This window comes from Physeter macrocephalus, unplaced genomic scaffold, assembly GCF_002837175.3.
Source record: "Physeter macrocephalus isolate SW-GA unplaced genomic scaffold, ASM283717v5 random_89, whole genome shotgun sequence".
Taxonomy (NCBI): Eukaryota; Metazoa; Chordata; class Mammalia; order Artiodactyla; family Physeteridae; genus Physeter; species Physeter macrocephalus.
Genome location: NW_021145391.1, coordinates 62,891 through 125,000, shown reverse-complemented (window position 1 = coordinate 125,000; position 62,110 = coordinate 62,891). Strand labels below are relative to the sequence as shown.

Here is a 62,110-nt window from a genome sequence, read left to right as displayed (position 1 = left end):
TGTGAAGAGGCCGCAGGTCTGCCGCGGGAGGACCTGAGGATGGGGAGGGAGAGAGGAGCTATGGCTTCTCCAGGCACGGATGGTGATGAGCAGGGTCACCAGAAAGGTGACCTCAGAAAGGCAGCCTCTTGTGTGACCACACACACCCCAACCCTTGGGGGTCTTCTCCACCAAAGACCTGTAGCCTGTGACACTCCCCCATGTGAGCCCAGGGGCCCTTGCCATTTTACATATGTAAACACTTTTCATATTTCTCTGTACAAAATGAGAAGACTCCAAAGTAACAGGGACAGGCAAGTGAGAGTGTTTATGGAAACTTGGACTGTGTGCCCAGCGAGGGTCCCTGCCCCTCTCTAGAGCAGCTCTCCCAGGCACACTCTGTGACTTCTCTCCTGGTCTTAGAACCTGCCTTGTAGCACTTTGGTTGTACACTGGTTTAGCTGTTTAGTATGCGATCCAGGAGGGCAGAGAACTCACCCGTCTCGTCACCGCCTCATCCCCAGAGTCAGTAGGAACGCCTGGGAGGTCGGTGGATAGACTGATGCAGGCATGAATCTGGCCTTCCCATAGCTGCCCATCTGGACTGATGAGAACCGTCTAGCCACTCCAGTGGCTGAGGCCAAAAACCTGGAGTCATCCTTGCCTTACCTCTCTCTCCCACCCTCTATATCCAACTCATCAGCAATTCCTGTTGGCTCTAACTTCTAAATATGTCCAGAATATGATCACGTCCCAGCATTGCACCCTGGTCCAAGCCACTATGCCTCAACGGGAAGACTGCAGCGGCCTCCTAACTGGTCTCCCTGCTCCCCACTTGGCCCCCTAAAGGCTTTGCAACTCATAGCAGCCAGAATGATGGAAATCCTCTTAAAATATAAGTTAGATCATAAGAGCACTCCATTCAAAACCCTCCCATCACAGACTAAAAGCTAAAGTCCATCCAGTGGCCTTATGTTGCCCTGCATGATCTGGTCCATCAATCACCCCTCTGACCTCATCTCCTACCACCTCCTCCCAACTTGCTCCCTTCCAGCCATACTTGTCTCTTAGTTGGTGCTCAAAACCACGCAGCACAAGCCTGCCTCAGGGCCTTTGCACTTGTTTTCTCTGCCACGCATGCTCTTCCTCATGTAGCAGCATGGCTCATTCCCAGGAAGGCTCTCCCTAACCATCCTGTTTAAGCTTCTCCTCTCCTCAGCACTCCCTGTCTCCATTCCCTGCCTGATTTTTCTCCACAGCATTTATGCCATCTGACCATTGTATACTTTACACAGTTACACTGTCTCCTGCCACTAGAATGTCAGGTCTACAAAGGTGAGGACTTTTGTTGATTTTGTGCACTTCAGTATTCCCAGTGTGTAGAAAAGGGACAGACACACATTTTACATAAGCCAACAAATGGATGAGACAGAGGCCTATCCCAGGGCCTCACTAGAGGCCCATTAAAGAATGCTCATCCCCTGATCCCCTGTCACAAAAGCATAGGAGTAGCTCATGAAAGAGGCAGACTGGTAGTCCTCCTTCCCTGGAATAGAGAGCCTCAGGTGACAGAGGGGACAGTAGAAAGTGGCCTGAAACCCCTAACCAGCTCCCCAGACTCATGCTTCCCAGAATAGCACGTGCATACCCGCCTCCTGGGCTCTGGGCCACACTCACCATGATGCCGTTGTGGATGAAGCCGCGGCGGTAGCGGGCTGGCTTCAGGTGGGGGTACTCCTCCGTGCTGGTCACGCGGATGTTCCACACCTGCTTCCAGGCCTCGTATAGCTGCACGTGCACAGGGTACACACCCGAGTGGTGGGGCGCCACTGCGTACCCCATGTCTGTGGGAATGCCGTGCTCCTGGGGAGAGGAGGGCCAGGGCAGGGTGAGCACAGGATTTCTTCCCCTCTGGGCTTTATCTCCCCTTTGCAGAGAAAAATCAGAGGCTAGAACGGCAGAGCAGCGGGTCTGAGCCCTTGAGGTGCAGATGGGGAAGCTGAGGCTCAGGGCCCAGAGTCTCGGAAAGAGGCACAAGCCGAGCCGGGACTCCGATTCGGCCCAGCGTTCACTTCCTCCAGCACCAGGAGTGAGGAATAAGGACGGGTGCTGTTCCTGCCTCTCTTGGCCTCTGACTGGCTGGTGGCTCAGGCTGAGCCAGCAAGCGGCCCTCATCCCCTCCTTGCTCGGCATCTCCTCCAGCCTTCTGGGGTACCCCCTCTAGCCTGAAGATGAGAGTTTGGGCTCAGGAAAAAAACAGGCCTGGGTTGAAGTCCTGCACAGACCTCTTATTAGCTGGTATGGCCTCCCAGAGCTCCAGTTTCTTGTTTAAAATGAGGCTATTGAGATACCGGCCTCTTGGGATCCCTGTGAGGCTTCAATGAGACAGCAGCTATAAAGATGTTAGTAAAAAGCTGTCAGACGAACTGCAAAAGCAGCACAAGGCCAGTAGTTCTGACCCCCAGCCCAGCCCCGAGCCCTCCCGGCTCTGCCCTGTAGGGAATCTTACTCACGACAGCGAACTTCTTGTTCAGGGCCATCTGCTCAGCCAGTACGGACTGGTTGTGGAAAAGGTGGGGCTGCATGTGGCTCCACATGTGGGGGAACCACCAAAACTCCTTCACGTACGACAGCAGCAGGTCATCCCCCGCGTCCTCAGCATCGGTACCTACAGCCCGAGCACAGGCAGCTCAGCCTGGCCCACCTGCCACGAGGCCCGGGGATGGGTGTGCACGGCCACAGCCCACCTGAGAGCTGCTTAGAGCAGTTCCGTGAGCTACAGTGTGGGGCAAATAGAGCTCCAGTCCAGGGCCCTGGATTCGAGTATGGTCTGGACTTGGTGACTTTGGCCAAGTACTCCCCATCTCTGGCCCTTGGGGCCTGTCTATGCAATATGCAGTTCAGAGGCAATGATTCTAATGGTTTCTTCTAGCTCTGACTTGCCTGCTCTGATCCTATTCCTATTTTTCTACTGGGTCATTTGCCTTTTACTTATTGACTTGTAGATGCTCTTTGTATATGTACAAGATGTTTAACCCTGTCTTGTGTATATCATCACTACAACTACATCTGATATGCTAAGGGTTAATAATATAAAAATACACACAGACAACCAAGTGTTGCTCTTATTTGGCTTTGGAGCTATGCTGCAGACTTTCCTCCCAGAACTGCAGACTAATAAGGTTTGCCTAGAATTCAAGAGAGGTTGTCCTCACTGTGGCCCATGCAAAAGGCAGCTCGAGGGAATGCTCACTACAGATGACTACTCAGAGGCTGTTCCCTCCTGCCCAGTCCCAAGGGGCAGCTTGTGAGGACCTTGGGAAAGCCCCCAAGAGGAGGGCAAGTACGAACCAGGCAATGCTGAGCCTTCAACCTCAAACCTTAAGACTCAAAAATAAAAAATAAACTCATTCCAGATGAAGGAACAAGATAAAAACCCATAAGAACAATTAAATGAAATGGAGACAGGCAACCTACCTGAAGAAGAATTTAGAGTAATGATAGTAAAGATGATCCAAGATCTTGGAAAAAGAATAGAAGCACAGATTGTGAAGATACAAGAGATGTTTAACAAAGAGCTAGAGATTTAAAGAACAAACAGAGATGAAGAATACAATAACTGGAATGAAAAATACACTAGAAGGAATCAACAGCAGAATAACTGAGGCAGAAGAATGAATAAGTGAGCTAGAAGACAGAACGGTGGAAATCACTGCCACAGAACAGAATAAAGAAAAAAGAATGAAAAGAAATGAGGACAGTCTCAGAGACCTCTGGAACAACATTAAATGCACCAACATTTGCATTATAGGGGTCCCAGAAGAAGAAGAAAGAGAGAAAGGGCCTGAGAAAATATATGAAGATATTATAGCAGAAAACTTCCCTAACAGGAGAAGGAAACAGTCACTCAAGTCCAGGAAATGCAGAGAGTCCAATACAAGATAAACCCAAGGAGGAACATGCCAAGACACATGTTAATCAAACTGACAAAAATTAAAGACAAAGAAAAAATATTAAAAGCAACAAGGGAAAAGCAACAAACAACATACAAGGGAATCCCCAAAAGGTTATCAGCTGATTTTTCAGCAGAAACTCTGCAGGCCAGAAGGGAGTGGCACGATAAATTTAAAGTGACAAAAGGGAAAAACCTACAACCAAGAATACCCAGCAAGGCTCTCGCTCAGATTTGATGGAGAAATCAAAGCCCTACAGACAAGTAAAAGCGAAGCGAATTCAGCATCACCAAACCAGCCTTAGAACAAATCCTAAAGGAACTTCTCTAGGCAGAAAAGAAAAGGCCACAACTAGAATCAAGAGAATTACAAATAGGAAAGATCACCAGTAAAGGCAACATAAAGTAAAGGTAGGAAATCATCCACACACAAATATGATATCAAAACCAGCACTTGTGAGAAGAGGAGAGTACAAATGCAGCATACTGGAAATGCACTGGAAATTAAGAGACCAGCAACTTAAAACAATCTTGTACATATATAGACTACTATATCAAAACCTCATGGGAGCTGCAAACCAAAAGTCTACGACAGACACACACACACACACACACACACACACACACACACAAAGAAAAAGCAATCCAAACACAATACTAAAGATAGACATCAAATTACAAGAGAAGAGAACAAAAGAGGAAGGGAAGAAAAAAGACCTCCAAAAACAAGTCCAAAACAATTTTAAAAAGGGCAATAGGAACATACATTTCAATAATTACCTTAAATTAAATGGATTAAATGCTTCAACCAAAAGACATGGGCTCGCTGAATGGATACAAAAACAAGACCCATATATATGTCATCTACAAGAGACCCACTTCAGACACAGGGACACAGACAGACTGAAAATGAGGGGACAGAAAAAGATATTCCATGCAAATGCAAATCAAAAGAAAGCTGGAGTAGCAATACTCATATCAAGCAAAACAGACTGTAAATTAAAGACTCCTACAAGAGACAAGGAAAGACACTACATAATGATCAACGGATCAATCCAAGAAGAAGATATAACAATTGTAAATATATATGCACCCAACACAGAAGCACCTCAATACACAAGGCAAATGCTAACAGCCATAAAAGGGGAAATGAAGAGTAACACAGTAATAGTAGGGGACTTAACACCCCACTAACACCAATGGACAGATCAGCCAGACAGAAAATCTACAAGGAAACACAAGCCTTAGACCAGATGAACTTAACTGATATTTATAGGACATTCCATCTGAAAGCATCAGAATACACTTTCTTCTCAAGTGCACATGGAACATTCTCCAGGATAGATCACATCTTGGGCCACAAATCAAGCCTTGGTAAATTTAAGAAAATTGAAATCATATCAAGCATCTTTTCTGACCACAACGCTATGAGATTAGAAATTCATAACAGGAAGAGCCTGCGCGTCCAGAGCCTGTGCTCCGCAACGGGAGAGGCCGCAACAGAGGGAGGCCCGCATACCACAAAAAAACAAACAAACAAACAAACAAAAAAACAAAAAAAAAACAACCAACGGATCCCTGAAGAAGACAAAGAGGAAATCAAAAAATACCTATAGACAAGTGACCATGAAAATACAACAGTCCAAAACCTATGGGATGCAGCAAAAGCTGTTCTAAGCGGGACGTTTACAGCAATACAATCTTACCTCAGGAAACAAGAAAAATCTCTGAATAAAGGTTATTCAGAGATTAATAGGCTAATAAGCAACTTAACCTTACACCTGAAGCAACTAGAGAAAGAAGATCAAAGAAAACCCAAAGTTAGTAGAAGAAAAGAAACCATAAAGATCAGAGCAGAAATAAATGAAACAGAGACAAAGAAAACAATAGAAAAGATCGATGAAACTAAAAGCTGGTTCTTTAAAAAGAAAAACAAAATTGATAAACCTTTTGCCATACTCATCAGGAAAAAAAGGGAGAGAATTCAAATCAATAAAATTAGAAATGAAAAAGGAGAAGTTATAATGGACACCACAGAAATACAAAGGATCATAAGACAATGCTACAGGAAACTATGGGCCAATAAAATGGACAACCTAGAAGAAATGGACAAATTCTTAAAAAGCTACAACTTTCCAAGACTGAACCAGGAAGAAATAGAAAATATGAACATACCAATCACAAGTACTGAAATTGAAACAGTGATTAAAAAACTCCCAACCAAAGTCCATGACCAGAAGGCTTCACAGGTGAATTCTATCAAACATTTAGAGAAGCATTAACACCTATCCTTCTGAAACTCTTCCAAAAAATTACACAGGAAGGAATACTCCCAAGCTCATTCTATGAGGTCATCATCACCCTGATACCAACACCTGGCAAAGATACCACAAAAAAAGAAAATTAAAGGCCAATATCACTGATGAACACAGATGCAAAAATACTCAACAGAATACTAGCAAATCGAATCCAGCAACAGATTGAAAGGATCACACACCATGATCAAGAGGGATTTATCCCAGGGATGCAAGGATCCTTCAGTATCTGCAAATCAATCAATGTGACACACCACATTAATAAACTGAAAAATAAAAATCATACGATCATCTCAATATATGCACAAAAAGCTTTTGACAAAATTCAACACCTATTTGTGATAAAAACTCTCAAGAAAGTAGGCATAGAGGGAACTTACCCCAACATAATAAAGGCCATATATGACAAACCCACAGCTAACATCATTCTCAATGGTGAAAAGCTGAAAGCATTCCCTGTAAGATCAGGAACAAGGCAAGGATGTCCACCGTCACCACTTTTATTCAACGTGGTTTTCGAAGTCCTAGCTACGGCAATCAGAGAAGAAAAAGAAATAAAAGGAATCCAAATTGGAAAAGAAGAAGTAAACCTGTCACTGTTTGTAGATGACATTATACTATACATAGAAAATCCTAAAGATGCTACAAGAAAACTACTAGAGCTCATCAATGAATTTGGTAAAGTTGCAGGATACAAAATTAATACAGAGAAATCTCTTACATTACTACACACTAACAACAAAAGATGAGAAAGAGAAATTAATGGGACTTCCCTGGCAGCCCAGTCGTTAAGACTCCAAGCTTCCAATGCAAGGGGCACAGGTTCGATCCCTGGTTGGGGAACTAAGATCCCATATGCCGCGTGGAGCGGCCAAAAAGAAAAAAAAAAGAAAGAGATATCAAGGAAACAATCCCATTTACCATCGCATCAAAAAGAATAAAATACCTAGGAATAAAAGTACCTAAGGAGGCAAAAGACCTGTACTCTGAAAACTATAAGATGCTGATGAAAGAAATTGAAAATGACACAAACAGATGGAAAGATATACCATGTTCTTGGGTTGGAAGAATCAATATTGTTAAAATGGCCATACTACTCAAGGCAATCTACAGATTCAATGCAATCCCTATCTAACTACCAATGGCATTTTTCACAGAACTAGAACAAAATTTTTTTCAATTTGTATGGAAAAACAAAAGACCCTAAATAGCCAAAGCAATCCTCAGAAAGAAAAACAGAGCTGGAGGCATCAAGCTCCCTGACTTCAGGCTATACTACAAAGCTACAGTAATCAAAGCAGTATGCTACTGGTGCAAAAACAGAAATATAGATCAATGGAACAGGACAGAAATCCCAGAAGTAAACCCATGCACCTATGGTCAATTAATCTATAACAAAAGAGACAAGAATATACAATGGAGAAAAGACAGTCTCTTCAACAAGTGGTGCTGGGAAAACTGGACAGCTACATGTTAAAGAATGAAATTAGAACATTCTTTAACACCATACACAAAAATAAACTCAAAATGGATCAAATAATGTAAGGCCAGACACTATAGAACTCTTAGAGGAAAACATAGGCAGAACACTCTTTGACATAAATCACAGCAATATCTTTTCTGATCCACCTCCTAGAGTAATGAAAATAAAAACAAAAATAAACAAATGTGACCTAATTAAACTTAAAAGCTCTGCACAGCAAAAGAAACCATAAACAAAATGAAAAGACAACCCACAGAATGGGAGAAAATATTTGCAAAGGAAGTGACTGACAAGGGATTAATCTCCAAAATATACAAAATAGCTCAGGCAGCTCTATGTCAAAAAAACAAACCACTCAATCAAAAAATGGGCAGAAGATTTAAATAGACATTTTTCCAAAGAAGATATACAGAAGGCCAAAAAGCACTTGAAAAGATGCTCAACATCACTAATTAGTAGAGAAATGCAAATCAAAACTACAATGAGGTATCACACCTCACACTAGTCAGAATGGCTATCATCAAAAAGTCTACAAACAGGGACTTCCCTGGGGGTCCAGTGGTTAAGACTTCATGTGTCCAATGCAGGGGATGTGGATTCAATCTCTGATCAGGGAACTAAGATCCCACATGCCATGCAGTGCAACCAAAAAAAAGTCTACAAATAATAAATGCTGGAGAGGGTGCAGAGAAAAGGGAACCCTCGTATACTGTTGGTGGGAATGTAAATTGGTACAACCACTATGGAAAACAGTACAGAGGTTTCTTAAAAAACTAAAAATAGAACTACCATATGATCCAGCAATCCCAGTCCTGGGCATATATCCAGAGAAAACCATAATTTGAAAAGATACATGCACCCCAATGTTCACTGCAGTACTATTTACAATAGCCAAGACACGGAAGCCACCTAAATGTCCATCAACAGACAAATGGATAAAAAAGATGTGGTACATATATACAATGGACTATTACACAGCCATAAAAAAGAATGAAATAATGCCATTTGCAGCAACATGGATGGACCTAGAGATTATCATACTAACTAAGCCAGACAGAGAAAGGCAAATATCATATCACTCATATGTGAAAGCTAATTTTTAAAAAAATGATACAAATGAACTTATTTACAAAACAGAAACAGACTTACAGATATCAAAAATGGTTACATAACTTATGGTTACCTAAGGGGAAACATGGTGGGGAGGGATAAATCAGGAGCTTGGGATTAACATACACTACCATGTATAAAATAGATAACCAACAAGGACCTACTGAATAGCACAGGGAACTCTACTCAATAGTCTGTGATGGGGGAATTCCCTGGTGGTGCAGTGGTTAGGACTCCACACTTTCAACTGCTGAGGGCCTGGGTTCAACCCCTGGTCAGGGAACTAAGATCCCACAAGCCAGGTAGCACAGCCAAAAAAAAAAAAGAATTCTGTGATAACCTATGTGAGGAAAGAATCTAAAAAAGAATAAATATATGTATAACTGAATGACTCTGCGGTACACCTGAAACTAACACAACATTGTAAATTAACTATACTCCAATAAAATAAAAAAAAAAGAAAAACTCGTGACAGTGCTCATCTCTGGGGTGGGTACAGTTATAGGGCATTTTCATTTTCTTTGCTATATATTTCTTTAAAATTCAACCAATTCCTTTCTAAGGCTGAAGTAGGTCAAAGAATATTAAAAGGTGGTGGTGAGAGGGAGACAAGAGGGAGAAGATGCCCACCCCCTGAACAGCAGAGCCTGAGGCCCGGAGACAGATGAGTGGGGGCCATCATGTGTCACTGCTGTCTCCAAATGCCCTCTGCCTGGGGCTGCGACTGCTCTGTGGGTTATCTGGCTCTGGGAGAGGCCACAGAGGTCAAATGTGGCCCTAAGTGGGCCCATCCGCCCACCTTCTGACCCCATGGCATAGCACTCCGAGGGTCTGGATGTTGAGGGCCCCTGGAAGTTGCTGGTGGGGGCAGAGCCAGGCCCACTTACCTGTGTGGAAGAATTTCCCTGAGTAGCCCAGGTTGAAAGTGAAGTTTGGGATGTGTGTCCGTAGTTCGTTCTGCGTATCAAATAGGGCCTAGGATAGGCAGAGTGGGGAGAAAGGGGTGAGGGGAAGCCAGAAGTTCCCCGCTCCTCCCATAAGGGTCCAGAAGGGTCCTGCTCCTGCAGGACCAACTACAAAGTTGGCAGGGCCCATAGAAAAATGAAAATAGGGACCCTTGCTCAAAGATTGTTAAAAATGTCAAGAAGGAAATAGCAGAGCATTATCTTGAATGGGCCCCTTCCAAGCATGGGGCCCTGTGTGACTATACAGGTCCCATACCCATGAAGCCAGCCCTGTGCCGCCACCTCCACCAGGCCTCTGGCAAGACAAGACATAGACTCTAGCCTGGTTCTGCCATGCCCTTGAGAAAGCTTTGCAACTTCTCCAGGCCCCAGTTTCCCCAGGTGTGAAATAGGGACAATAATAGCTCCCTCATGGGGCTCTTGGGAGGATTAAATGAGATACTGCATGTAAAACAGCCTGGCATTTTGGTAAATGATGAAAAATAGTGCCATTATCATGTCTGTGGTCACTGCCACTGTGAGCCTCATGCCTTCATCTGTCAAATGTGGGGGATTTCACCTGGTTGGTGACTGCAAGGCTGATGTCAAAGGACCACTACTTTTCCAGAGACGTACTGTGTGCCCAGCAATGCAGTGTTTCCATGCACAGCGCACCCAGTGCTTTGCAAGTCAATGAAGGGATGCTGACACTTGTGAAACAAACATACAGTTGTCCTCTGGAGTCAGGACTCAAAAAAATCCCTAGCAGGTATGATGCACAAGGCTGCTAGGAAACCTGTAAGAAGAGCCCGCTATCAGAACACTTTGCAAACAAAAAATCCTGGCCCTCCTTGGGGCCACCACCGGCATCTTACCAAGGCCATGCACTACCTGGTGGACATCCATGCTCTAGCTGTGTGGCCTTGGGCCAGTTACTTCACCTCTCTGAGTCTTAATGTCCACATCTGTTAAATGGGATTTAAAACAATACCCACCTCACAGAGCTGCTGTGAGGATCAGATGATGCAATGCACAGAAAGGGTTGAGCACAGAGCTTGGCACTTGCCAAGCCTTGAATAAGCACTGCTGTTGGTATCATTTAAGTTGCACTGTACAGCCCATACTGTACAAGTTAATGAGGCAACATTCATGTCTCTGCAAGAAAAGCTCAGTTGTAGCTAGTCCTTGGGATTAAAGGAAAAAAAAAAAAAAACCTGTCCTTTCTGACTCGAAAGGATGTTTAAGGCAAATGGGACCTGGCTGGCGTAGAGCTCTACAGTCTGCACTGAGCTGAGTACACTGAAGAGGGCATCTCTTTTGGTATTCTTCTACAGAAAAGGCTCCAAACTGCTAGCATTCCTCTTATTCCAATAATGGGGAAAATAAGAACCAAGAAGGGCAAGCCCAGGGTTCACAGGAGACACAGTGAGCTGGCAGCCTGATTTCCTCATGGGGTTGACCCTGGACCAGTCTCAAGGACTCATCATAGACAGGAAGCAAAGACCTAGGTTACAGCAGGAGAGAGTAAGGATGGGCCACCCAAAGAACGTCCTAAGGAGAAAACAGAGTAACCTACTTTGCTAGAGGTGGGTCGTGGCATTGCATGAGGCCTCAGAGCTGGAAGGCTCAACAGGAGTCGTCTCAAAACTTTCTTTCAATAGGGGAGCCCCTAAGGAAGTGAAATCTCAGGAGCAAACACAATGGGTAAAGCAGATCAAAGCAACACTGCTCTGTCCCAGAGGTAGAGCCAGGAGGGCTCAGAGCCTGGCATCTGCACATGCCCCCTCACCCCAGCCATCCAGGTCCTTCCCATCCACCCCATCTTGTCATTTCACCACGGAGGCTCAGACAGGGGAAGGGACTTGCCCAAGTCACCCAGTCAGTTAGGGGCAGATTGGGACTGGAACCCAGGTCTTGACTCCCCAGACAGTGCCTGCTCCTCAACAGCATCTGCTCTGCTCTTCTCCTCTGGAGGTGTCAGGAGGGGCACAGAGTTCACTCTAGACCAAGGCAGGAGGACAATATACCCCGCCCCCTGCCCAGGGCCTTCCTTCCAGGACCCACAGCCAATCCGAACACAGCACCCACACAGAGGAAAGCATTCCTCTTAATTAAGTCTCTCTTTCAATCCTCCTCCTAACGTCAAAAAGAAGTTTTGGTTTGGTGCTAATACGTTTCTAACTCTCACTAATCTCGTATAAGAGAGGACAGGTCATCAGTAGGCAGCAGTACTTCGCTAGAATTTAATGCCGTTTCGTTTTCATTGGATCTATTGTTATGGTTGCCCTCTATTTATGGCAACTGATACTGATTTCCCCATTTACACTAGTGATGTTGTTCCTTTTGCATACAGCTCTGAGTGAAATAGTGGGTAGATGAAAATGGTCTTATTTGCAGGCTTCTCTTTTATAGTGATACATGTGTAAAATTTCATGGTTTGCAAAATGCTTTTACATACAGTTAGTTTGGTAAACATTTTTTGAATTAAACACATGCCTTTCACTATCTATATAGACTGCAGTTAAAGTATGCCTTGTATATGATTCACACTCTAATTCTTGTTTTATGAGTTTTGTAGGAGCTTTGGTACTGACATAAACATTTTTGAGAGTTAAAACTCATGTCTGGATTAAGAGGTAGGTACTCTCTGCACAGGTACCATCTCTCCATAGTTATATTCTTGAGCTCCATACAACCAGATGCAAAATTCCTGTATATTCAATACTTCAAATAATTTTAAATGGCACTTGTTTCTAATAAGACAATAAAACCAAGTGGCGGGCTTCCCTGGTGGCGCAGTGGTTGAGAGTCCGCCTGCCGATGCAGGGGACGCGGGTTCGTGCCCCGGTCCGGGAAGATCCCACATGCCGCGGAGCGGCTGGGCCCGTGAGCCATGGCCGCTGAGCCTGCGCGTCCGGAGCCTGTGCTCCACAACGGGGAGAGGCCACAACAGTGAGAGGCCTGCGTACCGCAAAACAACAAAACAAAACAAAACACCAAGTGGCCAAGGGAGGGGGACTGACAGCACAGCGGAGGTGCAGACAGCAAAGTCACGATGGAGACAGTAAGGTCTGAAGGTGGCGAGGCCCACCCTACATGGTCTGGCGCCCCCAGCCATACCTTCACGTCCTCCACCTTCATGCGCGTGCCCTCCTTCCCCACAAAGATGTCATCAATGTCCACCAGGATGTAGCGGTCCAGAGGCAGCGAGAGGCGCTTGCCTGTGAGGAAGGCCACGGCGTCGACGAAGACGAGCTTGTGCAGCCAGAAGTTGAGGTTGTTGCCGAACAGCACGCGCTGGATTCCGTCGTGGAGGCCCAGGTCCTGGACCACAGTGGCATGCAGCGCAGCGTGAAGGCCGGCATCCGCGCCCAGGTGCGGGATGGACTCGGACGACCGCGTCTTGGCCAGGAGCACAGGCTCGTAGGTGGAGTGGTTCGACTGGAATACGGTCCAGTCCTCGCCGGGCAGCACGCCCTTCTCCACCTCGCTGGGCCGCGTCACGTACAGCAGCGGGGACTTGGGGTTGATGCTGCAGTCCTTCAGGCCCAGGTTGGAGTGCAGGAACAGGGGGAAACCTTTGAGCTGCGCGCTCAGCAGGCTGTTCTCATTGGCCTGCATCCGGGTGGGGCGGGGTGGGGGGAAGAGAGCCGTCAGAACCACAGCCCCAAGGGACCACGGAGTATCAGCTGTGGACTCATAACAGTCATGTCAACAGTACTCACTAACATTCACAGAGGGCTCGTCACATTCCTGATCCTGTGCTGACCTAGCGGTGCAAACCCCACTCTGCCTGTCATCGTAATATACCAGCTAACACACGTGCTGTGCTCACCAAAGCCAGGAACCAAGCTTGTGCACTTTACATGAAGGGGTGCCGTACTCCTCACAGTGACCCCACGATGGAGGCATCACTGCCATTCCCGTTATACAGACAAGGAGACTAGGCCCAGAAAGGCTAAGTAACTTGTCCAAAATCACACACAGGAAAGTCTAGCAGTGGAGAGCATGGATTCTGCCACCAGACTGCGTGGCCTTGGGCAAGTTATGTAACCTCCCCAAGCCTCAGTTTCCTCTGCTGTAAAACATGGCCAAGAATGGTAAATCCCTCAAGGGGTGATGGAGGAGGTTGAGCGCTGACTCCCACAAAGTGCTTAGAACAGGGCCAGCGGCATCGCCCGTTGCTCGTTCAGTCCTCACATCAGCCTCAGGAGGAGGGTTCCTCTGTCATCCCCACTTCACAGACGAGGACACCCAGGCTCTGAGGGCGGTGCTGCCCTGAGTCGCACAGTGGTCAGGACGAGCCACACCTCACAGCCAGATGGCTGACCCCTGAACCCACACACCTGACCACCAGGCTCCCCTGCCTGGGGTTTCCAAGCTGGCTTTTGTCACAATCCTTTCTTCAGGAGAAATCCTGGGTGGATGCCAACAGAGAAGAGATCAAAGAGGAGGTATCTTCTGAGAGTGCAGGAGCAGACACTCTGTCCACAGTGCTCCCAACCCCCATATGCCCCCAGCATTCCCAAGGCCATGCTCCAGAGGAGCCCAGCTCCCTGGGAACCTGCAGGCAGTACCCACAGCACTCCCTTTTCCTCTTCCCTAGACTCACAGCCTCTGCTCCTTATCCCTCACCCTCCCAGCCACCTGCCTCTGGATACAGTACAATTTGTCCTTGTCCCTGTGCCAACTCCTTTTGGTCTTCTTGTCCTGACAAACTGCTCATCCTTCAAAACCCCATGCATCAGGACTTCCCTGGTGGCACAGTGGTTAAGAATCCACCTGCCAATGCAGGGGACACAGGTTTGAGCCCTGGTCCGGGAAGATCCCACATGCCGCGGAGCAACTAAGCCCGTGCGCCACAGCTACTGAGCCTGCGCTCTAGAGCCCGAGAGCCCCAACTACTGAAGCCTACGCGCCTAGAGCCTATGCTCTGCAACAAGAGAAGCCACTGCAACGAGAAGCCCGCGCATTGCAATGCAGATTAGCTCCCGCCTGCCGCAAGTAGAGAAAGCCCACATGCAGCAACGAAGACCCAATGCAGCCAGAAAGAAAGAAGGAAGGGAAGGGAAGGGAAGGGAAAGAGAAAGGGAAAGGGGAAGGGAAAGGGAAAGGGGAAGGGAAGGGAAGGGAAGGGAAGAAAGAAAAACATGCATCTACCCTCTTCTCTTCATAGGCCTCCCTGGGACATTAAAGCCTCAGCTGTAGCACTTCTCACCTTGGCTGCTGCACTATCTGTTCAGAGTCTCCCCCACCAGTCTGCACCCTCTCAAGGGCAAGTACTGTGTCACTTCCACCTTGGATCCCTGGTGCCAGCACAGGCTTGACACCCAGTGGGAGCAAACATATATCGGATGAGTAACTGCATTTTTAAAAAGAAAGAAGAACAGACAGATTCCAAATACCTGGCACATAACAACTTTTCATTACGGGTTTCATTTGTTTATCCCACAATTATTCACTATGCCAGGCACTGTGTTAAGTAACAGGGATACAGTGAGAAAAACAGACATGGCTCCTGCCCTTGTGAACTGTAAAGGCGAGCAGAGAAGAGAGAGAGTAATCAAAATAGAAATATACGTAAACTTCAATGTGACACATGCTACACAGAGGAGGTTCAGAGTCCTAGAAGAGTAGATAACTGGGCATAGTCAGCTGGCTCAAGAGAGGCTTCCTGGAGAAAGGGACTGAGGGGAGAGGTGGGGGCCAAGTTCAAAGAACAGCAAGTGCAAAGGCCCTGAGGTTGGAGAGAGCTCAGCACAGTCAAGGAATATCAAGAGGCCAGCAGAGTGATCAAGAGGGAGGAGAGGAGATGAGGCAGAAAGGTCAGCTGGGACCAGACCTGCAGGACCCTAGAGGCTTGAAGTGGCAGTAGGAAGCCATCAAAGACTCCATCAAAGGGTTGTGAACAGAGGGATGACAGGTTCCAATTTGCATGTTAAAAAGATCCATCTGGCCACTGTGTGAAGAATGAGTGGGGTGGGATGAATCAAGAGTGGACAAAGGGCAGCAAATGAGGTTGGAGAGACAGGCAGAGTGGTACCCAGGGCCGCCCTGGAGAGCTCAGCACGTGAGCACTGAACAAGGACACTCAGCTGAGGGCTGAGCCCTGGGCCTCAAGTAGAGCGACATCTGCCCAGGGTGCCTTTTAGTAATAACCTTCATGCAAAAGTGCTTTTTTCTAATTCCCACGAAGGCTCTGCAGGGCCCTTGCCTCGTAAACCGAGATAAGGGGCCTGCATTTGACTCTCCACACACCAGGAGTACCTGCCAACTCCCACCCTGTCCTGAGCCAGCCTCTGGTGTTGACAGCCCCAAACTGAGAGGCCCCTCCCCCAGCCCCCGGCTCCCCAAGACCACTAAGCCAGCACTGGGGACAAAGGCAGTGGGGGCCAGTGACATTTCAGGCCCTGTCCATCACCTGCTGTGGCCTGGGAGGCCACACTGGATCACAGGCACTGAGGGATCCCATTTCAAAGCCCCGATTCTGAGCTGACTGCCAGGCGCTGGCAGCTCAGCCAGCTGCCCAGCTGGGAGACATCAAGGAAGGGAGAAAGCCAAGCTGCCAACTGTCCACCCCAGTCTGCAGCGAAAGCAACCATCTGGGGAAGAGAATGGAGAGTAAGCCTAAGCATCGCAGAGACTGACCCCCACTGCGGGCCTCGCCCCATGGGAGGGGAATCCCTCCTGTTGCTCAGCACTGGGGACCCACGCAGGAGACACCAAATCTTCCAGTGGGGTCATCAGGCAGAGGAAGGAAGAGCCCTGATCAGGGAATGGGAGACCCAGTACAGACTTAGGTAGTAACTGGCTGCATGACCTTGGGAACCTTGGGGTCCCCAGGGTGCTACCTCTCAGGGCCTCAGGTCCCGCATCTGTCGGTCAGTTTGCTCCGACGCGCTCACCCGTGGTTGGCTTAGAAGGGCTGAGCGTGGTGGTCGAATCTTGGCTCTGACTTATTAGCTGTGTCGGTCTAGAGAGCCACGTAACTTTTTGAGCCTTGATTCCTCACCTGAAAATGAAGTGCCCACTTCACAGGGTAGCTGTGAGAATTACATATGATAAGGTCTGCAAAGCAATGAGCTCAGGGTGTGGCATGTAGTAAGTGTGCAATCAAGCATCAGTGGCCCTTCTCAGGCCTCTACCAGGATGTGCTCAACCCCGGGGCACCTGGAGCTGCAAAGCTGAGCCAGGAAATGGGGCTACTGATGAAGACCCGCTCCCACCCTCAGGGTCCTCAGGGGCACATGTTGGCCAAGCCACAAGACAGATAAAGAGCTACCACCAGCTGTGTGTGCTGAGGTGAGATGACAAGGCATGACAGCTGCCCTTTACTGGGTGGCTCTGGTACCAGGCACTGTGCTAGTGCTTCCCATCCACTGTCCTATCTTCAACATGGCACAGTGAGGTGGTGCTGTGATTGGCCCCCACTTCACAGATGGGCTGAATATCCTGCCCAAGGTCACTCTGCCTATAAATGACAGAACGAGTTGAACCAGAGTCTGGACTTTTCAGCCCCTGCTCTCCCACTGACCTGGGAATCCAGTGCCAGCGGACATTGGAAAGGGAGTGTCTCCAGATCCCTGGAGTCCCAAGCCCGATGCACAGCATTGAAGGAGACCTTGCAGAAGAGCAGAAGGTTGCAGCTTGACCACCAGATGGCTCCCTTTAGAGCAGAAAGTCACAGGCCCCTGATCAAAGCCAAGGAGGGGTCTTGTCTTACACAGCAGGGTAGGAAGAGCATGGAGACCTGCAATTGCCACTGACCCCACCCGGAGCCTCTGAGCACCTCCCTGCCCCTCCTTGGGCCTCGTGTTCACCTTCTGTAGAGCAAGGAACTGGGGTCTGATAGGATCCAAGCTATGTTATACCGACTGTGCCCAATGACCACAGCCCACTGCTTGGTCTCCACAGACTGTGGGAGCCCTGTGCACCAGTTGTGGCCTCTGATGCAAATTCTACTAAATAGAATAAATGGTATTTGAAGTTCCTGGACTCATCCCACAGTGTAGGAATAAAGCCTCTGGAGCCAGACCACCTGGGTTCAAATCCTAGATCTGTGCTTATTAGAGGTGTGAGTGTGGGCACATTGCTTCACCCCTCTTTGCCTCAGTTTCCTTCTCTCTTAAATCAGATGACATCCACCTGGCTTGGAGGATGGTTTATGAGGGTCAAACGTGTTAATTCACATAAAGCACGTAGGATGTGCGTGGCGCTGGGTGAGCACTCGGCAAGTGTCAGCCATCGTGATGTTTTTCAGGCCTGAGGCTCTGAATCAAACCTAATGAAGTTCATGGCAGGAAAGGGAACAGAGTCCAGGAGCAAAGGGAAACAGACAATGAAGCTGTCTGACGCTATGCCACTGCCCAGCCATAAACCGGGCCAGCGTTTCCCAGACAGTGAGCCATGAAATAAAGAGTTTTGTCATTAAGCCAGCTGGGGAACAAATCGCACCAGGTTGCTCTACTGCAGGACTTCTAAGGGCCTTCAATTTCTTGGCCCACAAAACCTGTTTTAGTGGCAGAGCAACCCGATCCATTAGTGCATGAAAGAACACAGCCGTGAGAAACCGTCAGCTAGACCAGGCTCCTCCCAGCACGGAGCACGGGTCCAGGGCGAGGCTGTGCCGCCAACGCCTGGGGACGAGCAAGCAGCTGTCGGTGGACACGGCCCACTTCTGACCCATCTCCTGCTCCTCTCCACACTCACGCCAAGCAAGAGCCGACCTTGGGACCCGTGTGTTTACTGTCCCCTCTGCCTGGAAGGCCCTTTGCACAGAGAGCCACGGGCTCCTTTCTCTCCCTTCTGGTCACTTTATCAAAGATAACATCACTGGTAATGCATTCTATCAAAACCAGCACCAACTGCCCATATCCATCACCCACGTGCCCTTCCCCGCTTTTTTTTTTTGTACTTATCACCACCTGTCACATGGTATGTTTATTTGTTCACTGTCTAGTCACCCACCCCACCCACTGCACTGAAATGTCCACAGCACCACAGCTGGGACTTTGCATACTTCGATAACCACTGTGTCCCCAGTGCCTAGTGAAGGACCTGGAACATGGTAAGCACTCAGTAAGTATTTGCTGAATGATGGAACAAACACCCCCAAGCACCCAACTACAGTCCCAACCACCCAGCTTGCGCGTCAGAGTTCTCTGACCAGAGCCTCTGGACCCCCCATCCAGCTGTTCACAACCTCCTCCCCAAGGACAGCTTCTCCACGACACTTTCAGCAAGGACTGCGGTCCCAGCATCTGCTCTGGGTACCTCCCGGTGCCCAGAGCAGCTCACCTGTCCACTGGGATCTCTTTCTCCTCTTTCTTCCAACGCAAAATGGCTCTGCTTCAAGAGGTACATAAACTCCACACCCCTCCACAGCCAAGAGGAAAGGGCGCAGGACCCAGAGCCCCCAGCTGTCTAAGTCTGGGTTCAGACCCTGGCTCTCCCACTTACTGGCTACATGGCCTCCTGTAACCTAACTTAATCCTCCTGAGCCTTGGTCTGCCCATCTGCAAAACAGGGACACATCTCATCCATTGGGAGGACTGCCATGAAAGGTTTCGAGGGACCCAGCAGAGCATATGCTCTCCTCCCTTGCACCCATCCCTGGGGCCTCCCTTAGGCACGAGCCTGCTGTGTGCCGGGCCCCATGCGTGGAAGGCAATGCCCCTGTCGTGTGCTCCCAATGAAAGCTAATACTTAATAAGTACCTACTAGACACCAGGCACTCCAAGTGCCTTACCTACACTCACCCACTTACCTTTCATGACAACCTAGGATGAGGCGCTACCGTTACACCCATTTTACAGGTCAGGAGAGTCAGACTCCCAGTTAGCAAGCACGGGGATGAGAATCAAACTCAGCTGGAGCTCTCCACAGCTCGGGGACCCGCTCCCCACGTACCTTGAAGAAGCCGACGATGCCCACGCCGTAGGCCACACAATACTTGTCCAGCAGCTCCCGGTTCCAGGCATCCAGGTTGACGTACTTGAGGATGTTCTCATAAATGATGAGGGCGAAGCGGCCGCGGCCCTTGTCGGTGAGTGTGGGCATGTCACCCTTGCCCGGCGCAATCTCTGTGCGGTACTTGAAGCGGCTGGACTCCAGGATGGCCACCACCTCCTGGCCCAGCTGGGAGTAGAGGCTCTCCACGAACACCAGCACCAACGGGTCCGTGCGGGAAGGGGCGGCCACCTGTATGGGCTTGAGAGGCAGCAGGCGGCTGGGGGCCACGGGCGGCGCGTCCCCACAGTCAGGCTCGGGGGCGTCCACCGAGGGCTCCAGGCCCCGCTTCCAGCCATATAGGTAGTAGGCTGAGACAAAAACGCTTAACAGGCAGAAGGCGAACAGCAGGAAAAGTACAGCCTGCGGGGACATGTGCCGACACAGCCTGCGGAGGCGCGCCAGGGCGGGCATCCTGGCCCCCGAGACCTCGGCCACCGGAGGCCCGGCCGCCCCGGCTGCCCCAAGGCCCCACGCGGGTGAAGACTCCCAAGCTGTCCACCGACCAGCAAGTTCACAGAGACTCAGCGAGCAAGGCCCGAAGTGGGCAGTGGCAGTGGGGGATCCGGGCCCCGGCCCTTCCTCCCAGCCAGGGGTGCAGTCCGCGGCTGGTTGCGCTCCTTCCTTCCTCCGCACCCCTTTATGTCACCATGGCAAACCCCCACGTGGTCCCGTGCACAGCAGAAGTGCCCCAGGGCGTTAGGGCCTCCTGGGGGGGCTGGGCAGTGGGCCGAAGGATGCTGGGCATGCCTGGGGGTGCCGCATGCCGCTCGCTCGCTGGGGCCCCTGGGGCTAAGGCTGTGGAGAGAGGAGGAGAGTCAGAAGGCGGAGAGTCAGAGTGTGGGCTCCAGGGGTCCGCTGACTGTGGACCCACAGGTCCTGACCTCGGTGGGCCCGGATTCAATGACCGCTACCCAACCTGAGTTCATGATTTGGGGCAAGCTTGTCAATCTCTCTGAGCCTCAGCCTCCCCAGTTGTTGACAACAGTACCTGCCTCACAAGAGGCTGGGAGATTACATCCACTGATGTGTATAAATCACACTGGGCAGTACCTAGCATATGATGTCTACAATGATAGTTGCTATTTATCATAATGATCAGTCCAAGACTAAACCAAGAAAACTCCAGAAGCAGGAAGGACAAAGAGAGACAATAAACATTTGCAAGGCCTGGGAGCTAGAGGTGGAATTCTAAATCACGACCCAACACCACGTTCTCACCATCTTCCCCTCACTTACCCACGTGCTTCCCCACCCATGTCTCTGAATGCACCCAGCCCCATCTGACAGACGAAAAGACTAAGGCTCAGGCTAGGATTCAAACTCAGGGCTGTGAGGCATCAGCAGCTTGGCTGTGCTAGGAGCCCCTCTCAAACACCAGCGGTCTCATCTGGAAAGCACCACCCCTGCAGCATCGGGTTGGGGCCAAGGGATAAGTGAGTAAACCTGTCAGAGGAGCCAGGCATAAGCAACACTCAAGAAATCGCAGCTGTCGCTATCTGCCCCTTAATGCAACAGGCATCTCTCATCCTCAGGGTACGTGCCCACAGTGGCACAGGACAGCAGGCGACTGAACCTCCCAACTTGAGGATCCCAAGTTGCCCAACTTCCTCACCCAAACAGCGCCCCCCACACACCACGGCCCTCCAGTCTCCCTTTAACATGAGTGGAGGCAGCTGCTGAGAGCTGGTAGAAGAGCGCCCCTGGAGATGGGAGATGGGGACAAGGAAAGAAGGTGTGAGAGACTGGGCTGCTGCCAGGGAGGGAATGTGAGCCTCAGACCCGGAGTCGGGGTTGTGGGGGAAAGATCTTCAAAATCCTTCCTGGCCCAAGACTATATGGTGTGCTTAGCGTGGATACAGTATACCAGAGACCCTACAACTGTACTTCCAGGAACTTATCCTAAAGGGAGTAATTGCAGAAGTGTGTCAAGAGTTCCCCACCAGAATACGAATCCCAGTGCTGTTTATAACAGCAAAGGATGTTGTTTATAATAGCAAATGCTCAACCATAGGGGATTGTCTTTAGCAATTATAATGCAAGCATGTGATGGAATCCCAGGCAGCCATTTACAATATGTTGAAGGAGGACATTTACTGACAGAGAAATATAATTACCAAGACTTCCCTGGTGGCGCAGTGGTTAAGGATCTGCCTGCCAACGCAGGGGACACGGGTTCGAGCCCTGGTCTGGGAAGATCCCACATGCCGCGTGGAGCAACTAAGCCCGTGCACCACAGCTACTGAGCCCATGCGCCACAACTACTGAAGCCTGCGCGCCTAGAGCCCACGCTCCGCAACAAGAGAAGCCACTGCAATGAGAAGCCCGCGCGCCGCAAAGAGGAGTAGCCCCCGCTCACCGCAACCAAAGAAAGCCTGCAAGGAGCAACGAAGACCCGATGCAGCCAAAAATAAATAAATAAATAAATTTTCAAAAAAAAAGAAAAATATAATTACCATATATATTGTTAAAGTGGAAAACATTTATAAGACTGTATGCATGGTCATATTTTTGTGGAAAATTTTAAGCCAGAAACTGGTACTAATCCAAAAAAACAAAACAAAAATGGTAACAATTATCTCTGATTTTTATTTGCCTTTGTTTCCTAAATTTTCCACAATAATCATTCATTATTTTTGTGAATATAAGAAAACAAATGTTTTTAAAAGATGTGCTCAGAAGCAAGAGGCAGGGGTGTGAAATGTCTTGGACATCAGGTCTGCTCCCAGTTCTGCCATAATGTGCTGTGTGACCCCAGGCACACCCTGCCCCTTTCTGGGCTTCTTGCCTGTTAGAGAGGGGCCTGAGCCAGATGGTGTCTGGGGGCTCTTCCACCTCTGATATTCTACAATTCAGTCTCTACTATGTGCCAGCATCACAGGGAAGCTGAGGCAGCCAAGAAAACAAGCACCTACAATGCAGGGAGTGTGACAGGGGAAGGGAGGGTATTTGAGAGAACTGAGGGGCACTTAATCCCCCTGCAGGAGGAAGGGGGAGGACCACGGAAGGCTTCTTGGAGGAAGTCGTAGCTGAACTGGCCAGAAGACCAAGTAAGTCTTGACCAGGGGTAGGAACAGTGAGGGACCCATACACAGCTTGGAGATAAGGGAGTAGGCAGAGCTTTCCAGGGAGTCCCTGCAGTTCCAGCTGAGAGCAGGGCCAGAAGGGGCAGGCTTCCTGGGTGGAGCCAGAAGAGCTGAGGTGACTGGCCCTGCAATTATTATACCCAAAGGGCACCCATGTCCCACTTCCCATTGATAAGGGCAGCCCTCTGCCCTGCAGCCACAGCGAGCCCCACCCCCTTGGTCGGGGCCAGGGCAGGAGCACAGTGGGTGGGGAGGCAGAGCTGCCTCTGAAGGTGCCCTGCCTGCTGCCTGGGGGCACCTGCCTACTCGGGCCACCTAACCCCACATCCCCTGCAGGCCTGGGCACTTCGGTCTCTGGCCTTCGGTCTATTGCATTAACAGTCTTTCAACATGTGTACTAATGACAACACAACCAGTGTCACAACCAGTGACAACATTTCTCCATAAAAAAAATGCACATATGCTAGAAAATGTTTTTAACAATTTCAGAATCCAAACCCCGTGTCCCCAACCCCATCCATGGACCTAAAGCCCTAGTTAGTAGAGCCTAAGGATTACATGGGCAGACTAGAGCCAGGCAGCTTCGTTCAAACCCAAGCCCTACCACCCAGTAATTGTGTAATCTTGGGCAAGTTATTTAACTTCTCAGTGCCCCCAGCTTCCTAATCTGTAAAATGGGAAAACTTGACATACTTCCCAAAGTTGTGAAAATTAAATGAGTGGATACATAGGAGGTGCCATGCCTGGCACACAGTGCTGAGCAAGGGTCAGCCGCTGTTTTCATGCACTCCTGTTGCCTATTTAACATACTCACAACATGGGTAACACCTGAGCGCACAAAGCACCATCAAGTTCCGTGCTCTCTCCCTCTCAAGTCTCTAACAGCCTTGGAATCCCAAATCGCCATTTTGAGAAGCCGTGTCTTGCCCGGGAGCTGGATGGATGAGCAGAGGCCAGATAGACGCCAGCAGGCTAGGGAGAAGGCCATGCAAAGCCCAGGCCCGAGAGAGGGTAAAGGGAGAAAGAGAGTGGGCCAACTAGTCCCGGTCCCCAGAGAAGGCTGAATACCCTGGCAAAGTGCTGACCACCAGTGAGCTGGCAACGGGGGCCTCCAGCACTGGCCCCACGGCAACCCCTCAAAGGCCTGGCACCAGCCATTCAAGGCCCTCCGTGCCCGCCTGAATTCCTGCACCCCTGTGGCTCAAGGGATGGCAAACTGGCGGTTTCTAACCCCTCTGGAGCCACCCAGGCCTCAAGGACAGCTGGGGGGCTGAGGCCTCAACACCTCCCTCCCGCCCTGGGCCTGGCCGACATCACCAGCCGTTTTCCTAAACTCCAGCCTCGCCCAACCAGTCACCAATCTTGGTCATGCATCTAAGCCTTTGCTAATGAAGTTCCCATTGCTTGGAATGCGTTCCCCTACCCCTTGGGACACTTACTCATCCTTCAAGACCCCAGTTCCAATGTAATCACCTCTCTGAAGTCATCTCCACCCACCACCCCGTTTCCCGCCCCCATGTCCCATTCCTTAGGCTCCCACCCCATCCCTAAGCTATAGCATGGAAGCTGAAAACCAGGACCCTCAAGCTAAAACAGGATGCAGCATTCTTGTTCCTTGACAACATTTTTCTTTGAGATTAGCTATCAACATCTTAAAATCAGGAGATTTCACATAGAAGTCAGAACTTCCGACTTCTTTAACAAGAGTACATTTTAGGGACTTCCCCGGCAGTCCAGTGGTTAAGACTCCGAGCTTCCACTGCAGGGGCACGGGTTCGATCCCTGGTCGGGGAACAAAGTTCCCACATGCTGCAGCACAGCACGGCCAAAAAAAAAAAAAAAAAAAAACCACATAAAATAAAAAAATGAAATACAAAAAGAGCACATTTTGGTGACACACACACCCACCGGACACCATCAGCTGAGGCTATAAAGTGCCGGCCTCAGATGGGTTAACACAGTCCCATAACCAACCTCTCTCTCTCATTTGGCTTCCTGCCCAGCCCCTGAGCACACCTGAGTGTGTGGTCCACGCAGAGCAGACTTGGGGCGTTTCTACACACGGCTCTGTGCCCTGGAACCTGCAGATCACGGGGCAGGACCAGGATATACTGACCTGTGCATGGGCAGGCCCTGCCTGGTACCTGGCACACAGAGGCCTTCCCCACATGCCTGGGTGCCCCAAAGGGCAGGGACAAGTCTGATTCATTGTGGAAGCTCCCATCACTTTTCCTAGCAATGGTCCTTACTGAATACTCAGGATATAAATGATGAGCAGCTGTTATTATTCCCAGTTTACAGATAAGGAGACTGAGGCCCAAGGTGAAGTGACTTGCAGTCCTCCATGAAGCCCAGGTGTTTCTATAATAAAAATAATAGCAATAATACCATTATAATTATCATCATTGCTATTTTTAACTGCATTTACCCTGAGCCAGGCACTGTGCTAAGCACTTTTACATACTTTATCTCAATTAATCCTTACAGCTAGTACTGTCATTATTCACATTTACAGTTGCAGAAAATAAGGCTCAGAGATGTTAAGTCACTTGCCCAAAACCATACAGCTAGTCAGTGACAGAGCTGAAATTTGAACCCAGACTCCATGAAATGGTGATGGATACAGAGCCCATAAGGGAATCTTGGCAGGGACAGGGGAGAGCATGAGGGGGCCTCAGCTACCAAGGCCTCCAGCCCTCAGCCAGCCTTCCACTGTGCTCTCCCAGCCCTAGGCCTAGCTTTCGCTGACAAGGTGCTGGGGATAATGAATGAGATGCTCTGGTTGTCATGGAGATGCCATGGCAACACTGCACTTTCGGGAAATACCACGGTAACTGTGGCCACTGCTCTGGAGTTGAAAGTCACTCACGACCCCACCCCTCACTCCAAAATGCTCTGGTGCCCGCACAATCCTCTCTAGGACCCAAAGGAAAAGGAGGCAGAGGTACAAGGGACTTCTCGGAGACCAAGCTGTCTAGAGAGCAGGACTGGGGAGGAGATCCAGCTCTGCCATGGATAGACAGGTGGGCTCCAGGAATGAGACCAAGAGCTCCCTGTGCCTTTTATGGTAAAATGCACTTAACAACCCAACTCCCATGTACTTGCTGCCTACCATGTGCAGCAGGCCTCCTGTGAAGGGCCGAATGCATCATGCTGTTTCACCCCAACTGTCTGAGGGGCAGTGATGCAGTGGCTGCGAGCAGCTCTGTTAAAGGCTCAGACTGGAGCCAACTTGCATGGTCTTGAATCTTGACTCCATTATTTACCAGCCTGTGACCTTTGCGCAAATCTCTCGACCTCTCTGAGTCTCCATTTCCCCAAGTATAAAATAAGGTTTACACTACTTATCTATCTTGCAGGGCTGTTGCCAAGACTAAGAGAGATGATATGTGTAAAACTGCTCAGTGCCTGGCACACAGTGATACAGGCTAACAAAATGATTATCCATTTAATGGAGTTGGAAACTGAGGCTCAGGAAAGAACTGACCCAAGGCCACATATCAAATTGATAGTGGATCCAGAAAGGAAGAGACGTCAGGCTTGGGAGCACACTGGAAGTCGGGAACAAGCAGAGGATCCATTCCCTGTTCCCTCATTCTGTACCTGAGCACCGCCAGGTACCAAGCCTGGCACTGGGCACTGAAGATGCAGGCCTTTGGGGCTCCAAGGTTTTATCTGGTGTGATGATGCTGCCGGGTGAATGGAGCAGGTCCCCAGAGCCCCACATGCTCACCCAGCCCATGCTCACCCTGCCTGGGTCACTCCTGACCATGCCCCCTACTCCCTCCCCTCTCACAGGCACACGAATGGACAAGCAAACTCACATGGTGCCGAGATGTTCAAATGGTGTCATCATGGGCATCTGGGTCACAGGCACAAGTATGGGGCGGGGAGCTGAGAGGAGTGCCGGGAGAGCCGCACAAGCAAGCTCAAAATTATGTGAATGGGCACCCGGCCTCGGGGAGGAGGAGTGGCTGCTGGCCAGGCACTGGTAGCCCCACATGCAATCCCAGGGCCACTCCCCAGAGCTGACTTGGCTCCTCCCATCCTGTCACACCCCCAGCACAGTCACGCCACCACCCATTACCCAGCCATACCCCACAGCCATGCTGCTCCACCAGCTACCCCGCCCTAGCCTGCCCCACCCACCACGTACAGCAACGAAAATCCTCCACATTTGCTTCCCAGCTGTGCAGGAGTTTCTCCAGCGCAATTACACCCTTGGGAGGCCAAGACCAGAAGCAAATCCCTTCCTCTGCTGTAATCTGCTGCACACCCCATCCCCCATAGCCCCGCAGTACCGCCTGGCTGGGGGCTAAGATGCCGCCCATCAGTCACCCCAGAGTGCATGGTTGCCACCAAGGGACTGTCAGAAGTCTGGCTCAAGGGTCTCAGGGTTACAGAGTATACAGTCCATCTTGCGGTGAGCACATGGGGACACTGAGGCCCAGAAAGAGAAAAGGACCCCCTCGGGTGGCGTTGCCAGGCCTGCCCCACCCCCACCCGCCTTGGCCCATTTTCTTACCCACTAAAACCCTGCACATCCTCCTCCAAGGCCAGCCTCAGCCGAGAGCTGGACTCTGCCAGCTGTGGATTTCAGAAGTCCTAGATGAGCTCTCCTGCTCCATAGCCCACCATGCAGTGCCGGATTTATGCTGCCAGATGTCGGCTGCAATTATAACTAGAACACTGGTCCCCAACTTCACCTAAAGCTTTCCAAGGCAGAAGCGGTCTCCCACCCACAGCAGGTACTTAAGAGCAAAGCGCCCTTGCCAATGACCTTTCCCTTTTTGAATGTGCTATGAGGAATCGCCAAGCTAAATGCATTAAAACATGAACTTCCATTTATTAGACATGATATGCCTGCACTACATGCTACTATTAATCCTTATAATAGCACCATGACCTACATTCCCTTCATTTTACAGATGAGGAAACCGAGGCCCAGAGGGGGCCTGTGACTTGCCCAGCCACAGAGCTAACAAGCGGATAACTGGGAATCTCAGCACAGAGGTGCCAGCTCATCATCCTTCAGCAACACACGCCCTCCGTGTTCACCTAGGACAACTGACATAAGCCAGCGCCCACACACCCCATGCTCCACTCCCTTTGAATACCACTTTCTGTTTTTATTTTCATTCATTTTATGTGTGTTTTAACGTCAAAAGCAGCCTCTAACGATCCTTCTTGGAAGCAGACCCACAAATCACGCATCAATTGACAAGCAAACAAAGCATAAAGCGCTGGTTCACTCCCCAGTTCTCAACCTGGGATTTGTTCTGGGTTCCCCGGAGGGGAATGCCCAACAAAAGCCTCAAGAACTTATACCCCCCACTTGTTGAGAATTTGTGTTTCTTCCAACAAGCCCTGAGTTGAGAGTTTACCTTTGCACCAGCTCTGCAAAAAAGAGTTTACTGAGCAAACAAACAAGACAGCTGGGGGCAAGGGGGTTTGCAGGGTGGGGAACAAGACAGGTCAGGCAGGACCAGCTGCCCTCTGGTCCCACTGAAGCTCTAGGGCAGACCAAGGCGGGCAGGACCCTCACAAGGCAAGCTCTTCGTTAGCCCACGGAACTCCCCAAAATAGGACTCTCTCCACCCAACCCCCAAATCCATCTACGCAGAGTCAAATCCATTCCTAGCTATTTTTCTTAGGCTCAGATCACAGGCACTTGAAAAAAAACAGAAAGATATTTCTTTGCAAATATCATAACCTCCCTCGCTGACAGCAGCCAGCACTGACTGAGCTCCTGGTAACTTGCCAGCCCCACACCAGTCTTCCCTGATTTATCACACCCAATCCTCACACGCTGAGAGCTGGTGTCACCGATACGTGCACTCACAGACAGGAAACCTAGGCTCAGAGAGGGTACGAAGCAACGGACTCAAGGTCACACAGCCGGGCAGGGGGAGAACTAGGACAACCCCAAGCCACCCACCTCGGAGCCCCTGCTTGTAACCTCCGGGCAGCTGCCCAGCATTCCACACCATTCCTGAACCAGGTCGGCGGCCCAGAACGTACCCAGAGACAGGCTTCCTGCAGGTAACCAGCCCCAGCTGCCTCAGCGCAGGCTGATCGGCTCCTCTGGCAATGGGAAAGCCTTCCTTCACGGGCAGACAGGGGCACCACAGATCCCCAGAGGCAGGACCTCAGCCAGAGGGTCTTCACCTTCCCCCACCCCAGGGGCCTGTGTCATCCCCAGATAGGCAGAGACCCCACTTGAGAAAGGGAGGCTGCCTCTATGCCCCAGGCAAAGGCCTCATGCTGAGGAATGGGAGAGAGAGGTGGTGAGGCTCAGAAGCAGGAGATCTCAGCTAAAAGGGCCAACTCAAAGGACAGCGGTGACTGGACAGCCTCACAGGTCTGCTGCACACCAGGTACCAGTACTTCCCAATCATGACCTCAGTAATTCGTCATCTTCTCTCAAAGAAGTACAAACAAGTTTACCATTATTCATTACCCCCTGTCTGCCACCCCTGCAGAGGAGCCAGGAAATGCTGATCAGCCCCAGCCCCTGCCCTCCCACTTGCCCACTCCAGGTTGCCGTATGATCCCTCACAGATTCTGAGAAACAGGTGTATGGAGGGGGGAGCCCTCCATCTCTAGGATGCGGAAACAAACTCCACGTGGGCCTGGAGTCCACATCAGCATTCCAGCGCTTCCACTGGCTCCCTCTGGGCAGTACCCTTCCCTTCTCTGAGCCTGTTTCCTCACCTGGACAGCAAGGGGTAGAGATTAGATCAGAAGTTTGTGACCTCCTGGGGTTACAGAACCCTTTGAGAGGACTTCCCTAACCAGCGCAGTGGTTAAGAATCCGCCTGCCAATGCACGGGACCCAGGTTCAAGCCCTGGTCTGGGAAGATCCCATATGCCGCAGAGCAACTAAGCCCGTGCGCCACAGCTACTGAGCCTGCGCTCTAGAGCCCGCGAGCCACAACTACTGAAGCCCACAGACCAAGAGTCCATGCTCCGCAACAAGAGAAGCCACCACAATGAGTAGCCCCCCACTTGCCACGACTAAAGCCCATGCGCAGCAACGAAGACCCAACGCAAAAAAACCAAAGAAATAAAAAATAAATAAAATTAAAAAAAAAAAAAGAACCCTTTGAGAGCATCATGAAGGCTGTTAGTGGACTCTCCCCAGACAGATGCCATACTCCATACAAATTCAGGGAGGTTGTGACCGCCCCCCTCTCCAAAAGCCAAGTTAAGAACATGGAAACTCTGTAGCAGCCCCTCTGACTTAGACAAGCCATAGCCTCACCGTCAAGATAGGACTGAAGCCATGAACGTAACATCTGAGCCCCTGGGACCTCGCCATTGCAGCTCCCCCCATGGCCTTGCAGTAAATCTTTAACTCCCAGACCTGCTGGCTTCAGGTGGATTTGTGAACTTGCTGAGCTGTCAGGAGAAGCTCAAAGAGAAGCTAAGCCCTTCCTTCCCACCCCTCAGCCATGGTCTCCTTTTCTGTCAGGAATCTGCCAGGTCAGCCCTGGCCCATCTCCCTGGGGCAGTACTGGGGGCTGGGACACTTGAGGAAACCCACTTCTGGTCCTGAATGCAGACGGGACCCAGCGCCAGGCTTAGGGGCCAGCTCGCCCTAACCCCTGCACCCCACAGCCCCCTCCTGCATTGGTATGAACACGCACACACTGTGGATACACACACATCAGACAGACCCGGGAGGACTGGACAGGAGGGAGGGGACACGGGGCTGTGGTCAGAGGGTACAGGGAGGCTGTGGAGAAAATGACAGGACCCACCCGAGCTCCAGGTAGTAGCCACTCAGCTCCACTCCACTTCGCGTCACCGCATCCTCTTAATGGCTCCACACTCCTCACGTAACACAGTCACAACTAATCCCAGAGCCAGGACAAATGGCATGACTGTCCACCCAATTCCCTCTCTGGGAGGGAGCGGGTGGCCCTAGGGCACCCTGAGCCACCAACCACATTCCCAGAAGCCTCCAGGCCTCCCCACCACCATGTCCCTTGCCAGAGGCCACCGACCCCTACCTCCTGAACCTCAGGAAGAGGATGTCTTGTCTGACTCTGCCCCATGCCCAGGGGACCCCTCAGCAGGAGGGATCCCGCTCGCTCACCCCTGTCCTGCCAGAGGTGCCTTCCATGGAAGAGGAGAAAGCATGTCCCTGACCCTGATGCCAATGGGCCCTAGGCTTCCTCTCCAGAAAGGTGGCAGCCAGGAGCAGCTGAGCCCTCACTGTCAGCAAGGATAACTGGGCTCTGGCCACAGCCCTGCCTGACTGCCTATGCAATCCAAGCGGGGCCCTTCCCCTACCCCAGACCACAGTTTCCCCGCCTGTTCTGAGAAGAAGAGGAAGAAGGACTGATATCTCCCATCAGGCCAGCAGGTGGTCAAAGCGCCTGTGATGTTGGCTTTTGGTCCCTGACCCAACCCCAGCTCAGTGGCCAGGCCCTTCCATTGCCCTCCCTGCCCCATCCCCTAACCCCCGCAAAGAAAGAAGGGTAACTGCCAGAGTGCGGAGGTGCTAGGGCTGAAGAGGGCCTTACAAAGCCCAGAGAGGAGAAGCAACTCGGCCGTGATCACACAGGCAGCTGGATGAGGGCCAGGCTAGCCTCGGTTTGCTCTTCAGCAGCAAACACGAGTGTCCACCTGCGAGGGTATTTGCATTTTTATTTATTTAAATTTTTATTTATTTATTTATTTTTGGCTGCATTGGGTCTTCGTTGCTGTGCGGGCTTTCTCTAGTTATGGCGAGCGGGGGCTACTCTTTGTTGCGGTGTGTGGGCTTCTCATTGCGGTGGCTTCTCTTGTTGCGGAGCACGGGCTCTAGGCTCACGTGCTTCAGTAGTTGTGGCTCATGGGCTCTAGAGTGCAGGCTCAGTAGTTGTGGCACACGGGCTCAGCAGCTGTGGCTCACGGGCTCTAGAGCGCAGACCCAGTATTTGGGGCACACGGGCCTAATTGCTCCACAGCACGTGGGATCTTCCCAAACCAGGGCTCAAACCCATGTCTCCTGCATTGGCAGGTGGACTCCCAACCACTGCGCCACCAGGGAAGTCCCCATCCTAATCAGCAGTTGTGGCTCACGGGCTCTAGAGCGCAGGTTCAGTAGTGGTGGCACACGGGCTTAGTTGCTCTGCGGCATGTGGGATCTTCCTGGACCAGGGCTTGAACCCATGTCCCTTGCATTGGCAGGTGGATTCTTAACCACTGTGCCACCAGGGAAGCCCTGGTATTTGCCTTTTTAGGGGACACCAAGGAGAGCGCAAAAAAACTTGCTAAGTAGCAGAACTTCAGTTCCCAAGAGCAGCAGTGGGGAAAATAATGGCATGTCTGTACATGTAGGACCTGGAGATGGAGACTGCCGACTGTCCAAGGCCCCTCACATCAAACCACGAGGGTGGCCTAGGCTCCTGCCGGCCTGGGGTGATCCCAGGAACCCCTGCAGGGATTAGCAGCTGTGGCCACCTCTTCACAAGTCACCTGAGGCCCAGCCTGCAGGCCCGGAGATGGTGATGGGGAGATTGGCCCAGATGGACACCCCAAGACCAGGCTTCCCAGAAGCCTTGGGGAAACTGAGAAGGCTCCAGGCCCTGTGGCCAGAGTGGAGGGAAGCCAGGTGCACTGGGGGCAACAAAGAGGAAGGGAAAGCCTTGAGGCACTTGGAGCCACAGAAGCCCCCTAATCTCCCGGAGGCCTGGTGGGCACAACCCAGGCCTGCTGAGACCAGGGAAGCTTCATCAGGGCCCACATGAAAGCAGCCTCGTCCCTCCAGACTCGCTGGGGCTTGTCGCCGTGACAGGAGCCTGCCACTAACATGCCTCCCCTCCAGGGTGAGGGGCTCAAATGCTTACACGGAGGCGCATCTGGCAGGGGAAGGGGCAGCAGGTGGGGAGAGGGGGCGGGAGGACCTCGCTTTCTCTGGATCACAGACCGCTAGAGAGCAGAGACAGAGTAAAAAGCACCGGGCAGGTGATCTACTTATCGAAGGTCCTTTTTAAAGGGGCCAGGGGACCTTGGTGAGACTCTACAAGGTAATTGGCAGGTGTCCCCAGACCCCCAAGATTCGGAGACCAGTTCCTGGGGTCAGGAGACTGGCGCTCTAGTCCTAGACTGGGCTAGGGTGAGGCATCCAGGCAGCAGGCACAAACATGAAGGAGGCGCCCACTCCCAGGCGCTGGCGTGCACCTGCATGATGCTGGTGAGAGTCACACCGCGGCCCGAGTGCCCCTCACGGTCTGCCTCTAAGTGCCTCCCTTGCCTCGCCCTAGGCCGAGCCTTGCACTAACCTGCCAGTGACCCCACCAAGCACCCGCTCCTGTCAGGCCTTGCTTTGTTCACCAGTAAAATGGAATGGTGCCAGATGACTCCAGGGGCCCTTCTAACTCGAAGCTGGGCAATTCTGCAGGGAGTGTAACTGACCTCCACTGCTCACCCCCAGCAATGGGCACAATGGCCCCCACTCCCGCCTCCCATAAGCCCACCAGGCACCATGCTCCACCATGATACAACCTCTCCATATAACCGTGTGCTATGCCCTTTGCTAAACGCTCGGCCTCTGCTTCATCAAGGCCTCATTCTACAAATGTGGAAACAGGCTCACGGAAGTTAAGCAACTGGCTCGAGCTTCCAGTTGGGAAGTGCTGAGCTGAGATTTGAACCAGTGCCTGGCTGTAATCCTACATTCCACGGGATCTGCCACAGATAACCCAAAACTCACTATGGCTCAGAGGATGCCATCGGGTCTTTGCACCTCCTACATCTTCTAGTGTGCAATGCTGAGGCTAATGCTAAAGGCGGGCTGCTGGAGGCGGGAGCAGGCAGGCAGGAATGGGAAGCTTGTGTGGGTGCTGAGCATTTGCAGACTGACCAGCCTCCACCCCAGCCAGTTGTCCACTGCTGTGGCTACAACGTCCTCATCACCATTAGCACACCACAGCCACCACTGTGCCATTTTTAAATCATTACACAGATGCAAAGCTTTTTCACAGATGCTGCTCTGGCATCACATGACAAGCTTCTAAGATCATGGCAGGGATTTCTTCCCTCTTTCTCAAATGAGGAAAGTGGGGTTCCTGGAGGAAGAGTGATTTCCCAAAAGTACACGGTGAGGCAATGTTTGGCAATGAACTTGGAGCCCACATCTTCTTCCTCCAGGTCCACAGCTTTGTCTACTCTTCCATGCCCTCCTTGACTTTTCAGTTCAACCAGCATTGATGGGTCTTTGTAACAATGACCTTTTTTTTTTTTTTTGGCTGCGTGATCTCAGTTCCCCGACCAGGGATTGAACCCAGGCCAAGGCAGTGAAAGTGTCAAATCCTAACCACTAGACCACCAGGGAACTCCCAACAATGACCATTTCTGAGAGCTCATTCTGTGCAGGTATTATACCCAGTACTTCACGTATTATCTCATTTAGCCATCAAGACAACCTCATAAACTAAGTACTGCTACTGTTTTCACTTCGTAGACAGAGACACTGAGGCTCAAAAGTGTGGAGTATCTTGCCCCAGTTCACCGTGTTAGGAAGAGGCAGAGCTGGGATTCAAACTGAGGTCAGTCTGGCTCTGGGGCCTGCGCTCAGAACCTCCGTGCTTTGTCTGGGACCAGAGGGGAAAGGAGAGCAGACACACTCGAACAGCATGTGTGCCTGGCAGGTTATGGCAAGATTAGGATAATAGGAAGACAAACAAAGCTCTTGGAGAGCCCAGAAGATGGAGGTTGTTTCAAACGTCCGGGCAGGAGGCCAGGAGTCTGAGCCAGGGACACGGGAACAGAGGGAGGTGACAGATAGGAGAGAGGCAGCCTTGTGAGACCTTGGTCAAGTGCCTTGCTCTCTCTGGATCTCAATTTACCCAGCTGTTAAGAAAAGTTCCTGGAATATCTCCAGAGCCCTCTCCATCCCGAAAAGCCCTTGGACCCTGGGAAAACAAGCAATGCCTGGTGACAGCCTGGCTGCCAGCCCTGGGGGAATCTGAAATGTCCTTGGCCGTCCTGGCACGATTCAACTGCTGGGTAACAGGCTTGCAAAAGCGCAGGGCTCGGCCAGCATGCCTGGGCACCACTGAAGTGTGGGTCCTAAGGGGGCCACATTCCACCCATTGTCAACCTCTCCATGGCCCCACTGGAGCAAGTACCACCCAGCCGGGACCCAGACCAGCAACCGAGGTCACATCCAAGTGCCCAGTGGAATGTCACTCCAGGCCTGCCCTGCCCCTGCTGATCCTGTCCAGACAACTCGAGTACATTCAACATCACCCACCCCTCAGAGCCCCACACTCACATTCCCTAAGGTCAGCCACTGGGACGTAGAGACAAAGGGTTCTGTAGGAGATCTTCGCGAAAATGACCACCCCCATCCCCAAGGGACCTGTTCAAGACAGAGGTTGCCCATGCCCAATCAGTGAAGACCCGCAGTTAAAGGAAGGGCAGGAGAGTCCATCAGGGCTGGCCCTCAGTTCTCACTCCGGCAGGTAGAAGGGGCTCAGCCCAAGTCTCCGAACTCACAGCAGCCTCCTCAGACCACATGAGTACCAGGTTCCTACTCGGTAGCCTTCCATGGCCCCCACCACCTACCAGGCAAAACCCCTTAACCTGACCGACTGCACAGTCACTAACAGCCCCTGTTAACTGGGTGTGGTATATGCCAGGGCCTTGACTAAGTGCTTCGTGTGCATTTTCTCATTTAACCCTCACAGCGACTCTGTGATGCAGGTACTATGGTTGGCCCATTTTCACAGATGAGAAAATTGAGGCTCGGAGAGGTTATGTCACTGGCCCAGAGTCTCACAGCCAGGCGGCCGAGCAAGGATTCGCACCCACACTGGACTTCAAGCCAGGTTCTTCACCTCTGTGCATCCAGCCTCCTCAAGGGCTCCCTGCCACCCTCAGAACCCTGGGGCCAGCTTAACACTTCTGTGTGCAGCAGAGGAAACCAAGGCACAGAGAGAAACCTCTCTCTGTTGGCAGCCGAGCCAGGGAAAGGCCTGAGGCCTCTGGCCTCCCCTTCCAGGGCTCCCCGTAGCCCCCCACCCAAGAAGCACGGCAGGCAGAAAGGCCAGGGCCACCACCAAGACAGTGAGTCCTCAGAATCTGCCTTTTTCCTCCGTCCAGGAGGAAGGGAAAAGCAGGAGGAGGTTTACAAAGAAAGAAAAAGAACACGAAAGGCCCAGGAAATACTTATTCTTACAGACAGATTCTCAGAGTTCGGGAGGTCCTACAGGGCACCCCTCACACGCGTTCAACGACAGGAACGTGCAGGCCCAGGACCAACCTCTACCCATGTGTCTCCCCCTCCCACGAGGTATGCTCCAACCCAAAACATCTGACCTGAAATCTCCATTTCTCTCCCCAAACCTGCTGTCCTGCAGCCTTCCAGTCCCTCAGGCCAGAAACCTTGCCGTTGACACCTTCTTCCTCTCACGGCCCACACCTAATCCATAGGCACATCCAGTGAAACCAATTCAGAATCTGACCCCGGGCCGCCTCCCCACGTCCCCACGCTGAGCCGTCGTCCTCCCTCACCTGTGGCACCCACTGGCTGGCGGACATCCCGCTTCCAGCCTCCAGGCTTCTCTCCACGCAGCAGCCCATAGGATCCCTCTCAAACATGTGTCAAAACAAGGCAGCCCTCAGCCCCAGCCGCTCAGCAGCTTTACCTAACTTTACCCTTTACTCAGACCAAACAGCGAAGTCCTCTCGAAGGGCAGGAGGCCCTAGGCAATACCCTGCGCCCCTGGGCAGACTCCCTCTGGCCACACCTCCTCCCAGGACCACTCTTATTCTTCCGTCCCTGCCACACCAGCCTACTTGCTGCTGCTCCTCGAGCACACCCTGCACCCTCTTGCCTCAAAGCCTTGTGGTGCTGTTCCCTCTGCCTGAAATGCTCTTCCCCACATGCCCCGTGGCTCCCTAGCTCCCCTCCTGGAGTCTCCTGTCCCCTTACCAGAGACTTTCCACGACCCCCAACACAGCAGAGCCACTCCCTTAAGTCACACTGTCCACCCCCAACCCAGCTTTATTTTTGTGGCAGGCACTTCTTGCCAGCTGACAAATAGCTAGTATTCATTGGTTTGTTGACTCTCTCCCACCACCAGAATGTCACCCCCAAGGCCAAAACAGGGACTAGGCTGTTTTGTCCACTGCTGTGTCCCAGGGCCCAGAAAAGCACCTGGAACAAAGTAGATGCTCAATAAAAATGTGTTGGATGAGGGACTATGGCTGCCCTCATCTGAGCACCTTTTAGTTTCTGCAGTCCCCTAGGAGACCAGGGTTGCCTGGAGGCAGAAATGAAACTCCACCCGTGCCAGCTGGAATCTTGATGGCTGTCACATGAACAGTCCTGGGACAAGTAACTGCTTGGACCAGAACAGGACTTATGCCGGTCCCTGTCCGATACCTTTGCCCACCATTTTGGCCACTTTTGGGTCTGACAGCTAGGCCCACAGGGTGGCTCCAGCCCCAGCGGGAACATGGACTGGGCTGCAGCTGGGCTCCCTCCCAGCCCACCAGTGGGGTCCAGCATCTGACAAAGGCTGCCCCATGCTCCCAGCTAGAGGAGGCGGAGGAGGGAGGCCCAGTGCCATGCCTGCCCTTTTCCTGTTGTCGGCAGGAGGACTGTCAGAAGGAAGCTTTGTTCTCAGAAAAAAGAGCATGAAGCCCAGTGCCAGGCGGAAACGGGCACAGAGGCAGCCGGCCCATCAGAGACAGTTTAAGGAAAAAAAAAAAAAAAGGGGATGGAGGATGTTTGAGAGGTAATTTGCACACCCAACCGGTTTCATGCCTCCAGGGTGGCTGTGACGATGGTGGCTTTACTTTTCCAGGCCCAAGCCTCAAGGCTGTCACACACAAGCAGACTGTCCCAGCTGGGTGATCTGGCACCGACCCTGCAGAGTGAGGTGAGGACAGAGGAGTGGGTTGTTGCCCGGGAGTCAGAAGATCTGGGGTCCAAGCCCGGCTTTCCACACACTCATGTGTAACATGGGGGGGAGTCCCTCCCTCCATATATCTCAGTTTACCCTTCTGTAAATGGCTTGTATAGGCTTGTGCTTGAAGCCTCAGCCTACCTGCCACAGGATCACACAGCAAGGTGCCCCTCAGCCTGTGGCCAGGTCACTGGGCAGCCCAGGACAGTTCTCCAACCTCCTTGGGCACAGCCCCTGCCCACTCAGACCGGGGCTTCCAGCCTGCCTCCTGCCCTGACATCAGGGTACTCCTCTTCTGAGCTGTTAGCTGAACAATGTGAAATCTCTGTGGGCCCCGCCCAGACACTGGCACCTGCCCGGATCCCCCGCCATCCTCTCCAAGGATGGCTCACCAGATGCTTTCAGCCACAACCACCAGAAGGAGCCCAGCGTATTAGTGCACCCAGGGTAAAAGAGAAGCCCAGAGAGGGAAAGGGGTACGAGATGTCACACAACTGCCACTCAGGGGCCCTCCCTACCAGCCCTGGCCTCCCTGAGCTAAGGCAGGGTCCTCAAAGCGTGTCCACAGACCCTCGCGTCTGAATCTTCTAGGGAGGGAGACACTGTACCCTGGACTGAAGGAATCAAAGATGGGGGCCAGAAACCTGCATGCTTTTTTTTTTTTTTTTTTTTCTACAAGCTTCCCAGGTTTTTCTTGTCCCCAGCACAATTGTGACCTCTCAGCTAAGACCTCTTCAAGGAGGAGATAGCTTAGCTGGCCTCTAGGGAAGGTTCGGATTTCAATTAAGAGTGAAATACGCCTTGGACAGACAGATAGTTGGACAAAGAAGCTGGTGGCTAAAGCGCACACTCTAGGAGAAGAATAAAGCAGAGAATGGCCTGAAGGAGGGGAAGCCTAGTCCACAAAACACCTGAACTGATCCTTCCCCCACCCCGCTGTCTCCCCAGGATGCCGAGGTCTGCACTCGATGCCGTCTGAAGGCTGCTGATCCCAGCCTCCCTCTCCCCGCAAGCTCCTCCAAGGTCCCTGGGAGAGGGAAACGTGGGGACAGCTTCAGGAGAAATGTCCCTCTCCTTACTTATACTGCACCGTGGGGACAACACTCTGAGTGACTGTTTATCCGCAGCTTAAGAAGCTGCCTGGGTCAGTGGCTAAGCAGCCACAGCTTATCTGGGAGGAGGATTCTCTGGCCACGGGACAGGCTGATCCAGAGGCTTCCATTAAATGGAATCTTCACAGCTGGTGAGGAGCAGCAATGCCCCGCCTTCATTCATAAAGGAAGCACTTATTATGCTCCTTCTGTGTATGCAGTCCTGAGCCTGAGCACAATGCTTCGAGGGACACAGAGATGAGTCAGACCCGCCCCCCCCACCACCAAAGAGCCCACAGAGCAGACAGACGGGGGACCACACCACAGCGCAGGAGAGAAAGCCGGTGTGCCTACAGGACGGCTTGAAAATTCAGATGCCTGGGGGCTAGAAAGACTGGATAAAGTGTGCGAAGTGGGCGGGGGAATGGGGCAAAGAGGAGCTTACGTGCTTCATCTCCAGTAGTGGCCACTGGAGAACTACACTTAAAGTTGTATGATCTTCCATTTTTGAAGTAAAGCCAGAAGTTGGGATTCTTATGTAAAATCTCCTGTTAGCAACTAGCTCAAGATTTGGCACTGGCCAAGTAAAAGCTGCCCATGGGGCGGACGTGGCCTGCCAGTTTGTGGCCTTTGTTTTCTTAAAGAGAATAGAATGCAAAGCTCAGTAGATGAGGCTTCCCTGCAGCCAAGGTACCAGGGAAGGCTTTCTGGGAGAGGAGGCTTGGCGCTGGGCTGCAAGGATGTGTAGGTCACTCGTGGGGAGGGAGTCATGGTGGGGGGGTGTGCCCGTTCAAGCCATAGGGGCCATGGGTCAAGGGTGCCACCCCCCAGCCTATAGCCTGCCTATCCCCCTAAAAAGGGGTTCCTGTCTCCACCCCCTAAGCAGGCACAGAGGCATCAGCTCTGTCTGTCCCCAGGTAGCCAGGGGAGGGGCCGCTTGCCCAGAAAACCTCCAGACTAAATCAATTGGTGGCAGAATAGCACGGGTTCAATTTCATCCCTGGAGCTTGGGGAACAGGTCAGCTAATGCAATAGCCCTGTGGGGGGAAGGGAGAGGAAGAGACAATGGAGGACAAAACGAGGTTGAGAATCATGTCCTGCCTGGCCGGGCCCCACTGGTTACATAATCTTGCCTTAAGACAAAGCTACGTTCAAGGCACCAGTGAGGGCCTGGGCTGGGGAGCCCAGGGATGAGGAAGGTTCCTCCTCCCTCCCCTATTCTCCAACCTCGCCCTGCAGCTCCTGAAAAGCCCAACAGAGCTGCAGGTGGAGACTAAGACCCCAAGATAAGGCACTTAACAGGATCACACAGCAAATTAGCAGCAAAGCTGAAACTGATAATAATAGCAAACTTCAACCAAGTGGTTACTTTGTACCAGGCACCAGGATAAATTCTTTACACACATTATCTTATTTGAAAGCCTATAACACTGTGAGATAACTATGCTTATTTTTCCCATTTTACAGATGGGGAAATTGAAGCACAGACGCAGTAACTTATCCAAGGTCACACAGGAGCTAGCTTAGAGGAGGAGCCAGTTTAGAGAAGCCAACAGTGGCCTCCAAGACCATACTCTGAACCACGACACTACACTGCCACCACGCTACTTTCGACTAGAACCATATTGCCTCTCCAGCAACCTTCTCTCAAGCCTGTAGAGCACACGTTCGGCCCCCTGCCCTGACATCAGCACTTTGGGTGACACCAAGCCCTCTGATAACCTGATGAGATCTACAGATTCTCTCTGCGGAAAAAGAATCCACGGAAATGCCTACAAAATGTTGCACAAGATTTTAGGGGCTTACATAACCCTGCACTGGTGAGATTAGATGGATCCAGATCATGAAATACTCCAGAGATAGGAGGTAGCAGAGGAAGAGGACTCCCCCAGGTTCACTGGTCCCCTCATGTCTGAACTTAGAGTCCAAACGGTTGGCCACTTTAGTCCACAGGCGTGGGCACTTATCAGGGCTCAGGGCCTAGTCATCCCTTCAGGGCTAGGAGAACAGGATGAATCACGATATACAATAGCCCCCGCCTCTGCACCCACTGGGTGTGACTCACAGCTCCCAGCTGCTGGGAAGAGAGTGCACAGCTGGGCCCCAGCATCTGGACGGGGGTGGCATCACCAAGCAAGCATACCACCATGCTTCTCCACCTTGCAGGTCACCATCCAATGGGCACACCTCACTGCAGACTGGACCTGCCTTGTCCTGACTCTAGCAGCTCTGAGTGTTTCCAAGAGGGGACCCTCCACGGGCCCCGTGAGCCTCCAGGCCAGCCAAGGCCACGGGAGCAGTAAGTCGAGACAACCGCCCCTTACAAGGCGCCGCAAGACCCAGGCTCCCATCCCAAGTCTTCTGTGCCTCACTGTGCAGCCTCAGGCAGCAGCCCCCTCACCATACCTCTCAGAGCCTCAGTTTCACCAACTGCAAAGTGGGAAGACTACCCTATCAAGTCCTTCCCAGCTCCACAGCCCTGAGTCTATAAACAACAGCATCTGAGAAACTTCACAGAGCCCTGGGATCCTGCTTTCAGGAAGTTACATAAACATCCTTCAGAGAAACAAAAGTCAAACCTAAAGACTCTACTTTCTTTTTTTGTAAGGATATCAAGAAGCCCTTTTTATAGTCCGACTTCCCCCATTCTACTTCCATTGTTCCAGATATCCTCTCAGGACCTAGAAAATACATTTGGTTTCCGTCTGGGGTCTGGGCTTGGTGTTCTTTCTCTTGGATGCTGCCCCACCCTCCTTGGCAGCTTTCTCCCCTGGACACACCCATCTCTACCCCCAGCATTGGTCTGGGCCACTCTGAGGGCTACAGCTACCCAGCCTGCCAAAGGAGGGGTGGAGGGAAGGGACAGTTTTCAGGAAACAAACCCTTCCCTAGTCAGAACAGACACAGCTCTGTGTCTGGTCCCAATCGTGACACAGTGTGTGGCCCTGTGTGAGTCCCTGCTCCTCTCTGGGCCTCTGTTCCCCACTGAGAGATGAAGGGGTTCCTGCACTGTGTCAGGAAAGCTCTTGGGCTCCTGGACCGTACCCTGGAGACAGTGAGGCAGAAGAGAAAAGCAGGAAGGACACTGAGCACTGATCTTGACACCCCACCTCTCCCGCTAGAACCAGAGAAGACCCTGGTTTTTTCTCTCCGATTCTATCTCTTGCCCTAGCTGTGGGACCCTGAAGTCAGCACTGTGCCTCTCTGTGCCTCAAATGGCCCATCCATAAGAGGAGAATGACAGTGTCTGCAGTGGAGGCCCCAACTTGGAGGCTTGAGCCCTAACCATCCCAACACAATCCCATCACCACCCCCACCACGATAAAGCCCAATTTACTCATTTGATAGAATATATATTTCTGTAGCTTTATAAAGCCTGCTACCCAAACACTCCAAGACAACCCTCCAAGACAACCCTCCACCACCCTTCTTCCAATGAGATCATGTTTCCAAGCACCCCTAAAGAATTCCTAGATTCTACCTCCTTATGACTGTGCGCCCTCAGTATTTTCATCTATAAAATGGGGCCAATAATGATGTTGACCTTATAAGATTACTTTGGTGATTATTCCAGATAAGATTACACGGAAGTGCTTATCAAGCACTGACAAGCTCTCCACAAATGTGAGCAGCAATTATATGATCACCATTATTAAATTAATGAGATGCTTAAAACCACTGGACTGGTGACAGCTAAGGCCCCTTGGCCCTCTTGGACCACATCTGGTCACTGTAATCACACATGCAGGCACATACCCCCGGCCCCAGCACACACCCTTCTCTGAAGCAGGACCCACTCTCTGACCCCAGCCCTGGCCCCAGCCCTAGAACACAGCCAGCTTGTTCCCGGCACCCATCCTTGCCACCCACAAAGCCTCCCACCTTCGAGTCCCCCAGTCCCACTTTCTTTAAGTGGCCCCAGCACTGTCTCCTGTAATCATGTTGGGGTTCTGTTCAACAGAACCCCATCACTGTGGCACAAGATTGTTTCCTAGGCAGGAGAAGCTGTTATAAGACGGTGGCTCTTTGAAGACAGGGTAGAGAGAAACTGGGCTTTCCTCTGGGTCCCGGACCTTTGCTGGTGTCTGAATAGGTTAAGAGCCCAAAGAAAGAAGCATCAATTTTTTTTTTTTTATATATTACCTAACCAAGTGTTTGTGGATGTTTAGCATGCACTGGAATCACCTGAAGAACTTAAACAGCTTGTTGGGTCCCCCTCCTCACCCCCACCACCCCGCCCAGTTTCTGATTCAGTAGGTCTGGGGTGGGGCTAGATAATCTGCATTTCTAATAAGTTCCCAGGTAATGCGGATGTTACTAGTCCAGAGACCAACCTTGAGAACCACTGACCTAACCTGCAGGTGAATCAGGGAGCGCTTCTGTGAACAGGTGATGCTAACAGTCCTGTAAACGCACAAGCAGGAGCTGCCCAGTGTGAGGAGAGGAGGAAGGGGACTGGGGCAGAGGGTGCAGCCTGAGTGAAGGCCCTGCGATGATGACATTCATTTCTCCTCACCTGGCCTCTGCCTGGGCACGTAGCATAAACCAGCGGTGGCTGCGCAATAACCAGAGCAAACCTCCACCGACTGACAGCCTGGACCTGCCCGGACAGGCCGATCCTTGGTCAGCCTGCAGGTGAGGAGAATCCAAGTTACGCCTCGTGGACCAGACCTCGGCTCCCCACCACTTCTCAACCACATGAGCACCCAGGATTCTGCTCCACACCTCCAGACACAAGCCCTTCCATCCTGGCCAGCTCTGTTTCCTCATTCCCAGTGCCTCACACGACAAGTCAGTTTCATCCGACCAGAGCAGACCCTTGAAATCACCAGACCCGGATGGCAGTCCCCCGAGTCTGAACCTCTCCAGGCCGAGCCATCCACCTTGCCGGGACTTAGTCACCATATCTGCTAAAAGGGGGTGGTAACACTGCCCGTCTCCTACTGCTTTTGGGAGGATTAAAATAAGCTTCTTAGTCATTAACTACATCATCAACTACAACAATAACCATAACTAACATGGACTGGGCTTGTAGTTAAGCACCTTCCCTGCATTTTCTTTCTAAATGCTGTGAGATGGGGACAATTATTATCCCCCTTGTACAGATGAAGAAACTAAAAACAGCTTGTCCAAGGTTCCATAAGTACGAAGTGGCCCATCAAAGATCTGAACCCAGATCATCCTGCTCCAGAGCCTAGTTCCCAGCCTCTCCTCTATCTGTGCCCTAGTCACCCACCTTGAGTGAGATCTAGCCCAGGTCACCTCTCTCCCTGCCACCGCCCTCTCCCCCTTCCTGGGGCACAGGGAGGCTGAGCAGGAGGCCTCTGGAGGCTGCAGCCTCCACAGTGTCCACAGTCTAGGGTATGGGTCCCTGGTCTTGAGGGCAGTCACAAGGCCTGCCAGCCAGGCCAACTTATCTGGCACAAGTTTTAGATACCACTCAATATGGCCACCAGGGAGGAGGCTGGGACTACAGAACTTGAGCACCTTAACCTTGATGAAAGAAGAGAAGAGGAAAAACAGGTGTAACCGAGAGAGGAAATCTTGCCAGGCTTTCAGGAAAAGACGGGCAGGTCCCACACCCTAGGCAAATTGCCCTTTCTCTCCAGGCCTCAGTTTCCTCATCCATACAAGCCTCAAGTCATTAGACAGAAAGTTTAGAAACTCAAACTCCAGAGATTCTTCCCTCTATCTCTAAAAGGATAGATCATCTCCTAGGTATAAACAGTAATTATGATAAACATTGTTAGCTTTGAAAAGCTCCCACTTACTGGGTTCTTACAATGGGTCAGGCACTGATCTGCTCAATCTCCCTAGCAAAACAGGACTGTTACTATCCTCATTTTGCAGCTGAGGAAAACAATGCCCTGAGAGATTTAGGTATTTTGATCAGGATCCCACAGCTAATGGTGGCAGAGCTGGGATGTGAAGCCAGGACTTCTGACTCCGCTCTGCAATGCTGCCCACACCCAGTGGGGCAGGAATGGGCTGCCTACAGCCACTGCCTCCAGAGCACAGAGCCTGGAGGAGATGAGACATGTCCTGAAGGAACCAGAATTCAAAGCCAGGTGTGTGAAGGGCCCTGTAGAGGCCCAGATAACAGACTGTGCACATGGAAAGCAGGGAGCAGGCAGTGCGAGCTCTGCGGAATTAGGAAGACATCACACTGGAGCTGGGCACTGGCTGGGGGGATTTTGGGGTGGGTGAGGGGAAGTGCCTGGGGTGCAGCACCCTCACTGTGAGCAGAAATGTGGAGGCAGGAAGGGACAGGGCGCACACAGGGAGGGAAAAGTGGCAGGTTCTCTTTGAGGGTTGAGGGGGACTGGGAGGTGAGGCACTGTGGTCACATAGCAGGCCCCACCTCCCACGACTTGGCCTCAAATAAATAAATGCTCATTTGCAAAGCACATTTTAAAATTAGACTAATCCAATCTGTGTCAACAAATAAAACAGGTAGGAATAAAAAGGGCCAGGAGGCAACTTGACACAAACCCTTCTTCATTTAGATAAGAGCTTCAGGCCCCTCTGTAACTCCTTTGGTGACAGACTGGCTTTAGCCCTGAGGCCACACAGTCCAAGACATCCACATCCACCCCTTGCTCTAAGTTCCCAACCTCCAAGCTGAAGCTGATGGACAGAGCTTTGTGCCAGCCCCATAGGCAGGAGAAATCACCTTGGCTTGTGACCCCTCAGGCCGGGAGCCCCGGCTTTACCCTCTAATGAGGGGAAGGAGGGGGACAGCCCTGCCCCCCAGCCCATGCACCCCACCCCTCCCACTCCTCACTTTCAAATCCATCAGCCCTTTCCTCCAGCCCCTACTGATTCAGCCTGACCCGTGATTCAGCCTTGTTTCCTCACATTTGAGGAACGAGAGACTGAACCCATTTCATAGACTGGGAAACTAAAGCAGAAGGTTCCAGCCCTCTGTGAAATCACAGTCCCTGCCCTGGCAACTCAGACTTTGGCGGCTGATCCAGAAATTCTGAGGGCCCCCTCAAAGGTCAGCTGGGCTGAGTGTTTTCCATGGGGCAAGGGCTCTCCCAGGCAGAGCGCTGCAGGGGAACTTCCGGAAGGGGCAGCTATGAAAAGCTATGAGAAAAACAGAGTAGAAGTGGGCCGAGCACCACCCCAAGATTCTCGGGTGAAAAGGGAACTGAGAGAGGTCACCCAGGCATGACCCTCCCGGTACATGCCTCCGGCACCCTCTCCAACTCTCTGGCCTCTTTGCATATACTGTCAGCAATGGGGACCTTGCTGCCTCCCCAGGCAGTTAATTCCCGTTAGCTTCATTGTCACCCTTGGTGCTGTCTCTGCCCTTGAGAGCCACACAGGACAAGACTACGCCCTCTGCCAGTTGACAGACCTGCAGGGAATTGAAAGCAGTGACACTGCCACTTAAGGGTCCTTCCCCAAACCCTAGACCACCTGTGATGACCCCATCCCCAAGATACCTACAAAGTCCTGCAGCCTCCCTCTCCTTCCTTCTCAGTCCCATGGCCTGAGTCAGACCTTTGGTCAACTTTCTGCCAGACCACAATTAGCATCATCTCTGAGCTGGTCTCAACCCTGCCAGTCTTGGCACCATCTTTGGCCAAATGGCCCCTGAGAGGAGCAGCACAACAGGGCAGAAACTGTTCAAGCCTGGGTTCAAACACGCTCTGTAAGTGACTCGACCCTTCAGAGCCTCCACTTCCTCATCTGAAAATGGGGTGGGGCTGGGGGTGGCCAGCAGCAGCTACTTTGCGGGGGTATTGTGAGATTTCAATGGAGCGTCTATAAGGAGTCTGGCACAAGACACAGTAACAGGCATCGACTCAACGAGTTGCTTACAACCCTCTGTCCTCTCCACCAGCCACAGAATGAAATCCAAACCCCCGAGGAGGACACTGCAAGCTCCCCACGACCCCATCTTGCCTCCCACAGCCCCCTCTCCTACTGCCTGCATCCTCACAAACACTTCCTCCCCCAGGAAGCCCTGTCCCCTCCACTGACCTTCCAAAGCCCATCTATCACTGATCACATCCTGCCTCTTCGCCATCACGTGATCCTTGCCTTCCCTCCCCTGTCAGATTAGCGGCCTCTCCAGCCAGAAAGTAGGAGCATCTCACCTCATTTCATTTCCCAGTCACCCCCGTCCACAGACATTTTCCATACATATTTAACAAATTACTCTAACGTTCCATTTCAAGTAAAGAATGTCCAAGTCCTCCAAACAGTCCAGATATTTCAAGCCATACCCAAAACCAAATTCCAAGCCAGCAGAAGTCTGCCCAGTCTCTAGGGACTCGCAGGCCTGGCTTTGACCCCAAAGAACGAAAGATGGGTCAAGCAGGCCCAAAGCCCAGGGCAGAGAAAGCTCTGGGCTACTAAGACCAGGGTCCATTTCTAAGTGTCTCAAGTGCAGGGTCTCTCAGATGGTCCCTAGGTCAACCCCCAGCCTATGATTTCATACTCTTAACCACATCCTCAACTTGTGATTGTAAAACTGTTCTTTGCATACCCCTTGTGATAGGAGACTCACTATCCATCTTTTCATTCTTGCTGGCTCCTCCTCCCTTCACCTGTTGATTCTCTTACTCTGATCTCAAGGAGAGTCTGACCACACGCCTAGGGTCATCCCCATCCCTCAGGAATCTTTTCAGCCCCTCCACGCAATCCCCCACATTTCTGAGCCTCCTTAAAGTCTAGCTAAGTAGTGGAATTTCCACTCTTGTTCCTACCAGCTGTCAGTGAACTGTCAGCCCAGGAGGACCCCCTATTCTCAGGGCCCAGGAAAAGCCTACAGACACTGCAAATTCCAGAAGCAGTGCTGGCACAGCCCTCGGAGAAGTTAGAATAGTAATGCACAAACTTTCCTCTCCCCAGGACTTTTTTTTCGCTATCTGCTCCCACTCCATTGTTTTAAGATGTCATTCACTAACTAGCAATTTGTTTTCCATTTTTTTAGAAACTACTCAAGGCCCCCACTCAGAGCCTGACCCACAGTCATGGGATGGCACCCCCACCAAAAGGCTAGGCCGGCACAGGGCACTAAGGTGAGTGAAAGTCTGGGCCACCCCAGATTCCCTCCTGGGCTATTTACATGGAAAATGCATGCCCTAGGTTCAGAAACCCATACACGCATGCATTTTCCATGAGGATTCTGCAATCGACACATGTGCTCAAAGTCCACCCTTCATTACTGTTCTCAAGGACCCTTGGGGCTGGGGCATTACTTTTGCAATGAGGACCCTGCTGATGAGTCACACAAGAGGACACCTGCAATATAAATCCCATCACCCAAAGGGCTCGACTCCTGGCCCTACCTCCCTCTGCCCCCTGCTGATCTGAAAGTGACCTGGTCTGGATGGAGTAGAAAGGCTCTTCGGTCCCCTGGGTGCTGGGGAGAGGCCTGTTGACAAAGCCACCAGCTGTCCCCAGACAGAGCCAGGGAGCGCTCCTCCCTGCACCACCCATACTACGAAAGCGTTCCTACCACAGACCCAGCCAGCAACAGAAATTGGACCCTTAACGGAGCTCCAGGCCCGGGCTCCAGCTGCCCACAATAACAAGAGCCAGGGCACAAGACCTCAGCCCACACCAGTACCAGACAGAGGAGCATCACCTGGGGGTAAGGGTAAAGGGAAGAGCGGCCTGTGTCCTCATGATTTCAACGGAAAATGAGCTCGGTCACAGCAGGATCTTATAAAGCCTTGTAGTTGAGACTCAGGCTGGGGGAGGGGAGTCAAATCCAAGTTCCACCACATCACAGCCGTGCGACCTTTATGATTCTGTGCCTCAGTTTGCCCCGCTGTAAAATGCTGCTAATAGTAACATGGGAGAATTAAATGAGATAATGTATCTGAAGCAATTAGCCCAGGGCCTAACATATAGTACACATGCAACAAATACTTGTTGAATATAAACATGCCACCGTTTACTAAGGTACCACAGGTTCTCATTTCATTCTTATTCTGGCAGATTCTATACTTTGCCCATTTTACAGGTGAGGAAACTGAGGCTAGGGGAAGGTAAGGCACCAACCCAAGGCTACAGAGCTGGGAAGTGACAGACACCCAGGTCAGTTTGAACCTCAAACCAGGGACAATAATGTCCCAGGCCATTCCAAATGCTCTGGGGCGGCGGGGGGGGGGGCGGTTTTACAGCACGCGGGTGTGATGGTGGGATTCTGTATCCCCTGGGCCTGGCATGGCTCCTAGCTGACCCGCGTGCTTAAATCTGGGAAAGAGCCAATTTCCCAGTCTGTCCCAAAGCCCACGCGTCCACGTACGCCCCCTCCTACCCCGTCCCAGGGTGTTAAAGGGCAGCGTTCAAAGCGGGGGTATACTTGCTCCCGAGAACCTGAGGGAGGAGGGGAGTTAGAGACCAGGCCGATCACAGCCCACAGAAAACCGGTCCGGCTGCCTTACCCTTTTCGAAGCGGGGACCTGGCCTCTAACCCCGTCCCTCGCCAGACAAAAGTTTCCCCTGTTCGGGAGTAGAGGAGGGGGAGGGGGCATTCCTCGTGAGTGACATTATCCGTGACCTACAGCTGCCGCGCTGCCCTCACCGGCACCCCGGCCTGCCCCCGGCCCCCGCCCGCTCCCCCACCCCTTTGTCCTCCCACCCGGGTGCGCGGGGCCCGGCAGACTCTACGAGCCCGCCCGGCGCCCGCCCGCACCAAACTTGCGCCGGCGGCCGCTTGGGCCCCGCGCGGCCTGCACGCCCAGCTCGGCTCGGGCCCCGCAGGCTCGGCGACAGGGGACTGGCCCGCCCCGGCCCTCCCAGCCTCTTACCTGACACGGCTGGGGCGCCACCCGGGGGAGGGGGCGCTCCCGGCGAGCCGCTGGACGCCTGGGTCCTCTGGGCCGTGGGTGCGCTGCCGGGCGGTGGCCCGGGCCGGGCTTAACCCCTTCGCGTCCGCCTCCCGCAGCTCCCACCCCCGCTCCACGCCGCAGCCGCCGCCGCCGCCGCCCGCCCCGCCTCCCGCCCGCTCTCCTCCCCCTCCCCCTCCCTCCGCTGCCGGGCCGTGGCCCGGGCCGGGCTTAACCCCTTCGCGTCCGCCTCCCGCAGCTCCCACCCCCGCTCCACGCCGCAGCCGCCGCCGCCGCCGCCCGCCCCGCCTCCCGCCCGCTCTCCTCCCCCTCCCCCTCCCTCTCGGTGCCCAGCCCCCAGTCCCGGTCCCCGGCACTGCGCTGAGGCAGCGCGCAGCCTCCCCCATCATCCCGCGGTGGGAGGTGGGGGTCTCCCTGAAGACTGGAAGTTGGGGCGCGCCGCCTCGCTCCCCGCGGGCCCGCGGAGCACAGAGGGGCGAACTCGCGCGCCAAGGGGCCCCCAGCCTGTCTCCCCTTACCCCCTCCGTCCCCGGCGCCTACCTCCCCGAATGTCGGCGGAGGGAGCGGGGTTCGATCCCGTGATGGAGCGTGGGTGCCGGCCGGAGATCTGCTCCAGAGGCCCGAGCGGCCGGCTGGCGTGCGGCGCGCACCCCGGGGCGGGGGCCGGGGCGGGACCGGGCGCTGCTATCGGGGCTGGATTTCTCGGCTTCCACCCGGATTCTCCCTCGGCTCTCCCGGCCGATTCGGTGCTGCTCGGCGACCACGTGACGCAGGCTGCCTTTGACCCCAGTCTCAGAGCGGGTAGGGGGTGGGGGCCGGAGGGGGTGTCAGATGCGGGACCCACGAGGGCCCGAGGCGGCTGCCGGCAGTCCGGGAGGCGGTGACCCCGGGGAAACAAAGCCCAGGGGAAGCCAACAAGTTATTCGGGGGTCAAAGAGGGAACAGCACTGGGGGTCGGAGAGGCTGCAGAGAGACCGAGAGAGACAAAGACCCGCGCCCGCCGTGCCTCCGAGGGTCCTGGGAGCGCCCTGGCTGGCCGGAGGGGTCTCCTGGCTCTGCCAACACTGGGCTGATGACAACCCTCCAGGGCGTCCTCAGACGGCTCCCCAACAGCCAGGTCTCTGCTGGAGTGACCCCTTCTGGGCAGTCCTTCCCAGCCCCACCTACCCCTTTGCCCTTACTCTCAAAAACCCCTTTATTTCCTTTTTCGTGATTATCTGGTTCACTTACTGGTTGCATTGTTTACTAGAATGTCATCTCCCCCAACAAGTTGTTCCCAGCTGAATCCCCAGCGCCTGGCACATAACAGGCAGATGAAGAGGTGGATGACATTGTGCAAATCTCTTCTCCCACTGCGCCTCAGTTTCCCACCCCCAGTGCAACCATCTCAAGGACCCTGCAAATTAGGCAAGATTACACTGGTCATCCTCATTACACAAATGAGAACAGCGAGGCCCAGAAACAGAAAATGATTTCTGGGAGTCTCTGAAGTGGCTGAGAGCCCCAGCCTGCACTCAGATCTGACTGTTCCAGGTGGGGCTTTTTACCATCCATGAGCCTGCCTGTAATGAGGGACTGGGTCATTAGTTGATTGGTTGATTAGTGAGCCATAAGGAGCTTGCTAATGATGTAGATCACCAGGCCACCCTAGAGATCCTGACTCTGTGGTCCTGGGGTGAGACTAGCAAATTTGGAAAACAATGGATTGGTGGTTTCCTAAGGACCTTCAGAGGCTCGAGATTACCTAATTGTAGGAGCAAAGCTTAAAAAAAATATGAGCAACCAAAGCAGAGCCAAGAGAGGTAGAAAAGCCAAGTTTGACATACGAGAATAGGACAGAATCATCCAATTCCCCTAAATGGTAACCTCCTGTGCTGGGGGGAAGGGGGGAAGGGGTTTCAGCCAGCCCACTCATGTCTCAGAGGAGGAAAGACTCTGAGGCTTGAGCAAGGTTGATGCTGGGGAATGGGACCAGGCTCTGGACTCCCAGTCATGCCCATGTGACAGCTTTGCATGGAGTGTAGTCAGTAGGACTAAGCCTAAGGGTGGTGATCACAGGCCCAAACTGCAGGCCATGTTCAAAGCTAGGCTTGTGACTTCCTAGTGCATACTCCAGCCATGCCACCAATTTAGCCAGGGAAATCAACATCCACTAGCAAATTCTCTTTTATAATCTACGTTCCTGTGGTCAATGATCTAAAGTTCTTGAATACTGTCTGGGTCTTGGGCAGGTTAAACAAGCCCCTAGAATCTTATTTTCATCCACATGAGGTCCTGTAGCATCTTCCCTGTGCCAGGCACTGTGTTCTTGGTAACTGAGATACAGGGTTGAAAGAGACATGGGTCTGCACTCTCAAGAAGTGTCGGGGTGTGTTTGGAGGTGATCTGCATGTCCCTCCCTGTGTCCGGAGGCTGGCTGAGCTGAGGGCCTGCTGGGGAGGCCCAGGGCAAGTGCTATGGCCCACAATAAGAGGAGAGCAGTACAAGGGAACTTTGGGGGGAGGCAGCCTCTGAGCAGGATCTGGAGGGACCGGAGGGGATCAGGGCGGGGATATGGACATTCCCAGTACAAGGAACAACCTGTTACAGGCCACATGGAAAGTGTTCAGGAAAAGCTGAGTGTTGCATGGAGGGGGGTGGGGGGAAGGGTAGAGGAAGCAGGAAGGAAAGAATGAGCAAGAAAACTGGAGAGGTGGGTTAGGAGCAGTTTATGAGTGACCTTCTATGAGGGGCCCAAAGGAAAGGACATTATCCTGAGGGCCAGGTGGAGTGAGAAGGCTATAAGCAGGTGAAGGAGGTAATAAGAGCGATGCCACGGGAGGGTAGAGGGGAATGGAGGCCAGTCAGGTCACGGAGCTATTCTCCTGCCCAAGCTGAGCGAGAGCCAGCATCTCACCAATGGAGTTTCAGGTCCCAAGCATTGGCAGGGGGGAGGGGGGACAGCTGTGAGCTGGGGTGACTCCCCATCACCAACAGCTCTTCCTACTCTTTTCAAGTCTTCAGTTACCGTTCACCAAGTTGGGCCCAAGGCCCTCCAGCTCACTGTTACCCAGAAAGCCTGCAAAAAAGCAAGGCCCAGGCTCCACCCTGGGCACTGGCCTCCATGGGTCTAGGTGAAGCTGAGGACTCGCATTTCTAACCATACCCTGGGAGGTTCTGAGGAAGACTGTCGAGGTGCCCTGCTCTTCCACCCCCCCAGGACCCACCCACACCTCTCAGAGCTTTGGGGACCTTCTTTGTGCTGGTAACTTGCCCTGCCCACACCCCCTCCTCAGTCCAGTGTCCTCCCCACTGGCCACTTGACATGCTCCTTGGCTGCCCCAAGGTCCCCTTTTATCCAACTTCGTAAACCAAAGGCTGAACTTCCAAGCCTGCATCCACCCAAACCTGCTTCTCTCTTTCCTCCTATGTGTCCAGTTCACATGTCCAGTCCAGAAATCTGTCACCAGCCCCTGTCCCCACATCCCATCCATGAGCCAGGGCCATTGGTTCCACCTCCAGTTTTCTTCTCTAACCCAACCCCATCCCTTCCTCTTCATCACTACCACCCTAGTCCAATCCAACATCTTGTCTCTGCCTTGGCCCATGTTAACAGCCCCTTCACTGCTCTCCCTCCTCCCAACTGTGCCTCCTCTAATGCAACCTAATCATGCCCATTTCTTACTTAAAGCCACCAATGCCTTCCCATTGCTCTCAGGATAAATTCCCCACCTTGTTGTCCAGCCTTACCTCTTGTCCTAAGTGGTATGCCTGGCCTTCCCCTTTACCTAATTCCTTGTTCAGAGTGTGGACTACCTGGGTTTGAATGCTGGCTCTGCCATTTACAAGCTATGTGACCGTGGGCCAGTTAATTTTTTAAAAAATTAATTTATTTATCTTTTTTTTTTTTGGCTCGTTGGGTCTTCGTTGCTGCAGGCAGGCTTCCTCTAGTTGTGGCGAGTGGGGACTACTCTTTGTTGCGGTGTGTGGGCCTCTCATTGCGGTGGCTTCCCTTGTTGCAGAGCACAGGCTCTAGGTGTGCAGGCTTCATTAGTTGTGGCACGCGGGCTCAGTAGTCGTGGCTTGCAGGCTCTAGAGCGCAGGCTCAATAGTTGTGGCGCACGGGCTTAGTTGCCCTGCGGCATGTGGGATCTTCCTGGACCAGGACTCGAACCCATGTCCCCTGCATTAGCAGGTGGATTCTTAACGACTTTGCCACCAGGGAAGTCCCTGTGGGACAGTTTTTCAAACTTTCTGTGTTCATCTCTAAAATGGGATAATAGTCTGTACTTCCTAGGACAATTGTGAGAATTAAATGAGTTAAACATGTAAAGCCCTCAGAGTGGTGTCTGTCACATGATAAGCACTATTAAAATGTTAGCTTGGGCTTCCCTGGTGGCGCAGTGGTTGAGAGTCCGCCTGCCGACGCAAGGGACACGGGTTCGTGCCCTGGTCTGGGAGGATCCCACATGCCGCGGAGTGGCTAGGCCCGTGAGCCATGGCCGCTGAGCCTGTGCGTCCGGAGCCTGTCTGTGCTCCGCAACGGGAGAGGCCACAACAGTGAGAGGCCCGCTTACCGCAAAAAAAAAAAAAAAAGTTAGCTAAATGGTTAATTTTTATTTTTGGGGTATCAGGTTAAATTTCATTTCCTCCTGGGGCTTTTCCTGTGTCCCTAACCCAGAGCACTTCCTGGTCTACATGTCACAATCCCTCTTCATCATCCTTGTAGTTACTTGTCGGCTGCCTCTCTCTAGAGTGTAAGCTGTGTGTGAGCAGGACCACATTTGTCTCAGACACAGCTGAGCTCTGGAACCCCACACAGAGCTAGGCACAGGGCAGGCAACCAGCACATATTTTCTAACTAAACAGATAAAATGAAAGTCAACAGATTCATCACAAAACAAAGAACACTGCCTCCCTTCAACATGCCCATCCACGGTACTTCATTCATTTAGTCATTTGACATTGATTAGTACCTCTCCTATAGTCTTCCTCACACCATCCTGGTGGGGGAGGAAAAGTAGAGGGACATAGAGATGAACATGACAGATGTGGCCCCTGTCCTCAAGGAATGTATGGTCTACTGCAGAGACAAACATGTAAATGCACCAGAAGATATGATGCAATGTAACCATGTTGTTATACTGGCCTGAAACAATTCTGCTTCCCAGGAGGTCTTTGGAACAGGAATGTGAAAAGTAAATGAAAACAGACACTGTTGCCTACTTTAGCCCCTACCCCCAGGTCCTAGCAGGGTTGTCTATAACAGAGCAGGAAGGGTAGGTCCTGTCCCAAGGGTATTAAGATCACCCTCTCTTTTCCTGCCTGGAGACCTCCTATTCAGCCTTCAAGGCCCCACTTAAGCAGCACCTCCTCTGGGAAGTCTTCCTGTTCCTGCCAGGGCTCTCTATTGGACTTGGTCACAGCTCTAGTGATTTTCTGGGACTATGGTGGGATTTGTCACAGAGAATCCAAATTTCATGTCATTTTCTTCTTAAAAAAGTAAAAGGTGATTCAATGAATGTGTAACTACATGTCATTTCACGTTTGGACTTCAGTGGAGGCAGAAAATAGCCTCTGTCGGATCATGTGACCTGATTTGTGGTTTGGAGAACACGGTCACCCTAATTACAGCATTGACCACATGGTGTAACAGTTTCCTCTCTCCTCTCCCCTCTCTCCTCTCTCTCTCTCTCTCTCTCTCTCTCTCTCTCTCTGTCTCTCTCTCTCACAACACACACACACACGCACACGCAGGCAGTTCTTCAAGGACAGGGACTATTTGCTTCCTGGCAGACCTCGATATCTGTTAAGCAAATGAAGGAGAAAAATCTGTGAAATGGGCAGGTTATTCATGCTTCAGATGGACAATGGATATAAACTGTTCTGAAAAGCAACCAAAGACTGTCTGAGGTCGGGGATGGGAGTAATTAACAGCAATTAATTGCTTACTCTGGTGCACGCTACCTGCTTTTCGCCATTTGTTACTGAGCAGCCCAGAGAGTTGTAGCTCAGAGAGGTGAAGCAACTTTCCCAAGGTCACCCAGACAGGCGTGGCAGAGGAGGTTTCGAATCCAGGCCCTCCTAACTCGAGGGTTAAGTTCTTAGAACTATTACCCCACCTCCCAGTGCCCGGGGGCAGTGAGTCTCCAAACTGTGCAGGACCACCTGGGTTCTGTGCCCTATTCCCCCGCTTCCACAGCGTTCGCCCACCCTTCCCTGTTGCACCCCCACTTTCATCTACGCTGCTGCTGTCTGAAGAGCACTTGCAGCTGGTTTCCAAAGCAGTCCCGTCTCTGGGGCCAGGTTTCCTGTTTCAGGCAGAACCCACCCAAGGATGTGTGTCCCGCCTTCCCCAGACCATTCCTCACTCCCAGGAGCTGCCTGGGCCAAGGACTCAGCTAGCACAATCCCTTGCACGTGCAGCACTCTTCCTGTGTTTTCTAAAGCATTTCCCAATTCTGTAAACCAATTCCTGGGGACTCCACAGCAGTCCTGAGGATTTTTCACAGTGGAGGCTTTTTCACCCCCATTTGATGATGATGAGGCTTTTCCACCCCCAAAGATGAGAAAATGGAGGTTTGGCCAAACCGTGGGAGATCCCCTCAGCTGATCAGAGAGCCGAGCTGCAGCTAAACACCATTTCAGACCACCGCCACATTCTTCCACGTCCCTGGAAGGGTCAACTTGACCAAGAGAACAGAGATGAAGGGTGAAAGATCTTCGGAATCCTCACACAGAGAAGATAATAGTTTCTGCAAACAAATGTAAATCGGTTAATTTCCCTTTCTACTGTGTTGATTGTGATGCACTAATTACAACCTGGCAAAAGAAAAATACAAGCGCGTGTGGTCTCTAAATGAAGCTACCGCAATAGGCTCAAAGTCCTCTGAGGGCAAGGCAGGGTCCGGGGCTCAGTTCCAGCCTGCTAATCTGGGAGCAGAACCCTCCTAATGTGAGGGCAGAAGCTAAGGGCAGCGGCAGAACTGTTCTTTCCCAAACCTCTCCAGAGGGGCTCTGTACTGGCCTTGCCCTCACCCCCAGGCCATTTCTCATCCACTCTTCCACTATCTGGCCTCCTCATTCTTCAGTTCTCTTCACTTGACCACCAGGAGCTAGCTCCTTTTTTAAAAAATTGAAGTAAAGTTGATTTACAATATTGTGTTAGTTTCAGGTGTATAGCAAAGTGATTCTGTTATATATTATTTTTCAGATTATATTCCACTGTAGGTTATTATAGGAATAATATTGAATATGGTTCCCTGAGCTATACAGTAAATTCTTGTTGCTTATATATTTTATGTATGGTAGTGTGTATGTGTTAATCCTATACTCCTAATTTATCCTTCCCCCACCTTCTCCTTTGGTAACCATAAATTTGTTTTCTATGTCTGTGAGTCTGTTTCTGTTTTGTACACAGATTCATTTGTATTATTTTTAGATTCCACATATAAGTGATATCATATGGTATTTGTCTTTGTCTTTCTGACTTACTTCACTTAGTATGATAATCTCTAGGTCCATCCATGTTGCTGCAAATGGCATTATTTCATTCTTTTTTATGGCTGACTAATATTCCACTGTGCATATATACCACATCTTCTTTATCCAGTCATCTGTTGATGGACACTTAGGTTGCTTCCATGTCTTGGCTATTGTAAATAGTGCTGCTATGAACATTGGTGTGCATGTATTTTTTTTTAATTTAGAGTTTTCATTTTTTCCAGATATATACCCAGGAGTGAGATTGCTGGATTATATGGTAACTTTTTTTTTAGTTTTTTAAGGAACCTCTATACTGTTTTCCATAGTGGCTTCACCAATTTACATTCCCACCAAGAGTGTAGGAGTGTCCCCTTTTCTCCACACCCTCTGCAGCATTTATTATTTGTAGACTTTTTGATGATGGCCATTCTGACCGATGTGAGGTGATCCCTCACTGTGGCTTTGATTTGCATTTCTCTAATAATTAGTGATGATGAGCATCTTTTCATGTGCCTGTCGACCATCTGTATGTCATCTTTGGAGAAATGCCTATTTAGGTCTTCTGCCCATTTTTAAATTGGATTGTTTGTTTATTTGATATTGAGCTGTATGAGCTTGGAGCTAAATCCTTTTAACATGACTCAGATCAAAAGATTACATTCATCAGAGGCAGGGGGGACATTTCTCCTCAAGATTCCCATCAATTATTCCAGTTAATTCTCACCACTCCCATGGGGTAGGGGGTGGGCACCACAACCCCCACTTTCTAGTTTAAGAAAGTGCAGCTCAGGGTCCCAGCACCTCTGGCAAGTGAAGCAGGGAGGCTGGGCCAGGCCACCTGGTCTGGAGGTTGCTGTCCACTTCTCCTGGGTCCCCGCACTCCTTACACATACCCAGCCCACCTCATTCATTTGCATTCTCCTCCTGGGCTACCTTGTCATCTTTGTTTATGATTTCTGAACTAATCCAAACTGCCTTTTTACAGAAATGGAGACACTGAGGCCCAGAGAGGAACAGGGGTCTACCCCCATCACCAGTGATGCAGCCGAGCTACGATGACCCTTCCCCATTGCCCAGATGTGTGTGCATCAGAAGCTGAGAAGAAGGGGACACCAGTAAGGCAGGGACTCCCAGGGTCAAGTCTAGACACCATTCCTGGGCCCTTGGAGATGTGCCAGCATATGGGGGGAAGGGCAGTGTTGACCCCAGTAGGAAGTTGGCTCTGGAACTGGCATGGTGGCCAGACTCTTGTCTGGGGCTATCTGCTCCAACAGGCATGGAAATTCTTATCATTCCAAGGCCTCCTCTTCACACAGACCTGTCTGGGCTGGGTCTGTCCTGAGATGGAGCTGGGGTTGGGGGAGGGAGCAGGAGGGAAATGGCAGGGATACCTGCCCCCCATTCACACACAACATGGTCACACTCATTCACTCATCCGCTGCACACACCACTCACCCCACCCACCTCCCTTTCCTCCAACCTGCCCTCCTTCCAGTGCTTAAGAGCTTTGGAGCCAGACTATTCTGTGTGGAAATCCAAGGTCAGCCTTCACTTACTGTCACTTAACGTGGCTTCAATTGTTTATTTGTAGAATGGGGATAATAGTACTTACATCATAGGGTTATTGAGAAGATTAAAGGAAATATTAGGAAGCCACTTAGCACCATGCCTGGCATAGCTACAGTTGTTACTGTTGTTTTATCCAGCACTCCCCTATAGCTCACTGGGGTTCCCCCTCTATTGTGCATTCACACCCCTCCCCAGAGGCCAACTCCCAGGCTGCCCTCAGCCAGCTGAGCCCACCCACACAGCCCTACCGCCGGCCCTCTTACCCCTCTACTCCAGGCAGCCTGTGACCCTCAAGGCCTGGGTACTGGCCATGTGTGCCCAGCATCCCTTCTGCCCAGAATGCCCTCCTCTCTACCTCTTCACAACTCTAACTACCCTCTCCTTTCCTTCAAGTCCCAGCTCCAGTCCCACTTCCTCCAGGACGCCTTCCCTGACTGACCTCTGATCTTCCTCCTCTGAATTGCTGAGGTGCTCTGAGTGAGTCATTGCCACTTAGTATTGCCTTGGAATTCCTGACTCTGTCAGTAAGAAAGCTTCTTCCTTCTTCCTCCTCACAATCTCTTAAAATTGAAAACAGCATTCTACAGGCAGATTTGAAGCACCCTAAATCAACCTGCTGACTCCTGTGTCACCCCACATCCTAGCACCTGCAGTCACCCATCACACATCTTCCTAGAGCTGGGAACAGGGTGGGGCCGAGACCATGCAGTGCAGGCCAGTTACCCAAACAGACAAACAGAATACTCTACAAACTGGGAGAGGTTGGAAGGATCCTCACTCTGTCATTGGGGTCCATCCCAGGAACAGTTCTGCTGAGGGATGGGGAAGCAGAGAGGGGCCTCTGGAGCAGAGGCTCCCTGAAGCTCACCTGTAGGAACAGCTGTCGAGGTAGACCCTGCAGCCTGTAGAACAGTGGCCTGGGGGGAGGGGAGGGAGGGGCAGGACTCAGACTCCACACCTTTCATCGGGAGAAGGATGCAGACCTGTTCTGGGAGGCCCTGGAAGATGCTCTGGGAACCAACCATGAGGGTGGAAGAAGCTGCAGGAAGCAGATCCCACCCGACACCCAGAAACTCTAACCATTCCAAAAGCCCAGCAGCCATGGTGGCAGTGAGTTCTCCATTGGGAAGGTGGGGGGAAGGGGTAGGCAGAGGCTGGTCAGTGCTGGTCAGCGTGGGCTAGAGGATCCCTGCACTGGGTGGGAGAAGGATCAGGATTCTTCTCAGATTCTTTTAGGCTCTGAGAGTTAGTGTCTAAGACTCAAAGTCAGCTAGCAATATAAAGAGCTGGAAATATGGTTCTAAAATTCTATTTAAAATTCTGAAATGAAATACATGAAATTAAAATTTTTCCAGTAGCCATGTTTTAAAAGCAAAAAAAAAAGGTGAGATTCATTTTAGTAATACATTGTATTTAACCCAATATATTTAAAATATTATCATTTTGACATGTAATTAATATAAAGAAATTATTAATGAGATGTTTAAAATTCTTTCTTTTGCACCAAGTCTTCAAAATCCACTGTCCACTGTGTATTTTACATGTATGGCTCATCCCATTCAGACTAGTCACATATCAAGGGCTCAATAACCACATGTGGCCAGTGGCTACAGTGTTGGATGGCACAGTTTAGAAACCTAAAATCTATGACTCACTTTTCTGAAATTCTGGGATGCTGTGCCTCTGAGATTCTAGAATTCTGCAGCGTACTCATGTTCTATAATGCTACAACTGTGATTCCACCAGATTAAAATGTTGCCCCAAGTCTGCGTATGGATAAGGCTTCTCCCCACATGTCTTTTGTGTGGAAAGAAATCTAGGCCCCTTCAAAGCCCCTGGGTCAGGGGAGAGGGGAGCAAGGAACCCTCCCCTCAGCTGCCCCCACCATCTGGCCCAGCCGGTGGAAGAGGGGGTGGGCGTGCCCGTGTCCAGGGCGCTGGCCTCTCCACGTGGAGCTGCCTCTCCCACCATCCCTCCGGCTCGTCATTTCTCCATCCGTGCACACAAGCCTGGCAGCGGGACTCCTGCCTCTGAGTCCTCCTTGGGAGGGGGCGTGACCCGGCCCCCCAGCCTTGGTCTCTGTCCACTCTGGAGAGCATCTCGGGGGGCTGCTGGAGCAGATGGAGCTGGGGAGTGTGGTTCAAATCCCAGATGGAAGCCCCTGAGGATGGAACTGGTCTCCATCTGCTCGAGCCTAGGGCCCAGAGACCCAGCCATTGCATCTCAGAAGGCTCACTGTGAGGTCCTGTGATATAGCCAGAATAATGCAGATAGGGAAAGTGAGACCCAAAAGCAGAAGGGATTTCCACCCCCAGGCATAAGTCGAGTGTTGTGATCTGCCAGAAGGATGCCTCCTGCTTAGCCATGGGCCTCCTCTTCCTACTCTCAAACTCCCCGTTCCATCTCTGCCTGTGGGGAAAGTCAAGGCGTAAACCTGGAATGGCAGGGTGTTAGCGAGGCTGCTGGAAGGCCCCACAGGGGTTGTATCCAGGCGTGTGACTTCTTGGCTTCGGGATGCTTGTGCAAGGCCCGGAGTGTCCTGCTTCCAACCAGGCTCTTCCCAGGCTCCCCCTGTAGCAGGCCCATAGGCCCTACAAAGGGTCCGGAGAATGGGCACTGGGGCACAGGCAGGAGTCTGGGTGAGGCAGAAGCTGGAGCTGGGTGGGGAGGGTCTCAGTTGATATCAATCAGCTTCTGCATCTGCTGGTATCCAGTTCTGTCCTCTATTTCAAAGTCCTTTCACAGCCACAGTCCCATTTATCCTCGTGAGAGCCCAAGAGGAAAGGGGGGAGGGAGGATGTGCCATCAGCCCATCAACTCCCAGCACGAAGCCCATGCAGAGGGCCTGGTGCTGGAGCTTTGTTACTGTCCCACTTTTCATAGGTGGGGAAACTGAGGCCCAGAGTGGGGCTATGACCTGTCTCGGACTATAGAGCCAGAGGGAGGCTGGGTCTAGGCCCCTGGGGAATCATTGGCTCAGCACCCATTCAGGGAGTACACCCACCCCACCCCCGTCCCCCCATCCTGCTCCACTCCCAGGCATCCAGACGTTCTGCAGCTGAGGAGACAAAGACCAGGAGTTACCCGTAGCCATATTTTCCAGGCTGGGCTGCTTCCAGGCTGGGTTTCCCCTCGGAGGAAAGCCCCAAGGTTGTTCTGCGTGGTCAGGAGAACCAGAGAGGAAATGACAAAAATCCTGCTACAAAGGGCCGCAGAAAACAGTCTGACCTTCGGCCTCTAGGGATCGGGCTCTGCCAACGTGGAGGCGCGGAGGTGGGGGGTAAGGGGGTGCCGCAGGAAGGTAGCCCTGGAGTCCTGATTTGGAAAGGCATCAGCTTTGGAGTGATGTGGGCCTGGGTTGAGTCCCAGAACTGCTACTTAGTTAG

The 62,110-nt window shown here is 51.8% G+C and overlaps 1 protein-coding gene across 4 annotated transcripts; it reads right to left on the bottom strand.

Annotated features, from left to right (window-relative positions):
• Positions 1-1,859: 1,859 nt before the first annotated feature.
• LOC114484862 (bifunctional heparan sulfate N-deacetylase/N-sulfotransferase 1) lies at positions 1,860-50,375 on the bottom strand. 4 transcript variants are annotated; one of them, XM_028484008.2, is made up of 6 exons: positions 50,232-50,368; positions 19,693-20,589; positions 12,904-13,398; positions 9,727-9,814; positions 2,489-2,647; positions 1,860-2,204 (listed from the first exon to the last, which is right to left on the bottom strand). In XM_028484008.2, the coding sequence occupies exons 2-6, from the start codon at positions 20,203-20,205 to the stop codon at positions 2,200-2,202; spliced, it is 1,260 nt and encodes a 419-aa protein (XP_028339809.1). In that variant the 5' UTR covers positions 20,206-20,589; positions 50,232-50,368; the 3' UTR covers positions 1,860-2,199. The 4 variants fall into 4 exon arrangements, 2 of the variants coding, with proteins under 2 accessions (XP_028339809.1, XP_028339808.1); XM_028484007.2 differs by lacking the exon at positions 1,860-2,204 and adding an exon at positions 2,248-2,371 and having other exon boundaries at positions 50,232-50,370; XR_003678231.2 differs by lacking the exons at positions 1,860-2,204; positions 2,489-2,647 and adding an exon at positions 10,364-10,579 and having other exon boundaries at positions 9,728-9,814; positions 50,232-50,375.
• Between the last annotated feature and the right edge of the window lie 11,735 nt (positions 50,376-62,110).

What these genes read in the sequence shown, in the direction of transcription:
- LOC114484862 (XM_028484007.2), bottom strand. Translation starts at nt 20,205, where the DNA reads ATGCCCGCCCTGGCGCGCCTCCGCAGGCTGTGTCGGCACATGTCCCCG. An exon ending in GCATCGTCGGCTTCTTCAAG is followed by an intron (nt 13,399 to 19,692) that starts GTACGTGGGGAG and finishes ACCCGGATGCAG; the next exon opens with GCCAATGAGAACAGCCTGCT. An exon ending in AGGGAAATTCTTCCACACAG is followed by an intron (nt 2,648 to 9,726) that starts GTAAGTGGGCCT and finishes CTCGGGCTGTAG; the next exon opens with GTACCGATGCTGAGGACGCG.